At 38.5% G+C, this 72,089-nt stretch overlaps 1 protein-coding gene across 1 annotated transcript; it reads left to right on the plus strand.

The window, feature by feature from the left end:
• The first annotated feature begins 46,040 nt into the window (after nt 1–46,040).
• Nucleotides 46,041–49,460, plus strand: LOC111898606 (uncharacterized). The gene is made up of 7 exons (XM_023894500.3): nt 46,041–46,541; nt 46,732–46,818; nt 46,906–47,175; nt 47,443–47,607; nt 47,711–47,764; nt 47,870–48,016; nt 48,749–49,460. Exons 1-7 carry the CDS (start codon nt 46,350–46,352, stop codon nt 49,124–49,126), a joined length of 1,293 nt encoding a protein of 430 aa, XP_023750268.1. The 5' UTR covers nt 46,041–46,349; the 3' UTR covers nt 49,127–49,460.
• The last annotated feature ends 22,629 nt before the right edge of the window (nt 49,461–72,089 follow it).

Consider the following 72,089-nt stretch of genomic DNA (forward strand, 5'->3'; position numbering starts at 1 on the left):
CTAATCAACTTAATACTTGTATTAAAACAATAGTCACCCCATGCTCCATGCATGCACACTATGTTTATATATGGTCCTTTCCTCGTGAAATAGATCAATTGAACACATTTCCAATGATGCTCATTTCACAATTCCAAATCCTTATCACAAGTGTAAGAATACCAAATTCTTGCCACTACTAGAATCTGCTAGAGTCTAACCTTTCATGCAACGATCCCTTTGTAATGTCGAGGCTCCAAAGTCACATATTCTTGGCCAAAAATATTACAAAGCGTTCAATTGGAGATTTTTACAAGACAATTCCCCATAAATGAAGACTCACATTCAAGGTACATTCCTTGAACATCCTTCTTGCATAAAAGTTTCTTACTTACACATAGATTCTTAACATCCATCTCCTATTATGGAATCATTTCCATAATTGTTGTATGACAATCTATTCTTAATAGAATCCTATCTACTCAGAATATGTCAATATGGTCTATACACTACTATACTTCCAACTGCCCCAAGCAACCAATCTTTGGTAAACCTTAGATTGTCCTTGACAGTTGTTAAACAATTTTAGTCATATCTAGCTCCCGTCCTTTTTCCTTCTTAATGCACTAGGCATTTGGAAAAATCAGAAAAGGAGAATATTATAACATATGTAATCGATCTAGTACCCGAAGCATATGGGATACGATTTATAATGTCATACATAAAGACTTGATACATGACCAGTCTCTTGCTAAAATATTCCCATATATAGAATTTCCTAAGTTGAAACATTTCAACATGATATTCATATATGTTCATGACTAAGTTTGATTAAAATTTCAATCTAATCTTTTAGATGTGAAATGAAGTATAAATGCTCTCTCCCTTAAGCCTTACTATAGCGAAACAATTTCCAAATTCTGCAACTTTGCAAATTTAGAATTTTGTTTCCTATAAATAACATTGCTAACTTGCAACACTTAACATAATAATTATGTTCCCACTAGCATAACAATTATGTTCTTACCATCATAAAAATTATGCTCACACTAGCTTTGACATGTACTCATAAATCAGCTGGGCTTTTAGAAATCAATACCGATTTATTTTCATACCAAAGTTCATATTTTTGATATGCGGTGCTTCGATAAGTCTTTATCCAAACTTCTCCAGCACATACACCTTTCATTAGTCAGCTTATGTGTATGCCTAAACCTTTTCAGAACTTATGGAAATAAGTCCTGAATGTTCAAACTAATTGCCATTTCTCACAATTAGAACTATAAAGATGGATGTCGTAATAATACCTGAATTCGAGAACGCAATCATCACACCTGCTATCTTTAATCCTTTTAAAATCCTCTAATGAAAGCATTTCCTCACAATCATTTTCATGAAGTAGAGAGAAACCTCTTGCCACTTATATTTTATGGTGTATGTGTTCCTATCCCTGTGAACTTATCATTTCAAACCACTATCATAAGACAAGGTTTATGACAAATTCAAACTCATATGGAATGAACCTATTTACTCTTAATTTCTTGCCATCCAGCAGCACAAGGGCCTACCAGTGCTTCCAGGTTATTAAGCAGCTCACCTACAGTGATCAATTTACTTTCACTGATCAAGGTGATTTGCCTTATGCAATCAAATGAGAACTCAAAGAACTCACATGCATAGTCAATTTAACTGGAATAGGCACAGAAATAAGAATATGTCAACATGATAGGTTGTTAACCTCAGGTCGTGTGTTAGTGATTACTAAAAGGTTTATTCTTGATCAGTTCATGAAACTATTCAAAAGCATTTAGACTCCCACTGACCTCTTGACATATAAGATTCTCTGTCAAGAAACATTTCCTGACAATCAAATATTCAAGAGTTAGTGTGAGCTCTTATCAAGAAATCACTTCATTTAATTGGTCTTAGTTGGTCTTTGTTTTAACCAAAATATCACAACTACCAATTTCAAATGCGCAAGAGTTAGAATACATTTCTACTCTACATTTCATGAGGTGTTATAAACCTACTTAGAACATGTTACTCAAGGTAGTTTCTAGAGTATGACTCTAAAACTTGATCTTGGAACGAAGTATGACTCATCTTCTTAATTTAACGATTTCAACAATTCCCGATACCTCTTCTTTGTCATGTAAATGCACTAAGGTGTCCTTAAAGGATCAATTGTGACATGGTTCCATAATCATTAGGATGATCATAAAACATGATACTAAAGTGATATCCTTCCCTTTTACATTGGAGAAACTTTTATCTTTCTGCCTAATTGATTCCTTTTATTCGTTTTGCTATACTTTAAAACTTTTCAAGGTATTATAATTACACTTAATCTTTTAAGCATAACCATATTTACTGATCCATCAGTAAATCATGACGAATAGACTTATCCTCCATTGTGGTGGATCAGACCCGGGAACATCAATGTGTACTAGATCCTTTAGTCTTTCACTTGACTCACATATACATGTGAACAAGGAATTAGTCTCAATTTCCCAACGATCAAGATTCTCATACATCATATAATTCAATATTGCATGATTCCAAGGTTCTGTCCAATTGAAACTTGGGTGATGAGAATCCTTCCTCACTTGGTAAATTAAGACACTACCAAAAACGATATAATCAAGAGTCAAATCCACTTTCAACATTGCTAACAATAGAAATATAAACACCATTTTTCACAAATGCCATTGCAAGGATACGTAAAATAAGATAAAATCAAATTTCACTTTATTTAAAAATTGCATAGAAACTTGTCCTTACAATGCAAATACAAATGAAAAATATGTTTATAAATATTCCTAAGCAATCTATCATAACTCCTAAGCAACTCAAAAATCTGATCTTGAACCATGCCATCGAAAACCAACTCTTCACAGTCAGATTCAGCTTGCACTTCTTTTAAGCTTCCTTTTTTCTCTTTGATCCTACAAAACATAAAAATACAATCTTATCACATCATGTATTAAGAATCTATAAATATGAACTTATGGATATACCTAAAGTAGAGTCATACAATTTGACTTTACTATCCTTGCGATCTTTTATGTAGATACGGTAGCTTTGCATCCTATGCCCCTTCTCTTGGGAATAGAAACATATGGACTTTTTGGGAATGACACATGGGCCTATCTCATAATTTACCTTTCTCTTATGATCAAACTTTTTGACCATGTCCGATTTCTCTCCATAGGAGGAGAAACCGTTTCCGTACTATCACCTTTGCCATCACTAATGTTTATGGAAATTTGGGAGGTATATCTTCTAGACGAATCTGCTTAACAGGTGCACCAAAGCATTGCTGCTTCAACAACAATTAGGAAATAATTTAGATCAATAAGGCTCACGTCGTGATCTATCATATAGTAGTCTTTAACAAACTGACCATATAAATTGGGAAGAGACTAAAGAACCAAGTCAACTACCACTTCCTTTGGGAAAACAAAACCCAACATTCCCAGTCTATCAAGATGCGACTTCATGTTTAAAACATGTGCACATATAGAGTTTCCATCTTTGTGCTTGCATGCCAATAGGGCTTGAGTAACCTTGAACTTTTTTGAAGTCGATGAAACCGTGCGTCAGGGATAATCACTGGAGGAGGTGGAGCTAGAGAAGTAGGATTTCCAGTTCCACCAATGCTCGAAGAAGGGAATGATCTTTCACATTGATCGACTCTTGGAACATCATCTTTAGAAGGAAAGCTTTTTTCCAAAGGATTGAAGAAGACCATAGTTGTCAAAACTAGACATCTACAAAAGGGGAGAAGTTCCATTTAGTTGATTTAATCCTTAATACAACACCCAAATGAAATATCAAGGCTAGGACTCGACACAATACTTTACAATTCAGAAGAGGGATGCCGTAATCCTATTGCAAATTATTTGAAGGTAGGTAAATGACGATTTACCAATTCCACCATGAAAACAAAATTTTAAACGAATTAGGTTTTAGATGAAATTCATAGATCTTTTGAGATTCACTAAACTTTTCAATGGCATGTTTAATCTCGATTATGCTCTTCAAGTTTGTGACTGGGATACCGAGGATCACAAACATGGTGTGAATAAATATGTAAATTAGCGTGGTGCTCTCGATGTCATTTATCACCAAATCAATGTGCCGGTAGCGATACGGGCTCCATCGATCTATGATAATTTACGAGTTACCCATTTCCATCCATCATTAGTACACATTAGTGTGGCAGTTAACTACACACGCTCCACTAACTGACCAATGAGGTGCAATGTGCAATTTCATCGGTTAGCAACAAATTCACATTTTTCCTAAAGGAAATAGGATTGGGAATTTATAAAAGTGTTTAGTTACTTTATAATTCATTATACTTTTAATGAGAATTTAGAGCCCTATCCTACCCGTTCGACTAATGACCATCCACTTGTCCAGGGTGCGGTGGGTAAGAGTGGATACCCAATGGCGGTCATTTTACAGGCTGCTTCCTTAAACACCCCTTATAGACCAGCTTCGTGAGTGAGGCTACGAACGGTAAGACTGAACTTTTCTTAAATATATACATATACATATACATATACATATACATATATATATATATATATATATATATATATATATATATATATATATATATATATATAATTAGACTTTTAATCTTATATAGTATAAGGGTGTATTTTATACATTTAATATACTAAGTGGTTTAACTCTTAATAAATTAATCTTTTAATTTAATTAAATTAAACGTATATATGGATTTATTAATAGTCTTTTAATTAAAACATTTAATTTAAATAATTGATAAAATCCATGTGGGTGTATTTTCAAACTTTTAAAACACTAGGGTTTTAGAATTTAATATCTCAAAATTAAAACTTTTAATCAAACTTTAAATTCCAAAACTTGAGGGCAAATTTTGAAACTTTTGAAAACTTCTAGAACAAACAATTAACTTAATCACATAATTTTATCTTTATGATAAGTTTGACCTTTTATTTTTATTGGCAAGAAAATTCAAATCAAATTTTACAAATAATTAATTTATTACAAAATATCATAATTATCTTATAATTTGAGAAGTATCTTTCAATTAGATGAGGATATCCATTATCATATCAAAAAATTTGAATTTTAATTAGTAAAACAACTTATGGCAATTATCCATATCTAATTTAAGCCAAAAATTCGAAAATCTGCCAACTAACTGGTCACCACATTGTGTCATGCCATAACACGTCTTGGAGGACCAACACGTCGTGTTCCAATATGAACACGGCAGAAACAAAAAACGATTTTCCTTTTGCTTTGAACAATTCATAAATGCATCAAATATAACAGAAAAAGACCCTAAGCTCTGATACCACTATTGGGTTTTGAGTATTGCAACATTCCTATGGTGCACATGCAACCCTAATGCTTTGGATCTAGGTTTTTCTCAATTTGTACATGCAAATCAATTATCCAAAGCAAAACCCTAGATCTAGTATATACAATTCAAAATTCACACACACACACACACATATATATATATATATATATATATATATATATATATATATATATATATATATATATATATGTAAATATTAGGGTTATAATATTACCTCACTTGTTATATTGTAATAACAAGAACAATCCTTGAAGTCCTTGATTCTTGAAAGCTTAGTGCCCCAAGTGTTGTACCTCTAATGGGGTCACAAACACTCAACACAATAAAGATAACTTGGAGAGAAGAAAATGGGCTATCCTTAGGGTTTCTCTAGCATAGGCCGAAATTCTCATGTAGAGGGGTTCCTTATATAGTTGTGTGGGCTGCTAGGGTTTCTGGAGTAAACCCTAATTCCTGCTTAAGGCTTAAGCAGCCCATGGAGCTCCACTTTAGATCGCCTGGACAAAATCTATAGGGCCTCCTTATAGGATTTTGTCCACTCCACTCTATGGAGTCCATCAGCCCAATTTTGCAACTATCAATGATTTACAAAACCAGTCCCTTTATTATTAATCAGTTCCTTTAATCCCAAAATCAATATCAAATTAGTTTCTGATTAATTACTAATTAATAATATGATTTCCAAATAATATATTAATAAAATCTATTTGAATACCAATTTATTATTCATAAAATAAATCCTACTCTCTCTCCTCTAGTCATCCTATCAAGTTGCATGAGTGAAGGCAACCAAAAGGACCATGCTCATAATCAAATCAACTACGCACCAAATATAGTTATGGGCTTAGACACCTAATCTAACAGTAGATCTTGTCAATACCTACGCATGGATATAAAGAACGTCGAAAATGGAGCTCGTATGTGAAAGTTACGGAATTTAGAAGTCAGAAGGGTGATGCTGCGAGTTTCCGAAACCAATTGCTCGTCCCTTGAAGGAATTGAAAATTTTGACATTCATGGGAGAGGTTCCGAACATCAAACATTCGGACACCCCTATTTCTCCCTTGTCACCCCTTCTTGAGACCACAGACCACTTTGCATCCTTGATTCCTGAGTTTCAACCCATAGTTGTTAAGAGTCCCGATTCCAAGCACTTTCCGCCTCTGATAAACCTAGACCTGAATCGGACCTCTAGTACTCAAAAGTATGATGTTCAAAATCCAAACCTCAGCCCTCCTAACAACTGTGTTGTTGAGGAAATCTTTTCGTAATCAACTTCATCTGAACTATTAGAGTGTGTTTGGGTATCCCTAGATAGTGAAGTCGATGAGACAATCTTATGTGATTCTGAACCACAGGTAATTTCAAAAACAAATTTGGTTCCCATTAAGCCTGTGTTCAATAACCCCTGAGTAGGCCAGACTTCAAAACCCTTGTCTCAATCCAAAAGAAAGCCAATGTAAAATAGGAAGGATATTGTATATCCCAAAATGGAAGGTCGAAATGCACACAAAAAGGAAGTTAAGACTACACAAAATTCAAGATTCCTTGAGAACTCCAAAAAGAGTGTATCTCAGAATTTTCATTCCTCAATCCATAATCAAAGCTCCTTCACACCCACCAAGATCCTCAAGAGACCTTCTAACTCTCTCAGTCTTGTAGAACCAAAGAAAGTGGTCATTACCAATCATCCTAAATCTTGTGTGAATACCATGTCCGTTCAAAACACCTTTCCTCGGACTATTTCATCCACTTTCATTGCTAAATCTGATGGCATAATTTTTAAACCTAAATTTTCAAAAACAAGTATGTAGTAAAGCAAATCAAAAATTGTTGAGAAAACACATTTTTCAAAATCTTCAAAGCAGCATCTTGTATGGAAAGTCAAATCTCACATTGATACAACTCCAGTTCCGATGGTCACAGTTGTTCCCACCACTTTGGAAACTCAAAGTCCAAAGAATATTGTTTCTAACCATCAAGCCATTGAATATGACTACTGGATAGATGAAAAGACAAAGTTGTTCCTAAGTCACAATCAAAGTCCAAAGCCCGTGCCTATGTCCCAAAACCTAACTCGGAGCCTAAAAGCTCCACCACTCACTAATTTTGCAGGAACTTTATGCTTCGGAGCAAGAAACAATATGATATACTGATTGACGAGCAGAAAGATTTTCTGCGAGATTTCAAGATCTCTCCAAATGCTGGTTATGTGACATATGGAAACAACTATAATTCTCAAATTCGTGGTTATGGAATTCTCACCATTGGAAATTTCTCTATCTCAAATGTGGCCTATGTAGCCGATCTGAAACATAATTTGAAAAGTGTTTCTCAGCTCACTGAATCAAATCGACATGTTAACTTTTGCAAGAAGCACAGTTATGTAATGGCTGAAGACCAAAAATAGTGTTTAATCAAGTCAAATCGGAACAAGAACATGTACCCACTCGACATCAACATGATTATTGGCAAACCGCAACTCTTCTGTCTCTCCAAAGTTGTTCCTGACGTCAGTTGGTTATGGCACCGAAGGCTCGCTCATCTAAACTTTTAGTACATGAATGATCTCGTATCCGGTGAAATGGTGAGAGGTTTACCTATTCTCAAATTTGAAAATGATCATTTGTGTGCTGCTTGTGAGTGTGAAAAGCAATCGAAGAAGGGTCATCTTGTTATTATCGAAAAATCAATCTTGGAACCATTGGAGCTTCTGCACATTGATCTTTGTGGACCATCCACTGTAGAGAGTCTTCATCATAAGAAATACATTCTTGTGATTGTTGATGACTTTACAAGGTTCACTTGGGTCTTCTTCCTAAGGCTGAAATTAGAAACAGCCTATGAACTCATCAACTTTATTAAAGGAATAGAAGTTCTCATCAAACTCCCAGTTAGGAGAATCCGAAGTGAAAATGGCTCTGGATTCACTAACTCTACCATTGAGAAATTCCTCACCAAGAAAGGAATTGACCACAACTTCTCAGCTCCTTACACTCCACAACAGAACGGTGTATTTGAAAGACGCAATAGAACTCTTGTTGAAGCTGTTCAATCCATGCTAAACTTCACAAATCTACCACTCTATCTCTGGGCTAAAGCAGTATCAACTGCGTACTTCGCTCAAAATAGAAGTATCATCAATCTACGCCTCAACATGACACCGTATAAAGCAATGAATGGTTGGAAGCCAAGTATTTCATTTCTCCATGTCTTCGGATGTCAATGTTTCATAAAAAATAATCGTGATCAGCTTACAAATTTCCAACCCAAAGCTGATGAAGCAATCTTTATTGGGTACTCTTCAAAGTCAAAGGCATATCGAGCTCTCAACCGTCGAACTCGAGTTATTGAAGAAAGTTTTGATGTCACCTTTGATGACAAATTTGTTCGGAATTCCGCTCCCTCACATGTTACAACTCACATTATGGAGTCCGATGCTCCAACCTCAAAATGTCAGAATGTTCAGATAATTCTTGAAGTTTATTTTGAAACTCTGTTTGGACCTTTCGAAACATCACTTGATTCGGAATCTCAATCAAGTCAACCTTCCTCATCCCTTCCCACCTCGCAACCTGTTTCCGGTCCTCTACCCTCTCTTTCTCCATTTGATTCTGAACCGTTTCAACCTTCTTAGGTTGAGGGGGAGAATGGTCAACCCTCACTTGAATCAAATGTAGATGGTTTCCAAGACGCAGCTGTTGACTTCGACGACTCCAATCCTATCAACATAGATGACAACGAAATTTTTTTCTAAGTTCCTATTTGATGATGATGTCAACCTCTCTGGTTCAGAAGTTCAGGGGGAGCATCACCTTTAAATTCAAATCATTCATGGGGAGCAACTTAATCCTATTGTTGATATTGGATCATCTGTTGCACAAGAACTTCCAAGGTTACATGCCAGGACCAAGTATGACCCTCCAAACCAAGTTATTAGAAACCCTAATGCTGGCGTTCAAACTCGCTCTACCACAAGTGTTCAAAATGAATGTCATTTTTCGACATTTATCTCCATGGTTGAACCCAAATCCATTAAGGAAGCATTAGAGCATGTTGACTGGATTACAGTCATGCAAGAAGAATTAGCCGAATTCGATAAAAATGAAGTATGGTCTCTCCTACCTCCTCCTCGGAATTAACCTATTTTCGGTACTAGATGGGTGTTTCTCAACAATTTAGATGATGCAGGAGTTATCATTCAAAATAAAGCAAGATTGGTGGCTAAAGGATTTACTCAGATTGAAGGCTCGACTATGATGAGACCTTTGCTCCTATTGCACGTCATGAAGCCATCATAATTTTTCTTGCTTATGTTGCTCACAAAGGCTTCAAAGTTTACCAAATGGATGTCAAAAGTGCTTTTCTAAATGGTAAACTTGACAATGAAGTATATCTTCAACAGTCTCCTGGATTCATTAATCTCTCATTTCCAAACTACTGCTACAAACTCCAAAAGCCAGTTTATGGCCTCAAGCAAGCTCCTCGCGTATGGTACGAGACTCTCACTGACTTCCTCAAGCGCTCCGGTTTCCAAAGAGGTATTCTAGATCCTATCCTGTTCTGAAGATCAAATAGAAAGCACCTCATGCTGGTCCAAATTTATGTGGATGACATCATTTTTGGGTCTACGGATTCATCAATGGTTGATGACTTTGCAAAACTAATGATCAATCGATTCCAAATGAGCATGAATCGGGAGTTAAGCTTCTTTCTTGGTCTCCAAGTCAAACAGACTAACAGAGGAACTATCATTCACCAAGAGAAGTACATCTTTGTTCTATCTCACAACAAGTCGTCCGTACATCATGTTTGCAACATGTTTGTGTGCCAGATTTCAAGTGAACCCAAAGATGTCTCATCTCTTGGCTGTGAAACAAATTTTTCGGTACCTCAAAGGTACAAAGAGTATCGGAATTTGGTACTCAGCAAATGAGAGTTTCCTACTTCAAGCATACTCAGATTAAAACTATAGTGGTCTTTAACTTGATAGAAAAAGCACATCAGGTGACTGTCAATTTTTAGGTGGTCGATTGGTTAGTTGGTCATCCAAGAAACAGAACTGCATTGCACTCTCTATAGCCGAAGCAGAATACATTGTTGCTGCCAATTGTACCTCTCAAGTTCTATGGATGAAGTCTCAACTTTTGGATTATGGTTATCGTTTTCAATGAATTCTTATCTACTGTGATTCTTAAAGTGCCATTGCAATTTCACACAATCCAATTCAACACTCCATGACAAAGCACATTGATATTCGGTACCATTTCATAAAAGACCATGTTTTAAATGGCAATATTGAACTCATTTTTGTTCTATCTAACGATGAAATTGTTGATGTCTTTACTAAGGCATTATACGAAACCAAATTCAATGGCTTTTTGAACAAGATGGGTATGATGATGCCTGATCCTCAACATCAGTTAGAAAATTGGTTCCGAACTCAAAATTCCTTTTATCTCGGAACTATTTATCTCTCGGAATAAATAGGACCATTTTAATTGTTTTTATCACTAACCACCCCTTGATCTTTTGAGTTGTACAGTTCAACTTATCACTTGATACGTATAGTCCACACTGTCACAATGATCAAATTTTGCATCTCAGAATATACTTCATAATAGCACCCCGGAATTCCACTCCGGAAAGGTATTGAATTCTATACCTCGGAATTTTCAAAATTTCACTCTGAAAATTTTTCAAACCTTGCTTCGGAATGTCTTGCAAATCCTTTTCCGGAAAATCGTTCAGTTTTCACTCCGAAACTCAAATTACCCTTTCGGAATTTTGCTCCAGATTCTTCTCTCAAAATTTACTCCAAATTTTTCAAATTTTTGCTCCAGAATCACAAAATATTTTTGACTCCAGAATTTCTAAACTTCACTCCGGACTGATCTCATTCCGGACCATTTCCTTATTTTTTTTATCCGGAACTCAACCTTTTACCTTCCGGATCTCAAACTATCTGGAATCGATCATTTGGAAACCCAAGTGTCAATAAGGAGAAACGCTTTTCTTGTAACGGTAACATTTGAGGATCCTTATCTTCCTTGAAATTTGTATCATGATCCCACGTCTCCAAAAGCAACCATCAAATCGCCGTTTGGGCTTTCCACTTCTAGCTACAAACCAACCCTACGTTTCCCTTCCTATGTCAAGTCACCCCCAAAAATGGGTTACTCAATAAATGCAAGCCGATTTGACTTCAGATCCTCATCATTATTTTTTTTAACCCGACCCATTTCACTTACCTATAAATACTACCAAAACCCTCATTTACCCCTTTGTGTGCCCAAATACACTCAAACATCCTAAACTCTCTTTGTGGTCATCATGTTCTTCAAGCTCTCAACTCTCTATAACAATGGCTTCCCAATCCTCTTCCCAGAAAACCACTCAAATCACCTCTACTCCCAAGAAATCGATTGCAAAGAAGAAACCATCCAAGGGATCATCATCATTAACATCGCCTGAGCCCTTTCTCATAGATACGACTCAATTATTTTCACTAAACCCTATGGATTACGATGAATCCATTAGATCCATGATCAAGTTTATGGCACACCACCCCATCTCCGTCCCTCTCACCAAAGTCCCTAAACCACCTCTCCCACTTCATTTACTTCACACAACCTTCACGAGAATCAAAATTGACGAAAATGTACTGGAAACAAAAATCACAAGCGACAGAATAGTGCCCATCCACAATTCCACATTCCTTAGGGAAATCGTTGTAGAAGAAAACCCCAAAGTTTTCATGGTTCAAGAACCAACTCCAGATGAATTTCAACTGTTTTTGAACCACATTGGGTACAACTAGGACTACATGGCAAAGAATTTCAAGATGTTGGCTATCTCAGGCTTATGGACTGTTTTAATGCTGTCACACCCCCGAACCAGACGGCGGAAACGTTTGAGGGCTCTTGTGACTTAAATTGAATACCATAACAATGAATATACATGAATCATAACATAATTCATCACCATGCATTGAAATATTACAACTGATATTGTTTACATCCAGTACATTGTTTTAGAATTACAATTTCATAACATAAACTACATGATAGATAATCTAAGCAAAACACCATGACATTACTTGGTACTTATTCTTCGGCTTACCTGTTACCTGAGAATACAAGTTATTTTTTAAAAACGTCAACATATGAAATGTTGGTGAGTTCATAAGTAATGTTGTGGTAAAATGATTTGGTGTAGTTTGTAAAACCTACAAAATCTGATATTTTCTGAAAAGATCATTGTTTATAAAAAGTGTGAAGATCCGTAAATATATGCTTGTTGATTTTCAAAACATGTATACTTGTTGAACTTTTGTATAAATCATGCAAGTGAAAATGTTGAACTTCCCAGGAAAACCCGATGTTTTCCCAATACATAAAATACAATGATTTCTCTATTGTTATACCGTTATGACGAATGATTTTTGATTTCTCGGGTAGCGTTGGATTAACTAGGGTTTGTGATTCGTTATAATCACGCATAAAGATGACTAGTTTATAACTACAGGTTACGAACGATCCTTAAAGGCGTCGCCCGTTACTACTCACTTAATCCAACCACCATGATTACTCTTGATTAACACCCTGAATCTGTTTATTGGATTTCTCATAAGCCCAACAACCGAGGAGAAAGGGGAGTATAAAGTCCCATTATTTCCGTGAGTTATTTAAGGCGATCGGGAATGCGAAAGAAACTTGGCCCAACTCGCATTTGACTTCTCGACCTCACTAGCAGTACTAATGGGCCACTATGGCCCAATAGCACATTAGAGCTATTGAAAGTCCTTTTACATGGAATTGGGTCATAGAAGGCCCAATAACACGTAAGCATATTCCCTTTAGGCCCAAAGATCATGTTAATGGGCTAGCAAGGCCCAACAAGCATGATTTGAAACTTCCAAGCCCAAAGTTTGTAAGTTAGCTCATCATAGTTATCGTGTGTTTATTTAAATACTTTGGTTTAACGATTTTGTTTTGTTATTGATTCGAGACCGAATCAATTCGTTTTGTAACGATGTTTGTTGTTGAAAGTGTATTTGTTTTCCGTTTCGTTGGTAGTCGTGGATCTTGTATTTTGTATTAATGAATAAATTTGTTTGAAAGTGGAATTTGACCGTTTTCACTACCCTTCCTTTATAAAAGTAACACTTTTGGTCCTTTTATATAAAAGAATTTTATTTTTAGTCCTTAAAACCCTTTCTTTGACACTTTTGTATTATTTATTTGACGAAAACACCATTTTAACCCAAAATTTACTTTGTTGACAACTTCAGCCCCTCCAGAATAGTGATTCTCGGTTAGGAACTCATTTTCACAACTTTTACAGTTTTGACCCAAAATCTAAAAAGTTTGCATTTTTGGTTCTTTTTTATAGTGAAAAGCATTTTTGACCCTTATAAACATTTTGTTATGCTAATTACCCCCTGTTTAACAGAAAGTTACATTTCCAGCCCCTCAAACTTATCCTTTTTGCATTTTGAGGCTTATTGTGCCGAGAAGCCCATAATTAGCCCAATAGGCTAAAAATTTACATTTTAAGTCCCTTGAAATTTCTAATGCTCAGAAAAATATTTATAGAAACTGTTTTGACCCTTTTAACCTTCAAGAAACCGTGACTTGTTGATTTTTACCCCAAGTATGTATTTTTGACAATTTAATCCCAAAAATGGGTTTTATGTTAGAATTTGTTCATCATGACCTTATAAGTTATTATTCTTGACTTGTTTAGTGTAAGATAGCTTAAGTTATCTTTGTTTCCTTTCTCATGTCTTAGATCTCGGGTTTACACCCCTTTTTGGTAACATATTCATCACAATACACATGAAACTACACACATACATGCATCAAATCACACATAGCATACATATACACATAGATCTACACATTTTTCTTGTATTCTCCCCCATAAAACTCATAAAAACCGAAAAGAAAGGGGTATGAAGCTCACCTTGAGTGTGGTTTCGGTTTTGAAGAAGATTGGGAGAAGTTTGGTGCTATTTTCGGCCCTAGCAAGTTCCTTGGATGGTTCTCGAACTTAGTGGGTTCTAAGATGCAAGATCATGAATTTGAATGGATTAAGAGGTGATTTTTGATGAAAAGAAGTGAGTTAGATCATAGATTTAAGCATGATCTTACCTTAGATGATGAATTTTTGGGGCAATCTCCTTGAAAAGCTTCCTAATCTCGAAAACTTGGTGAAGAAAAGAAAGAGTTTCTTTGAGAGAATTTTGAGTGAAGTGTGTATGTGTGTGTTTGTGTTGTTTTGGCCGAGAGAAGAAGAGAGAGAGGAAGAGAGATTAAATGAAGTGATGGTTGCATGGAATTATGGGTTACATGCATGGAAATCCAAGAGAAAATAATGAGGTGGCATAGCAAAAGTCAACTTCCATTTCTTTTCTCTTTCTTTTTTTTTCTTTTTTTTATATATAAATATAGATGGGCCGAGAGAGAGGAAGAAAAAAAGAATTGTTGAGCCTTTGGTGCTTAAATCAAAATCATGGGCCCATGTTGATTGTTTTTCGGCCCATTGGACTCCTAGGGTGCCTCACGGCCCAATTTGTCAAAGAGAATAAATTTTATGGCCCATTTAGGTTAGTTGGATTTGTTATGGCCCAATAAGGCCCATTAAAGTATTTTATTTTATTTAAGGCCTAATATGGCCTAAAATGTTAGAATAAATGAAAGTGGGTCCAATTAGAGCCCATTTAAGAGTTCTAAGCCCAAAATAGTCAAATTGGAAGCTTATTGGCCCATTAGGCCCAATAAGGAAATCCTAGTCCAAAATGGACTTAAACAAGGATTTCTAGGGTTTCCAGTTATTTGTTAACTATTTGCAGTGCTTGTATCAAGTGTTTGATTGAAATTTTGTTGTTATTGAATAAGCATCCTACATGCTTTCACATTGTTGGTTCACATTTGTTATCATTGTTAAATGCTTACAAGGAATCGAATTTCCTAGTTGTGACAAATGCACTTCATTATTCGTGGGTTTTCCGGTAAGCACGGTGTAATAGATATCCTCAGCAAAGATTGGTTGTACGTTGTCTACAGTATCTTCTCCGGTCGCACCAATGCTATAGATCTTCCAGAAGTGCTATGGCAGGACTTTCAACAGTTTTCCATCAATAGGAAAATTAATGAGATTTCAAGCCTTAGGTTCTGGGCTTTGACAATTCAGGAACTCTACAGGGAATATTCCGAACCTATTCTCGTTGCCATGATTCCTCCGGAGGTATATGTTACTTTTAAAGCTGTTAAATCTTATAGAATATCAGACCAATTTTCATTTGGTCCTTTCCGAAGGTTGCCTCAACATATGTTGGACCTTATCCCTTCCGGATCAATCCATTTGCAAAAACATTTGGAGACTTCGACTGTGTACATCCCAACACAGTCTTCCCAAGTCCCCTTTGAGCCCACTTCGGAAGTGGCCAAGCCAACATCATTCGGACGTAAGAAAACCAAAAAAATCTGCCAAATGTAAGACTTCTCCCACCAAGTCAAAGCCAAAAAAGAGATCCAAAGTCAGCTCTTCCTCTCAACAGGAAGGAGCTCAAGACATTCCGACTAACTTTGGCCGTCCTAACACCCCACCTGTCCACTCATCTGAGGTACCCCTCGATGTTTCAATACCACAAGCACACACACACGGGGAGTCTACTGATAAACCACCCTCTCCTTCCCAACAAGGTGATGTAGGTTTTGACAAAAGTTCCTTGCCCCCCGGAAGGAGTTGTCCCTTCAACTTCGGATGCCACAATTGGTCTGATACCCGGAAGGAGTACAGGACGATCGAGTACTAATGATCCAATGTGGGAAGATTATGTTAACAGGGTTGTGTCAAGATGTCCGGATCTTACACGATCTCAAGTGGAAGCTACTTTCATTTCCATGAAGAATCGATCAATTCAAAGCAATCAACCATTCATTGCTCCTACTGATGATGATGCTGATCAAGAGCTTGCCTCACAAGAAACTCCAGTGAATCGTCTTGTCAATCCCTTCCAAACTGATGAGGAAGAACTTTTAGAAGAAGTCATGCTGAATGATGATGGTACCATAATTCCGGATACTCACTTTATGTCACATGTTCGATTCTAGTCTAAGTTGTCTACATCCAAGTCTGCCTTTGACTTTGGATCATCCTCATCCACTCCGGATGATGAATCGAACTCCAACATTAAGGTTCAAGAAGATGATGCAACCACCAACAAACACGGTCCTTCTGTCACTCCAATCAACCCGGAATCTCCGAAACACAATCCTCAACCTTCCAGCTCAGACAACAGATCCTCAGCGGGAAATCATATTGATCCATTAGCTCTTTTAGATATTCAATCCAACGTTTCAGACACAATGAAGAAGGTCACCACTCTCGAGACTAATGTGGCGGAGCTCAACTCTAAGATTGATACAAAGGTGTCCGGACTAGACTCCAATCTTGATGCCATTCTCCAGCCCCTATCAAATCAGTCCAGACCTTCCATAGCCGAACGAGAAGCACAATTAGATCAACTGATCTCACTCCGGCTCAAACATTCGATCGAATAGGTTAACGCAAAGTATGACGCCTCTGTTGACCACTACCATGTTACAATCACTACAATGCTCAAAGTTCATGATGACTTGGTTGCTGCTACCAATGATCTCATCAAGCAGACCCGTGTTTGTCATGAGAAACAAAATCAGAGGCTGGAGATGGAAATCAAAAAGAAGGATGAGATGAACTTAATTATTCAACAAGTTCTCATCAAATTGCTTCGATCTACTTGGAACATTGTTGATGTTCCGAATCATAAGTTTGATGAGATTCTAGCCATCCTTGGACACTTGTTCGATCATCTTGCATCTCAAGTGCCAACTTCCGAAGCTTATGATGCTCTCACCCGCCAACTCAGCACCGATCTTCAAAAGGTGTTTAACAGATTCACTAATTTGAAAGTTTCACTATCACTTGCACCAGTTTCTCATGCCACCAATGCAAGAGGGGGAGAAGGCCGGCCCTAGCCAAGTCTGTAAACCTGCCTCGGAGTTCACACTCTCGGATGAAAGTGATGATGATGAGCAGAAAAATCTTTCTGAATCCTCTCCCAAAGTTTCAGGAGCAGAAGATAGTGAAGAAGAGGAGTATGTTTCTATTGGAGTACTTGGCCTCAAATCCCCAAACAAGATTTTTCTGAAGGTGTTGACTAAAGAAGAAAAGAAGATCTAGTCAGCAGTTTCTTAGCCATCCTCTCTGCCTGATGCTCTTCTTAGGGCAATTCAAATGGATAAGGCAAAAACACTTCTCACCACTCAAGCCTTCCGAGCCACTCCTTCAATGTTGCCTCTAATTCCGACTCCAAGAATTGATCCAATCGACCATGGTTCCCACTCTGGATCCCTAATGACATTCTGGAGGAACCTCTTCCAACGTCCATTCTAGAATTTGTGATAGATGAAAACATGGCGCATGTCATCTCCGCCATCAAAAATGACAAAGGCAAAAAGCCCAATACAACTGAACATCAAGCCTTCCACTCCGGACCTCCAACAAAGCAAAAATTTGGATGGTCTCAGGAGGATATCAAGAAAGATTTAGAGGACAGCATTTGGACCCAAGCTCTCAAGGATAAGCCTGATCTGATGCGTGGAATATCCCCTCTATACCGTGAAGGCATCCTTTGTGATCATCAAATCATTCCTTTCATGTATTATGATGTTCCGACGGATGATTTTGAATAGTTCGATCTTCCTCTCTCTTCCTACAGCAAGTTTTACATCAAGTTTTCTCCTCTTCACCCTAACGACAATCCGGAGATGATAATCTGGACTGAGCGAGAAAGGCTTAAAACATTCTACTCCAAGAATGCACAACCTCTAAAGGAAGCATGGACAAGGAAGAGAAATATCAAGATTCATGGTTTTGGAAGAAAGATCCTGGTGAAATTTGAGCTTAACTGCCCATTGTTCCAATATCACATCATCCGAAACAAACCAACCTACCGCACCATCACTAATGCTGACTTCCCATCGATGAATCCGAATGACATTCTTACATTATCTGCTCACTTTCAACGAATCCAAAATGATCATATCGGTATGGTAGCTTAGCATGCTGCTCTAAGTTTCCTATAAGACTATGTCGCGGAATTTTGCAGACGCAACTACAAGTTGGCTCACTTATATAGAACTGAAGACTTTGTTGCCAAAATCGACTTTGTGCTTCCTGAAGTTGAACTGCTTGCGGATGGTCCAATTGATGAACCGGTCTAGGTTTTTTCTACACAACAAAGAAGAAAAACAAGAAGGAATTTATAAGATTCCTTGACAAACACCTGGTTCTTACCAACGCTCTTCAAAAGTTCATCAGTCGTGCATCCAAGTTTGAAGCTCTGGAACATGTCAAGGCAATGTTTGTAGGTCAGTTGACCTGGTACATCGAAGTGCGAGAATGGTTGTTCAGAGCCTACACATTCATCAAGGAAGAAGCTATCTAAGCTGACTTGATTGCTAAGTTCACTTAGGGGGAGATTGATGGAACCTGAAAGTGAACATCTAGCAATCCTAAGTCCCAATGTCATTCCGAAGTCAAATGGTGTTCTGAAGTGAAGATTGTTCCGGAATTTTTTTATGTCCAGACTTGAAGATATGTTAGTGGTGTTCCGACTGGAAATGAAGGCATTCCGGAATGGATTTTATGTCTGGAATGTTTGATGATCCGGAATCTATGTTTTGTCTCTTTACATTAATTGTATTTGTCTTTCGTTTAATTTAACTTGTCATAGGACTTAGCTTTACTTGTCAAATACAGATATTCAGAGTGTCAGATGTAACTCTTTTATCCAGTCCTTTGATTGTAATTGGTTAGTACCATGTTTCATGTACTCCTATTTATAGGAGATTTCAATGTTAAATCAACGACATATCAATTTTCACTTCAGAACACCATCTGACTTCGGAATGACATTGGGACTTAGGATTGCTAGAGGTTCACTTTCAGGATCCAACAAGAGCATCCCATTTTCCTCACACCTTAGACATTCTCTCTTTATCTCTCTAACTTCTCTCTGAACCTCTCCCAAAGCCATAGTAACTTCTAATTTCTAGAGGAAAGCCCCGGAGCACTAGAAGGCTCCGAGAAGAAGAGATTTTGGCTCAGAAGTTCTGCCCCCGCAGAGCCTGATTCCTCGCTAAACCCCATGTAAGTTGAGTTATGCTTACCATACTTTACGTATAACTTATTTTTAAGTTCATTATCATTATTATGAACCTATAAAAAATATTTACAGTGATTCCAAGTCGTTATACTGATTGATCTACTTACGGGGATGACGTCTAGGCTGTGATTTAGTGAGGTGTTTAAAGTGGGATTTCCAAACAGTATATTTCGCATACCAAACGAACCCTACCTCCAATATGATCCTACCTGGTTGTTCCTTACTTGATAGATCATGAAAGTAGACTTTGATTTAATGATGAATCTAGACTAATAATTAGTTGCAATAAATATAGACTAAGGCTTAGCGATAATAATGCTAGATTACGTTAAAGGAAAAGATGATTGCTAGAAGCGAAGCGCTGCTCGAATTTCGAGTCATCACCTTAACAAGTGAGTACATAGTTACTTTCATCTTACACATAGAAATGACGTATTTAATATAAATTACGTGCTATGTGTGCATATTATTTGTGTTCATGATATTTATTATGAATGAACAAAATATACATGTTTTATTCGATTTAAACTATATACCTATTTTATAATTATAATTATAATGGGTAAAAATGGGTAGATGAAAGATGAGATGAATAATGAGAGATGAAAGATGATATATATGTGGAAAGATGAAGAATGATGATGAGAGGTGAGAGATGATGAGAAGCCTTGACCCAAGCGTTGGCCTAGTCATCTAGCAGAGTATATATGACAACCACAGACTATTCTAGACAGTCCGACAGAACACTAACATGCTCGTAGCCTGTAGGTATTACGAATGATGTGTTCACCAGATGTACTCTAAAAACCCTGGCAGCTATGAACTTAGTGCCTCATAAATGAACATTGGCAACTATGGAGTTAGTGCCTTATAAATGAACATTGGTAGCTATGGATTTAGTACCCTACAGATGAACATTGGTAGCTATGGATTTAGTACCATATATTGGCAGCAATGGACTTAGTGTCTAATAGATAACATCAGTAGCTATGGACTTAGTGCATGTTACATAAATCATGGCAGTGATGGACTTTATGCCTATTCCTTAGGAAAATCCTTAGGAATAAATGAGTGAATGATATGATTCTTAGGGTAGATCCTTAAGAAATAAAGAAGATAATGGGGATAGGTAATTAGGTTATTTGTTTGATGATAAAACATAATAACTTAATTATTTTGGGTTGAAAACCCTATATACTCACCAGGTTTCCCAACCTGACCCACTCAGTTGACTTGTATCACAGGTATCGATACGAAGCTACATTTCACTGAGAGATTAAAGGAGATGTAAATCACTAGTGTAAATGAATGTAAGGTCTGTCTATGCTTATGTTTCTATATTGACGAGGACATCCCAAAGTTTTAATATAAACAAATACAAAATACATTTCTTCATAAATGCTTTGATAATATACTTATCCTATTTTCTGGGAACAAATTTTGCAACATTATTCTTTAAAATGAATACTTTGATTTTTAAATAAGCATAAATAACATTTTTAGAATGATCTTGAATTTGGGGATGTCACAGGTGGCCCCTGTGCTAAAGAGTAGGGCTTTTCAGCTGACGGCCGATGTGGCGTGTCTGACTCCTAATGTGGTTACGGGTATGTTTTCCATTTATTACTCACTTTCGTTATTGTTTATGCTTATGTTTCATGTTGTGATGTTTCGGTATGTTCTTAGTGAACGAACTGCTTGCTATGGTTCTTTTCGATTCGGGTGTTACTCAATCACTTGTGTCTTTTGTACTCAACAATAAGTTTGATGATGCTCCGGGTGAGCTAGAGTGCCCTTTAGAGGTTAAGATTGTCGACGATCACCCAATGAGAGTATCGAGGGTTAATCAGTTTGTACTCTTGAGTTGTTCCAGGTGAGGTACCTAATCGATTTGGTTCCTATTCATTTGCATTAGAGCAAAGTCATCATTGGGATGGGTTGGCTGAGACCTAATAGGGAAATGAATGAATGTGAGCACCAGTTAGTTCCGGTTCAAACCCCAAGTAGGAGAGAACTAATTATTCAACTCGAGGGTGCCCAGCATGGACCAGCTTGCTGTTCAGATGCAAGAGGTTGAAGGTATCTTCAATGGGGTTGTTACTGTTTCATGGATTATGTGTTGGATACTAGATATGAGGTAAAAAAGGTGGTTGATGAAGTGCCAGTTGTCTGGAGTATCCTAATGTATTTTTTTAAGGATTTTCCTAGATTGCCTCCGGTAAGGCAAGCTGAGTTTCAGATTGATTTGGTACCAGGTGCGACTCCAATAGCCAAGGCACACAATCGGTTATCCCCACCTGATCCTAGTATTACCAAAGGATTATTTTAGCTTTCATTATCATCCATTCTAATGCTATCTACTTATCTGGTGAATACTATCACATGGTGCTAAAATTAGATAGTTTTTCGACCATCTGATTCCTCCGTATTACGGTTAGACTAATACGAGAGATGCCCAATAGAGATAAGCAACACTTTCTGAAACTATTTTATTCTGGAATCATATAACCTATGTATTCATCCTATAATTCATAATGTGCATTTCTTTGATTTATATTTTAACGTGTCTTTATCTAACGTTTATAAAATTATATCGTTATCTAGTTTGCTCGTAAGTTATAAGGAAGGACTTACCAATTCTTAAGGAAGATTTTTAGCCGCTTCGCTGGTCCCAATGATAAATGCTCTTCCTAGACCATTACCCCATTGATTTACCAACCTTGGGCATTCCCTTTTGAAGTGTCCTACTTCTCCATATTCATAATAGTTGTGGTTCTTGCCAATACCAAGTCATTGGGTAGTGGTAAGTGGCAGACTCCTATAATTCTTAGCCATGTGGCCCTTCTTGACGCATTTATTATATATTAACTCTCTACATGTACCCAAATGATAGTAGTTGCACTTATTCGATAACAGAATATCTCTTACATACTACCTTAAAGGAGTGGGTGGCGGAATCTTAGCTACAAAGACTTTCCCTAAGTCTTGTTTCTTCCATGCTACTTGCTCTGAATCCTCATCAGGCTTTCTTTTTCTACTTTCTAATCCCGAGGGATCAGTCTTTAAAAATATGGTGCCCTGATGGATTACCTGATTGGTCAGGGTAAAAGCCAGACCCTTGGCACTATCATAAGTAGTTATCCTGGAAGTCGTAACCAATCCTTGATAGCCTTTACTAAACCCCATATGTTACCTTTCTTACTTTCTTGTATTATGGGGTGAAAAAACTGGGAAAGAAGATGGCGAAATCATTAAAGCAACTGGTATAAGCTGCAATGTATGTATCTTGCATGGTAAGATTCCAGAGCTCCTATTCTAGGTTTTGCATCTATTCTCTGGGACAATGCTCTTTAGTTAGTAGTTATTTTAACTCGTCCTGAGAGATGACATTAGTTGTACTAACTCTCATGGGTTTCATTTGGCCATTCCACCATGATAATGTTATGTCCTTGAAGGTACATGCAGCAAACCTGACCTTATAATTTTCAACACAGAAGTTGATCTCAAATACTGACTCTATCTTCTTGATCCATCAAGTCAGTCCTACTGCTACTTCATTTCAATAAAAGGGTTTGGATTTACAGTTCATGTACTCCTTATAAGTACACGCCCTTGGGTGGCTTCCATTACCACCCTATGTACTATCTCCTCCGGTTCCTCTACCTTGTCCGGATTCGACATTCCTATGATCTAGGGCTTCAAAGATCCATTTGATGATCAACTCCTCAATGGCTGCTACAACAAGGTTTGGTTGTGCCATGGGTTTCTTCTTATGACCTTTATATGAGGTATGTTTGGATCCTAATACATTTATTGAAAGAGAGTGTATTAGCCGATGATGCCTTTTACGGATGCGAGTGGTAATGGCTAAGCACACGAGTTAGTGTAAAAACAGATATCACAAAAATTTCTACGTTAGGAGGGGAAAGATTTGATGTACTAAAAGGCTATCTCTACGGGGATAGCGACAATACGTATTTTTTGCATAACTAAACTTCTTATTATCTTTAGATTTATGTCATAACTCGAAAGCCTACCATACTTGGTTAGTGAGCTATTTGTTTAGTGGATCGAGTTCTTATCTTTATCGCACATGAATTTTCCTTTGCAGTGATGATTTTTTCTCTGCAACTTGTGCCTGGAGAATCAATCCTTTTATCCTGTCATAAGTCCTCATATAACTATTGGGTCATATTAGACAGGCTCGTGGTGCTTATTTTGATGATTCCCAACTCATCATTGACTCGCGATATATGTGGCTACGAATGGCGGAACTAAATGACGTTTCGAGGGAAAAATATAGGTAGCGAATCCTATGTTGATTTCTAGCCTCTTTATTCTCGTACTGTGAGAAATCAATTTCTTACTTAGGCTGGTTTGTCTCTTCCTCAGTAGGATCGTTCACCTCAAAGGACTCTGAAGGGTCCTTGGAGGGCTCTTATGATGATTCAGATGGCTCTTTACTTATTTCTAAGGAATTCTCCTTCCTGTCGGGCTCATTATCGGGGCTAGGGAAAAGTATGGGTATCCTTGGTCTTAAGAGTGGATGGCATAACTTGATCTTTCTCTGTAAATGGTCCCATTACCCTGTTTCCAAGATCTTCCATTCTTGCATGACGACAGTGCTATCTTCCCTAGATAGTATTGGTCTATATAATTGGGTTTCTAAGCTCTATAGATTTCTCAAGAGTTTAGTCTATCAACTACCATATTCATGATTAGTTATATGTCGGTCTAACCAAAATTAAGCATGAGTGTACACGCTATACCTAGTTATGGCTCGGCTCACATTTCATGTTAATCTGAGATATCATATTTGATCTAAACTTTTGTGTTTGGGTTCCTATATATTTGGTTGTATACATTTAGATGTTTTCTCATCGAGGGACTAAGTTTATAAAACTCTTTATATGAAGTTTTGTTTGTGGGATTTATTAATTTTTCTTTTGTAATTCAAGACTAACGAGTGAGGATCAACCAGCTAGGAAAAGTCGGAGGGCAACACCATTTTGGCGTATAGCTATTCTGAAATCCAGCAACCCAAAGCTAAAATTTCAAGCCTAGGCACCTCTCCCATAACTAGTCTATCAGTGGGGTAATTAATAATAATACTTTTTATTTTTAGGTTTAAGGACAAACCTACTCGGAGTATAAACCCTTAGGCTATAGTTGTATTTCCTAAGGAAGTAATTGTTCGCTATAGCCAAAGCTTTGATACCAATCTGTCACACCCTCAGCCGGCAGTGAAAACGTCGAGCTATGGAATGTAGAGATATTGGATCTTAGTCATTGAAGATACATTGAATAGTACAAAACAATATAAAACATAAATGTCACTTTTATTGATAGATAAAACATTACAATGGATTATTAGAATTCCTAATACAAAGGCTCCTTAACAGGTAGGCATACAAATAAATGATAGACGTCATCCAATTGCTTCCTCGGTCAACTGCTGCTTTCAGTGACATAAATGTCACTTTTTTGAAAACATCAACATAATGTTGGTGACCTCACAGGTTTGAGTGTTATACCTTTGTAAATACTTTTTATGTGTGACTTTATTAAGTTATAAAAGTATTTTGATTTATATTGTTAAGGTATTTTCTAATAATATTTTACTATTTTTAGATACTAAACTTTTAACGTTTCACTTTTTATCACATACTACAATTCTCTTTAGGTTTTCTCCTATGAAATGGAGTATAATATTATCTTATATGTAGTATTATTATCTTATAGGCACATACCGTCTATACTTTATATTTCAGAAGTATGCCCCTTGGATATTTCTATTATCATCTTTTATCCTAGAAGTATGCTTGTATAAAGCAATACTTCTATTGAGAGTGATTATATCTTTATTCCAGAACTACGCCCTTGGATACTTCTATTAGAGTGAGTATATCTTTTATTCTAAAAGTATGCCCATCTGATACTTCTATTAGAGTGATTATATCTTTTATTACAAAATTATGCCCCTTGGATACTTCTATTAGAGTGATTATATCTTTTTTTATCTTTCTTATTGAGTGATTTCCTATAACTATCATAATATAAACCCCTTTAGTTTTATATTTTAAAATTATATATTTTAGATCTCATAATTATTTTGTGTGTGTGTTTGTGTATATATATATATATATATATATATATATATATATAGTGTATATATATATATATATATATATATATATATATATATATATATATATATATATATATATATTATTTTCAGATACATATATATACATTAATTATAGTTAATATGGAAAGTGGATATTTAGGCAGAGTAACAACTAGGGACAGTGTCTTATCCTAAATTTGGCTACTGCTACGACGGTTGGGTATAATATTGCCTTAGAGCTTCAACCAGAGTAACGACAACGTATACTATGTATCACTATTTATACGGGCAGAGAGATCACAACATATAGTATTTATGGATATTTATACGGCAGAGTATCAACATCGTATACTAAATATCACTATATATACAAGCATAGTGACGACGACGTATAATATTTATCAATATTCATACGGGTACAGTAATGGTGGCGTATATTAAATATCAGTATATATACAGGCAGAGTAACGACCATGTATACTAAATATCACTATTTATACGGATAAAGTGACGACCGTGTACAATAATCACTGATATTTATATATGCAAATTAACGGTGGCGTATAATAATTATCACTTGAAATTGACTATCATAATGACTAAGTGAAAGGTTATCCTATAAAATTGGTCAGTATAACGACTAGGCATAATATCATTTATTAAAAGTAGGCAGAAGGCAGAGTTTCTACCGATATATTATCCTAACGTATTTATCGAATAAACTACTAATATATTACAAATAATTATATTTTGTAAAATCGATAAAGTATTTTTATAACATGTATCCCCCCCCCCCAACACACACACACACCTATATTTTATAAAACGATGGAAAAAGGGTTCATGAAACTCACTCTAGATGCGTGACACCGCTAATCTAGGGTAGAGTCGGGACTCGGGACTTGAAGGTCGCCTCGGGATCGACCAGATTCGAGATTATAATAATAATATCCTGAATATATAACTAAAATATAAAAATAAATTTTCTAATGATTTTTGGATGGAAATCGAGAGGGAAAGAAACATATTTGTTTTTGGAAGCATATGGGCAGGAAACGCAAGTTTATAGGGCCAAAAAGGTGATTTATGCCTAGCGTACTAAAGTGGTACGCGTAGCATACTCAAGAGTGTGTCTGGTGCTGACACATGACATAAATCTGGTGGTCTGTGTATCCCCTTCTAGAAGCATGCAGGACGTGCAATCTTCCTGATCGGGGCACTTTTCACAAAACCTCAAACATTCATAATTTCTTCATACGAACTCCATTTTTTGACGTTCTATATATTGCCAAAAAAAGCTCTCGACAAGATCTAGAACTTTCCTTTAGGTTGCATTGGCTAATTTCGACTTTTATTTTTAGCCCTTATTTTTAAATGATTTTGATGATTTTGTGTAGGGTGTGTGTATAGGGAGGAGTCGAATTAGTCAGAGTCTGTAAGGTGTCGAAATCAACATGAATTTGGCACTCTATCTATTTTACATGGCATAATTGTTTTATTACTTTGATGTTTAGTCCTTGTAACTTTTTATGAGTTTGTTTGTGTCCAATAAATAGGATAGGTACCTAGAGTAGAGTAAGTTTCTATAGCGTCATCCTACAACTTGGACTCTTGAACTCTTTTACTCTTACAAACTTATATTTGAGCCAACTAGATAATATTTAGATCTTGTGTTCTTTACTGCTTTCATAATATCATTTGTTTTCATAATCAATCCTAACACACTTCAATTGTAATCAGAGTATAATTCTCAAATGATTGAAGTGTCTTGTTATTTTTCATTTTTTTACTCATTGTTTCTGATTCAAAATCTTCTGCAATTTGAATCAGTAAACTTGTATTGATCGATTGTACTAAATTGATTATGCACTCTACGTGTTAGGTCATTTGATTTCTTATCAATCTTTGGTTGATTTCGCTCTTATATTTATGTTTGAGTCTAAAATCCTCTTTCTTCTAAATCCGTACAAAGATTGACGAATTTCAATTTGAACATAATGACGAATTTCTGTCACTTGCTTAGATCGTCAACAAAGATTCTGATGTCGATTCCGGAGTATGGTGAGTAATGGATTAATAGGATGGAAGACTATCTGAATGGTATCGATGAAGATTTGATGCGATCTATGAGTAATGCTCCTTTTCTTCCAGAGAGGCTTGTTACTTTAGGAACTACTGCTACGAATGAATATATGATCATGCAAGGAAACAAGATGAAGGTGAATGATAAGAAATATTTGTGAATTATGTGGTGCTCGTCCACCAATGGTTTACAACTATGCTCCTGGATGTTCTATAGCCAAGCAGATTAAGGATACCTTGAAGGAGAAGTATCAATGTAATGAGAAAACAAAGAATAGTTCGGTAAAACAGTGCTTGCTAGAGTTGGGAAAATTCAAGCAGAAGGACAATGAATCAATCAGATCGTAATATGATTGATTGACTGAACTGATTTTCAACTGTTTTAGATATAGAGAGACTCGTTCGTCCCTGGAGTTCAATCTCATTTTTCTTATAGGCTTGCGAAAGGAGTGGAGGAATGTCAGCTTGATGATGAAGTCTCAAGAATGTTTTGATGGTTGACTCTCTGAAAAAAATTTATAATGTATTAAATGACATGAAAGCAGCATCAATGACATTTTTAAAGAAAGTGAATTTAGTCTTTGAGGACCAATAGCTTTGGTATTGAAAGTTGTTGTCAAGGAATCAGATTCTGGAGAAGAAGAGAAGGATAGTGAAGAAGGATTCCTATTCAACTCTAACGATAAAGCAGTCACATACTACTCGAACAACAAAGTGAATAAATTCTTCAAGAAGCCTTTCAATGGAAAGTTTAAGAACAATTCTGAGAACAAGAGTGTGTCTTCAACTGGAAAAAGTGTGAAAGATGAGTCAAATGTGGAGAAGAAGTATGTTAAGAGTTCGTATGAGAAGAAGAAGGAGTTGAAACGTAAAGGAGACTCATGTTACGACTGTAACTACTGCAATGGTTTGAATCATTTGGTGAAGGAATGAATGATATGGAAGAAAGAAGAGAAGAAGGAGAGAGTTAAGGATGAGGCATAATATGTTGAAAAGATTGAGGAGATTAGAGCTCACACTAAGGGTGTTTCTTTGGTAGCTAGAGGAGATGACAAGGAAGAATCAACTTATCATATCTGGTCTTCTGGATCGGATGATGATGGGATGCGAAATCCAAATCATGGGGCAATGTATGAAATATTGGAGGAAGATGAAGAGGAAAATGTTGTTTCAGATGAGACGGGTGAAGAGGAAGAGATTACTAGGAGGTATTTCGTGTCAACGGATTCGACTAAATTACGGATGACTGTTATGGTACATGATCTTCTTAACTCGTTTAAAATTCCTTCATCTTCTTATATTGATATTTTGTCTGAGTTTGATAATACATGTCTAGACTAACTAATACATGATAGGTAGTGTGCCTAATCAAATAGCAGGAAAGTTCAGGTAAGTAGGGCATCGAACTCATAGAACGTAAATATCAGCTAAAATACTACTAAATGTTAACTAATTCAAACAATTAGTTAAAGAGAGGGGTTTTCTAGTTTTTCAAGTCTACAAACTTAAAACTATTATCTCTAAAAGCAAGTAAACTATCAAAAGCAATTCAAATTAAGAATTCAGACAAGATATTAAAGGGACTTCTGTTTAGATTCGATTCGCATTACTCCTATGGCTGATTTCTTCGATAATTACAATGGATTAAATTGATTGTTGTTTACTGATTCCAAAGTTGACTAAAATTTATGATCAAAAGAATAATCCTTTAGCAAAACTAATTCATTCATGCATTGATCAGGTGAACAAACAGATTAGATTATTATTATTCAATTCGAGTTATGTTAGACTTGAACTATGATTGATATTAATGGATAATAACATCAATTCAATACATGAATAATCATCACATATTAGCTTCCACATTAATTTACCTATTCTTCTTATTTAACCCTAGGTTTATGATCAAAACACTAGTCTTATAACTTTGATGGTCATAAATTCATAAGATTCAAGTTTAGCAAATAAAAATGATCATCGAATTCAGAAAACCTCAACAATAAACAAAATAATTAGTTTTCGTTAAAAAGAGGATCATCTACTCTAAATAGAAGTTAGGGTTTTTAGCCCACGATTTCTAGAAACAAAAAATTAAAAACGAAGTTCACAATAAAAATCATAATAAAGAATAAAGTAAATAAGTTTTAAGAAGTGTTATTGCCTCAAATCTCTTCTAAATCTAATCTTCAATCAAAATATGAGCTTCCTTTGTGTTCCAACACTTCTAAGTTCTCCAAAAGTCAACTCAAACTCAGAGCACTTGCTAGGGTTGAGAAAATAACCGTAACATTTATAAATACCGAATTTGAGCTTCCTATGCCCTTTTATTTACCCCTTTCGTCTCAAAAGTTATTGTCAAATGTCAAGTGACTCAACAAAAATGAAAAATAATATATAGTATAATTTCCTAAAAATATAACTACACTTTTATTTGTTGCAACATCTTCCTTTTGTAGAGCTTTTTCTCTTTATCCTTTTTTTATTTTTTTTTCACTTTTTCTATATATATATATATATATATATATATATATATATATATATATATATATATATATATATATATATATATATATATATATATATATATATTTATCTTTTCTCAATACTTCAACTTCCCATAATCACATGTAAGCAAATATATAACTAAAAATTAAACTTAGTTGCGAGTTTAATAAATTTATAGTTCGTGACTTTCTAAAAGATTCATTGGAGTACTCGGAAGCCCTTCGGTCACTAATAGAACCCATGACTTTCGATGAAACCCATATAGCGACATTCTTTCCGTTTCGATCCGCGTTAATGTACTGCAGGTGGACAGATATACAAAAATAACCTGCGAGGAATAGTGGTCAAGTCCCAAAGGTCACATATTGGCTCTACTCCTAAACTATTACTTTATTTATATACTAACTAGACTTAACAAAAAAGAAAAGTGAACAGATAAACTAGAAAAATTTACTTGCTTTATTTTGACAAAAAGGACCCCGGAAATAAATCAGTCACTGATAGTTTTTTATTAGGTCTAGGTTTTCCCAAAGCCAAAACATTTTATATCTCTCAAATTTGGCAAGGCCGTGTTTTTTTCTCATGATTTCACTAGGACAGGGAAGCCACAAATATACTAGAACATATGTTGGCTCAAATAAACATCGAGGATCGCATCGGATCGTCCCACAATACACTAACAACCTAGGTCTCAACATAACAACAATTTTAACTAGGTTCAATTTTAGATTATTATTTCAAATCTTTCTATTAATTTTTTAAAATCATAGTCACTTTTCATAATAAAAATTTTCATAATGCTTGTTATTCCTATGGTCAACCCCCTACCCCACACTTATTTCATTCAATGCCGTCAATGCATGCTTTAACAATAAAAGAGCATAAAATTAAAGAGAGAAATTGGAACGGACTCCCCTTGGGATAGAAGTGGAAAGGTTGAACTTGAATCTTGTGTTGTTGACATCTCGTGAGATGGCTTGGAAAATGGTACTTTGGACTGCTGCTGGAATGGTCTTCAATACTCCAAGAAATACGGACTTCAAATGGTGTGAAACAAGCAACCAAAAATGGTGAACATGAGTAGCAACACGACGTTGTATTGTAAAAACACATCATGGTCTTAGAAAGTCAGGAATTTAATCACGAAATTCCTCGACGCCAAGTAGTTGTTAGATGTGACCATGTCGTGGTTTCGTTCTTCTTAGAAAAATAAAACTTATGTCCAACTCGATTCATTGCCAAGAAAAAGTAATACCAAGGTGGTATACCATTCTATTTTGCTGGAAAATGCTCTTATTCATTTAGTATGACTAACCACTCGTCGTCAACACTCAAAATCGTTTCCTTTCAAGTCGCTAGTTTCACCCCACACATAAGCCATTGTCGCGTTCTCTCGGAAATCATCAACTCCTCTCATCAACTAACTACACTTCTGAGAAATCAAGAACAAAAAAGTAATAAAAAAGAAAACAACCACAAAAAACTAAAATTACTTAAATCCTACATTACCAAACATAAAAACAAATAAATAAATTGTCTCAAAAACCACACAAACTTAAAAATCAAGGATAATCACTCTTCGTTTCCTTCTCCTCCTCCTCTACTACCGCCAAAAATGTTGGATTAGGTGTCTAAGCCAATAACTATAATTGGTATGTACTTGACCCGATAGTAGCATGGTCCATTTGGGTTGCATTCAGCAAAGCAATATGTTAGGAATGATATTTGAGTAAGAGGTTATTTATGATTTATTAATATATTATAAGTATAATATATTAATTGAGGAATCATATTATCTAATTAGTATTGGTCAACAATTAGTTTAGTGATCAAAAGAGACTAATTAATATGATACATATGAGTTGGGCTAAAGATCCATGGTTTGATTTGTGATGGGCTTATGGGTTAATCCATGAAGTATTTATCCAAATCAAATGGATGGGTCATGGGCTAATGTGTATGGATTAGGAGAATCCCATTTCTAGTCTCCATAACCTCTCCATATTCATCCAAATTGTTCTAGGTGTTTTGTGATTCCATTTGACACATCACACTTGGGGTGCTAAGCTTTCTTGAGCCTAAGATATTCAAGCTACTACACAAGGTAATATTCTAACTAGTTTTTATGATTCTAATATCACCTGGCATGCTAGTTTAGGCTTCATGCTTTGGAAAATGTTTATTGCATGTTTAATTAGAGAAAATGTAGATCCAAAGCATTAGGGTTGTATGTGCACCATAGGAATGTTAGAATACATAAAGCCCAACAGTGGTATCAGAGCCTAGGATGTTTTCTATTGTGTTGATGCATCTGTGTAATTTTCAAAGCTAAAAAAACTGCAAAACTTGATTCTGCCAGGCCTACTCAACGAGTTGATATATGAACTCGACGAGTAGGTGCCTTATGATGATGAACTTGTCGAGTTCCTCAGTGCACTCGATGAGTTGGTCTGTCTGTGAGCAGAATTTTCGAGTTTTTGGCCCGTTTTGGATTAGGAACATTACCACAAACTGTTTTGATTCATAAAATTTGATTTTAATGACATGGTAATGTTAATCCCCATCCAATAACATGATGGTTGTCAGATTCTAAGATAACTAATTTATTTTTAGTAAATACTAGTTATTTGTAAATTTTGAAGTTATCATGTAACATGAACAAATTAGTTCAAGTTGGTAAACAATCATCATATCATAATTGGATTAGTTAATTTGATCTATGTGTGTTCTTGATTAAGCTCCATAACTTGTCCTTAAGTTATGGAACATGAAATGTCTTTATTGATGAAATCATTAACTAATGTAAGTTATAAAATTCTAAGAGTCTTGGAAGGTTTCATAACTTGTATATAAGTTTCGAATTGGAAATGTCTCATTCATGGAACACAAAAGTTCATAAGTCATGAATTTCAATAGTCTTGACAAGTTACAAAACTTCTCCTCAAGTTTTGGAACTTGAAAAGTTACATTAATGAAACTTTAATTCCAAACTCTAGAGTTTTAAAAGTTTAAAATTCAACCCTTATACTATTAAAGCATTAAAGTTTAATACTAATATATATGTATAAGACAAGTCAGTCTTAGCGTTAGTAGGTCTCATTCTCGAAGCCAGTCTATAAGGGAGTATATGGTTACTGCCTATAAAATGGTGGTTAATGGGTGTCCACTCTCACTAACCGCTTCCTTAACTGGTGGAGGGTCGTTAGCCGAACGGGTAGGATAGGACACTAATTCTCATTAATAAATATAATGAAAATTATTAAAGTAACTAAACTTTTATAATTCCCCGTCTTAGTTACTTTAGGAAAAATGTGAAAATGGTACTATTCCATGAAATTGCACTTTGCACCTTGTTAAGTCGTTAGTGGAGCATGCGTGGTTAACCGACACACTAATTTGGGACTAACAATGTGTAGCAAACGGTAGCTTAGTGTTAATGATTGATCAATAGAGCATGTGTGGTTAACCGGCACATTCATTGGGTGATTTGTAACATCAAGAGTACCAAGCTAATTTTCATGGTTATTCACACCTTGTTTGTGATCCTCGATATCCCAGTCACAAACTTGAAGGGCATAATCAAGATTTAAACAAGCCATTGAAAAGTTCAATGAATATCAAAAGAATCTAGGAATTTTAATTCATTTAAAACCTAATCTTCAATTTTGTTTTTCATGGTGGAAATTGGTAAATCGTCACTTACCTACCTTCAAATATTTTGCAATTGGATTACAGCATCCCTCTTCCAAATTGTAAAATATTGTGTTGGGTCCTAGCCTTAATATCTCATTTTGGGTGTTATATTAAGGATCATTATCTAATCTAAACTTTGTCTTTCTTTTTATATGTATGCTTCAAACAATTCTTCCAACCCAATCCCTTCCGGCTCTTTCTCCCTCATGAACTTATGTGGTAGGGTCATTTTCGATGGATCGAATTTCAATGATTGGATTCAAAACATAAGAATGGAAATTCGTTATGAGGACAAAGAATATGTCCTTTATAAAGAGCTTGGGGAGATTGATGAATCCACTGCTACTCCCGAATAGATTGTTGAGTACAAAACTCATGAGAGGGATGTGACCAAAGTGTCGTGTATAATGACCGCAACCATAACTACTGAGCTCCAAAAGTCATATGAGGACTTTTGGCCTTATGAAGTGCACCAGGACTTGATGGAAAGGTACCATCAAAGTACTCGACAGGAGAGGTATAAGATCATTGCTTCCATGATCATGACCAAAATGAAGGATAGATTGTAGCATCCGGAATTCGGGGTATCATATTTTAATTATTTATTTTTGTCAAAAGAGGGACTCGACGAGTTGACGCCTAGACTCGTCGAGTAGGATCGCGATTTGTTGACTGGATTTAATGAAGGGACTCAACGAGTCGGGGAGTCGACTCGACGAGTCCGCACTGTGGACAAAAACCCCAAATCCTCGGTCATGTTCCCTATTTAAGGGATCTTATGGCCCTCGTTTGCGGCCACCTTCACCCTTGAGAGCACCAGAGAAATAGAGAGCGTGTAGAGAGAGAGAGAGAGGAAGCCATTTTCATCATCTCTAGTGTGATTTTGCAAGGAAGAAGGAAGGGGGGCAAGCTAGACGGCTTAAGGAGCTCAGATCTGCTACCATTTTATCAGAAGAGGCTTCTAGAGATATGGATCTATGCTCAATCTTGTGTTTATGGTGATCTACTTGAATCTAGGGTTTTCTTACCCCTTCTTTAGCTTGGAGTCGAAGCTTATGAGGTCCCCAAGGTGGAATAACTCTTAGATCTGGACCTTAAGAGGTCCATAGAGTCCCAACCATTTTTCTTTATGCTGTTCCATTAGAGGTATGAACCTAGGGTGCCATTTTGAAAGCTTTTCACCAAAAGAAGCATTATGGACGTTGCATGAGTGACAAGATTGGACCTTTACGTGATTATTGAGCATTGGGAAGTCAGATCTATAGGTTAGAGAAACAGATTTGACCTCAGAAGGCCATTTGAGTGTGGCTATGGAAGAAACTCACCGAGTCCAAAAGAGAACTCGACGAATCGAGTCGCGGTTGCCCCGCGATTCATGACCAGTGGTAACCCGTCGAGTGGAAGGTCCACTCGACGAGTCGAGTGAGGCCTTAGAAGGCTTCAAAGGACATGCTTGGACTCGCCGATTCACCCATGTGCACTCAACGAGTCTGGTCAAAGTTTGACCATTGACTAGAGTTGACCATGCGATTTTGGTCAAGCTGATTCAAGAGAGGTCAGAGAAGGGTAGAATGGTCTTCTACCCATTATTAGAGATGAGAACATGAGTGGATTTTGATTAGAGATGTTATCCTATTGATAGGAGGAGGCTAGGTCGAGATATTCAAGCATGAGAGTTTATCTGACTTCATACGAGGTGAGTCTTCTCACTATACATTACCTAGAGTGGTAGCTATGTACAGACCGGAGGGTCTTATGTTTTATGTGTATGTTTGATATTATGTGCATTGTGCTATATGTATGTTATGTGTTATATAGACCGGATCAGAGGGTCCAATGACTCATGAGGCCAGAGGGTCCTCAATCAGACCAGACCGGAGGGTCCAACGAGCAATGATCGGACGAGAGGGTCCAACGAGCTACGGGGTTGGAGGGTCCCACTGAGACACATCGACCGGAGGGTCGTATTGCGATATAGCCATGAGTGGCGTATGTGGTATTTTAGGGAACTCACTAAGCTTTTATGCTTACCGTTTGTGTGATATGTGTTTCAGGTACCAGCGAGGATCGCGGGAAGGCGTCATCATGATTTGTACACACTGGAGGAAGAGTTGTTTGAGATTCTGGGATTTGTTATTATGACATTCTACATTATGAGATTTTGAGAACTATTATATGAGTTATGGTTGTTTTTAAAATGAAAAATAGTTTTAAAATTTTTACGTTGTTACAAGTTGGTATCAGAGCCTTGGTTTGAGGGATTCGGATGCACCTTTGGGTGTATCTGAACTCAAGCTGAGGATTTGAGAATGTTTTCATAAAAAGTAACAATTTTTATAAAGAGTAAAAGACCTTGAGAAAAGCATAAAGGAGCAGTGTGTAAGATCTGCCAGCGCCCGAATGGTGATTTCCCAAAATACCCCTTACATTATGTGTTATGAGATATTATATTATGTTGTGCATGCTAGAGTAGGCTCGGTATTCATATGTAGGACTAGAGTGGCCTGATTTGTGATGCCTTAGCCTAGGAGAGTACTGCTACTATGAGATGCTTCGAGGGTGAGTAGGTAGCAGTAAGGAGCTTATGAGAAGTCTACCGAAGAGTAGCATATACATAGCGCGATGTAGAGTACTTGTGATCTAGGATCCTAGGAGGAGGACTTGGAATGAATGTTGATGCGGTGTGGAAGGTAGTATAGGGACCCGTACTACTAAATACACCGGATCAGTGCGCAGTCCAAGTAAGAATCCTAAGGGTACTAGGGAGCAAGTAGGGTTGAGTTATCGAGTGCGAGTGTACTCGAGAGAATCTCTGATATTTTTATGTTGTATTTCAGAGACATCATGGTTGGGACACGCCACAGACCAGAGACCAGCGGCGTGAGTGACGAGGAGCTTCATCAGATGATCCACAATGAGGTGGTTGCGGCTATCCACGTAGAGATACCAGAGATATTTGGGTCTATCAAGACCACCCTGATTGAGACGTTTGACGAGAGATACGCAACGGTTACTGAGGTTGCGGCTGCTGTAGCTACTGCAGTTGTGGCTGCTGCTAGACCTCAGGGGGGTGACTCGTTGCTGTTCTGGGAGTTCAGCACCACGAAGCCACCGGAGTTTGATGGGACGCAGGATCTGATTGCTACGATGAGATGGATTTCTGATATCGAGGGATGCTTCTACACCTGTTCATGTCCGGAGCATCTGAGCGAGAGGTTCACCACCATGTTCAGGGATGAGTATGTTCCCCTAGTAGATTACTACGGTGGAGATCTTGGCGGTAGCCTGGGAGAGGTTCACCACCATGTTCAGGGATGAGTATGTTCCCCCGATGGAGAGGGAACGGTTGGCTCAGGAGTTCTTTTCCCTCAAGCAGGGGACAGAGTCCGTGACGGTGATCAAACGGATGTTTCACGAGAGGGCGTTGTTTTGCCCTGAGCATGTGTCATCTGAGCAGACATGCATGAGCCGATACTTAAGCATACTGAGGAGGGACATTCGTGAGTTTGTGGAAAACTCATCATACCGTACATTTGCTGAGCTTCAGGCAAATGCCCGGAAGAGGGAGATTGAGCTGGAGACTCAGGTCAGGGAGGAGACCGAGTCTCAGAGGAGAGACAGACGACCAACGTAGGCTCAGCTGGCCGCCAAGCGGGAAAAGCCCGCTGATTCGAGATATGTAGGTCCGAAGGCCACACCTGTGGGAAGTGTGACAAGAGTCACGAGGGAGTCTGCAGAGCTGGGGTGTGTTACAAGTGTGGGAAGGAGGGGCATTTTGCGAGGGATTTCCCCAAGGGATTCTTGGTTTGCTTTCATTGCAACCAGACCGGCCATCGGAAGGCCGAGTCCCCATAGCTGCTGCAGGGATTAGCACAGGGATCTGCACCTGCTGCCCGAGCTACTGAAATCTGACCAGCGAAGGCTGAGGCGCCGAAGGCTCGCGGGAGAGCCTTCCAGTTGACAGCGGAGGAGGTCCGCGCAGCGCCTGATGTCGTGGCAGGTATGCATCCTTTCATTATTTATTCTGAGTTTTAGATATTGTGCTTATTTTATGATATGTGTAGGTACTTTTTTGTGAGTTCTGTACCTGCTTTGGTGTTATTTGACTCGGGAGTGACTCGATCTTTCATATCTTTAGCTTTTAGCCAGCACATCAGTATCTGTCGAGAGGCATTGAGTCAACCTCTTTGAGTTTCCATAGCTGACGAGCGAGTGGTTTATGCTACAGATGTGATCCGAGGGTGTATACTCGAGATCTTCGGTGTTGAGTTTTCGATAGATCTTGTCCCGATCGCGATGGGGGACGTTTGTGTCATTGTGGGCATGGATTGGTTGAGCCGATTTGGAGCTGTTATAGATTGCGAGCTCCAGTTGGTGATGATACGAGACCCAAGTGGGGGAGTACTTACGGTGTATGGCGAGGGTACCCGATCGGGGTCAGCTTTTTGTTCGGCTGCCAGAGCAAGACAGAGTTTATAGTAGGGCTGTAAAGTATTCGTAGCCTATGTGATGGATACACGAGTGGCCGCAGAGAGGCAGAGCTCGTTCGATGATGTACTGATAGTGCGTGAGTTCCTGGATGTTTTTCCCGAGGAGTTACCGGGTGTGCCTCCCGAGAGGCAGGTGCAATTCCGCATTGATTTGGTTCCGAGGGCAACACCTATTGCCAAGGCAACCTATTGCCTTATGCCACCAGAGATGCAGGAGTTATGCTCACAGCTTTAGGAGTTGTTGGGGAAAGGATTTATCAGACCGAGTAGCTCACCATGGGGAGCGTCGATCCTTTTTGTCAAGAAAAAGGATGGTTCACACCGAATGTGCATTTATTACCGAGAGTTGAACAAGTTGACGGTCAAGAACCTTTATCCACTACCGAGGATCAACGACCTGTTCGATCAGTGGTAGGGAGCATCTTGGTTCTCCAAGATAGACTTGAGGTCTGGATATCATCAGATGAGAGTACGTGATGAGGATATCCAGAAGACGGCGTTTAGGACTCGTTACGGGCATTACGAGTTTGTGGTGATGCCTTTCGGACTCACCAATGCGCTAGCAACGTTCATGGATCTCATGAACAGAGTATGAAGGCCGATGTTGGATAGGTCGGTGATCGTGTTCATCGATGATATTCTAGTGTATTCGAGATCTAGGGAACAACATGAGGAGCATTTGATGGAGATTCTTGGGGTATTGAGATCGGAGAGGCTTTACGCCAAATTCTCTAAGTGCGATTTCTGGTTACGAGAGGTCCAGTTCTTAGGGCATCTCGTCAACCAAAATGGGATATTGGTCGATCCGGCCAAGATTGAGGCTGTGATGAGGTGGGAGATGTCGAGATCCCCCATCAAGATCAGAAGTTTTCTGGGATTGGCCGGCTACTATCAGAGGTTTATCAGGGATTTCTCCAAGATTGACATTCCTCTCACCAGGTTGACCCGGAAGGGCGTGAATTTTAGTTGGGTCCAGAGCAGCAGGCCTCATTTGAGACGCTTCGCCATAGATTTAGCGAAGCCCCGGTGTTATCCCTTCCAGAAGGGATGCAACGCATCGATATCGGGGTTGGGTGCGGTGCTTACGCAGAGAGGGCACGTGATAGCATATGCATCGAGGCAGCTAAAGCCCCATGAGATAAGGTATCCCACCCACGATTTAGAGTTAGTGGCAGTGGTGTTCACCCTCAAGATATGGCGTCATTATTTGTATGGGGTTCGGTGTACCATATACCCGGACCACAAGAGTTTGAAGTACTTGATGGATCAACCCAACCTGAACTTGCGCCAGAGGAGATGGTTAGATGTGGTAAAGGATTATGACTGCGAGATCCTGTACCACCCGAGCAAGGCTAACGTTGTAGCCGATGCCCTGAGCCGCATGGTGAGGAGTGCCCCGATACGAGACATTTGTATGAGGATGACGGTGATGACTCCGGTGTTGGATACCATACGAGAGGCCCAAGCAGAGGTTGTGAGACTGGAGAACCGCAAGAGAGAGCAGGTCATTGGGCAGGTATCAGAGTTCGTTACCGATAGCCAAGGACTTTTGACCTTTCAGGGTCGGATTTGGGTGTCGTTTGTGGGCGGGGCACGTACCATCCTGATGGAGGAGGCACACAGATTGAGGATCTCGATCCATCCTGGGGCCACTAAGATGTATTTGGACCTGAAGAGAGCGTATTGGTGGCCCTGTATGAAGAGGGATGTGGCGTGGTTTGTTGAGAGGTGCTTGACCTGTCGCAGGGTTAAGGCCGAGCATGAACGTCTGCATGGCAAGTTGTAGCCACTTGAGGCTCCTCAGTGAAAGTGGGAACAAATTTCTATGGATTTCATCACCAAATTGTCGAGGACCGCGAGGGGTGTCGATGCAATTTGGGTGATCGTTGACCGGCTGACGAAGAGCGCTCACTTCCTTGCCATGAGTGATAGCTCTTCCACGGATAGACTGGCAAAGATATACGTAAGGGGGGGTGGTGTCACCGCATGGGGTACCAATCTCGATTGTGTCAGATCAAGACGTGTGTTTTACTTCCAGGTTCTGGAAGAAGTTCCATGAGGAGTTGGGTACGAGGTTGCATTTCAACATCGCTTACCACCCATAGACAGACGGACAGAGTGAATGGACGATTCAGATGCTCGAGGACATGCTTCGATCATGTGTGTTGGACTTCGGAGGAAGTTGGGACACGTACCTACCATTGGCTGAGTTTTCCTATAATAATAGCCACCATTCGAGTATTGGTATGCCTCCCTTCGAGTTGTTGTATGGGAGGAGGCGTCAGACTCCCATCTGTTGGGGGGAGGTGAGGCAGCAAGTGATGGGTAGCACTGAGATAGTGCTTCAAACGAATGAGCAGATATAGCAGGTCAGACAAAGGTTGCTGACAGCTCAGATTCGTCAGAAAAGCTATGCGGATAGGCGACGATCCGAGCTCGAGTTTCAGGTTGGTGACTTCATTCTCCTGAAGGTATCTCCTTGGAAAGAAGTGATCCGATTCAGGAAGAGGGGAAAGCTGGGGCCCCGGTACATTGGTCCTTTCAGGGTGTTCGCAAGGGTGGGCAGGGTAGCGTATTGTTTAAAGCCACCTGCGGAGTTGAGCCAGATACATGATACCTTCCACGTGTCTCAGTTGAGGAAGTGTATAACCGACGAGTCAGTGGTAGTGCCACTAGAGGATATACAGGTGGATGCGAGCCTGAATTATGTTGAGTGGCCGATCGTGATCCTGGATCGGAGGATCAAGGTTCTGAGGAAACAAGGGGGTGCCCCTAGTTCAGGTCCAGTGGCAGCATAGGAGAGGGTCCGATATGACTTGGGAGCCGGAGTTAGAGATGCGGGAGCAGCATCCAGAGTTGTTTGCAGAGCGAGACTTCGATGGCAAAGTCTGATTCTAGTGGGGGAGAATTATAACATTCGGAATTCCAGGTATCATATTTTAATTATTTATTTTTGTCAAAAGAGGGACTCGACGAGTTGACGCCTAGACTCGTCGAGTAGGATCGCGATTTGCTGACTGGATTTAATGAAGGGATTCGACGAGTCCGCGATGTGGGTAGAAACCCTAAATCCTCGGTCCTGTTCCCTATTTAAGGGATCTTATGGCCCTCATTTGCAGCCACCTTCACCCTTGAGAGCACCAGAGAAACAGAGAGTGTAGAGAGAGAGAGAGAGAGAGAGAGAGGAAGCCATTTTCATCATCTCTAGTGTGATTTTGCAAGGAAGAAGGAATGAGGGCAATCTAGACGGCTTAAGGAGCTCAAATCTGCTACCATTTTATCAGAAGAGGCTTCTAGAGATATGGATCTGATGGGTTTTGGCCATAATAACATCCTATGTGCTCATACAAACCCTAATGCTTGGTCTAGGTTTCTCTATTGTACATTCAATTCATCCAAGACTATAAACCCTAGATCTAGCATATGATAATCAATATAACATATAAATTAGGGTTTAGATCATACCTTGATTGTTATGTAGCAATAACAATCTCAAATCCTTCTTGTATCGACTTTAGAGAGCTTAGAGTCACAAATGTCACTCCTCTAATGGTTCACAAACACCAAGGGCAAGAGGATGAAGAAGAGAACAGAAGGAGGCTGCCTAAAACGTGTGGAAACCCTTGAAGACCAGTTCACCACGTTTTTGGGGCATAAGGGTTCTTTAAATAGTGAGGCTATTAGGGTTATCTAACAAGGAAACCGTAATTTGGATGCTTAAGCCCTAAGCAACCCATGGGCTCCTTCCTTAAAGGCCTAGGAAGATTTTTAATGGGTTTCCCCATAGAATTCGTCCACTCCTTTAATATGGAGTCCATTAGCTCAATATTCAACTATCATACAATTGACAGTTCTAGTCCCTTAAGTTTAATTAATGTCTTTTAGTCACAAACTTAATTCTTATTAATTCTTGACTAATATTAATTAAACAATATGATTTCTCCTTTAATATATTATTCTCATAATATATTAATAAATCATATTTAATCCTTTCTCTCCATAATTCATCCTATCAAGTTGCTTTGGTGAAGGCAACCCAAAAGGACCATGCACCATCGGGTCAAGTACATACCAAAATAGTTATGGGCTTAGACACTAATCCAACAGCACATACATATCACATAACCGCATATAGCACATACATCCTATCATACAAGACCTTTCGGTCACACATAGGTACCCTTCCAGGTACAGTATAGTGAGAAGACTCACCTCAATGAAGTCGGATAAACTCTCGTGTTGCACGTCCCGACCTAGCCTCCTCCTATTATTCAAATAACATTCTCGATCAATACTCTCCCATGATCTCATCTCTACAGACTGAGTAGAAGGCCATTCTATGCTTCCCTGAACTCTACTAAACTAGTCTTGACTAGAACCCTAAAGTCAACGGTCAACTTTGACCCGACTCGGCGAGTCCAAGTGGCTCCTCTGAATTCTTTCAGACTCTCTTGGCTCGTCGAGTCTTTCTTCCACTCAACGAGTTACACCTGTCACGAATCGCGGGGCAACCTCGACTCGACTCGTCGAGTCCGCTCATGGACTCGGCGATTTCATTCCATGCTCACACTCAAATGACCTTCTGAGGTCAGATCTGTTCCTCTAATCCATAGTTCTAACCTTCCCAAGCTCAATAAACACGAAAAGGTTCGAACTTGATACTCATGCAACGTCCAAATGACACTACTTGATGATTTAGCCCCAAATACAACATCCTAAGTCCATTTCTTCCATAACTCCTCATAAAGCAAGATGGAATAAATTCTCTGGACCACTATGGATCCAGATCTGATATCTAAACATGATAAGGGACCATATTCCCAACAAATCAACCCAATAAAGGGTATAGAAAACCCTAGATCCATGGATTCTTTAACAAAACAGAAAAAGGATCGATATGCTACCTCAAGGATGATGTCCTTTGCTTGCAATCCATAAATAAGCAACCTCCTTGGCCTCCTCTAAGCTGGAATCAACCTCTTATTGCAAAACAAACCCACAAAGGTCCAATAATGGCTTCTTCTCTCTCACAAACGCTCAAGCACTATTAGGGTTTCTCTCAAGGGTCTGGTAGCCGCAAATGGTGGCTATAAGGGTCCTTATATAGGTCCCAAACTCGAGAAATTAGGGTTTCATTAAACAGCGTGGACTCGCCGAGTCCACGTATGGACTCGCTGAGTCCTCCATTAAATACAACCGGTCATAGTGGTCATATATGAACGTTTTTTAAAAGTTTGTTATCTAGATGTGTACAATAATAAGTTATTTACGCAGATGTAAACAAATCGAAAAATTAAACACCTTAATAAGTCAATTTCCCTAAGTTTTTTCGAGAGTCTAAATTGTCACTTGCTGCCGTTACACACATTTTACAACACCGAATAAAAATCAAGTTATTTTATATTAAAAAGACAAAACTGCAAATTTAGTCCTTGTGGTTTGTAAAAAACTTTGGATACGGTCCAAAAAGTTTTCGACTTCCATGGAAGGTCCAAAATCAAGTTTTTCTGTGTTTTTAGTCCAAAAAAACTTGAAATGACGGTTATACCCTTTTACTTTCTTTTTTATTATTTTTTTTCATTTTTTAAATACAATTTTAATTTAAAAAAGAAAATAAAATATTTCTCTCTCTCTCTCTCTCTCTCTATATATATATATATATATATATATATATATATATATATATATATATATATATATATATATATATATATATATATATATATATATATCTAACATTTGTTTTGCTTTATTTTGATGTTGTCTTATTTATTTATATTTACTTATCTTCCATCTAGAATATGTATAGTCCGTCTTCCTGATTTTCGCTCTTTAGGGTTTCGTATGTACACTGCTTCCTGTAACAGGATTTTTCTGCAAAAAAAAAAATCACACGAGGATTTCATCTAAAGTTTTACACTTGCACAATTTCTCTACAATAGCGGCGGAGAAGCATAGGAATTTAGGTCACCCGATTGATGTTGCTTTACTTGATGCTACTGTTGCTGCCTTCTATGGCACCGAATCTAAAGATGAGGTGTGTCACAATTTCTTATCCCCTTACCCCTTACTTCTTTAAAACTCGACCAGGAATGTGATGCCCAGAAACAGTTTGCACTAGTTTACAGATTTGGGGTTAATTGTTGACTGTTTGACTATCATACATTCAACTCTATGTTGTTACAACAGCACATCCATCCCACTTTGATGATACTTATTCCGTTTTATCAAATATGTTACAACAACATGAAAAGAGATTGCAACGAGAAGAACAATGTTTGACTGAAAAGTCAAAATCGGACTTTGATTAGAACGAAATCTTCATTTTTGTTTGGTGATTCTGGAATCTTTATTTTTATCGAACCTATGGAAGATGTGGTGGAGCTGGTCGGAATCCATACAACAAGAACGCGATGTTGATGGTGGTAGGAGTAATGAAGTAGTGGTGGTGGTGGTGAATTCGTGGATCTATTGTTGGTGGTATGGATTGTAAGAATCATCAAATAAAAACCGGCTGATAAATAATGGGAAAAGTTAGGGTTCTAGCAAACATGGAAGAAGATGAAGTCTTCCCATTCACAAATGAATTGGGTTCATCAAATTTGTATTGGGGAAGAAGAAGAAGTGGGTTGGGTTTTGACTTTTCTTTTTTAGTGACGAGAGAGAGAGAGAGAGAGAGAGAGAGAGAGAGAGAGAGAGAGAGAGAGAGAGAGAGAGAGAGAGAGAGAGAGAGAGAGAGAGAGAGAGAGAGAGAGAGAGAGAGAGAGAGAGAGAGAGAGAGAGAGAGAGAGAGATAAAATTATTTTATTTTATTTTTTAAATTAAAATAGTATTTAAAAAATGAAAAAAATAATAAAAAAGAAATTGAAAGGATATAACCGTCATTTCAATTTTTTTGGACTAAAAACACAGAAAAACCTTGATTTTGGACCTTCCATGAAAGTCGAAAACTTTTTGGATCCTATCCAATATTTTTTGCAAACCACAAAGATTAAATTTGCAGTTTTGTCTATTAAAATGTAATTTTTTGAATGTCATTAAAAATGTCAAATGGTCAACTTTGTCAATGTAATTCTATTTTGTGTATGAGATTGTACTTTCCCTTATTTACAAATTTTCTATAACATTTTTTTTTATCTAATCAATCTAATGGTAATGAATGGAAACTTAAGATCGAATAACACGTTTGCCATTTCAAATCATATAGTAATAAAGAATCTCAAACCAATACATCACTTCATATAAAACCAAACTCCATTAAATTGCTCAATTGATTTGTTTTTGTCGAACTATGCATAGCTTTATAACGAAAACTTAGTATCTCAATTTTTTCCTTTTATGAATAGTTGGTCCTAGACAAAATAGACTCTTTATTTGTTTTCTTTAATTAAAAACAGAAAAAATTACTTTAAACAATGGATAAAGAAATAGAAGAAAAAAAAAGGTAGTATGGTCAAAATTAAAAAGAAAAAAAATGAGTTTGAAATGGGTGAGTGGCAACATCGTAAATATCAGTGAAAACGACAAACAAAACCATTGGGTGGCCGTTCATGGAAATTCATCCCCACCCATTTTCTCTATCGTACCCTCTTCACTGCTTCACACACAGGCACACTTCTTTCTTTTTCAGCATTCTCCTTCACCCCTCGTGTTTATAAATCCAAAATACACTGAAAATCAATCTAGAGAGAGAATCTTGAAAGAAAGAGAGAGACACACTTCGAGCTTAGGAGGTGCGTAGGATAAGCAGAGTGACTGTGTGTGTTGCTTAATCATGGTGGATGTGAGTATCAGTGGGAGCTTGTAGTTGGGAAGACAAAAAGCTTTTTCTCTCTCGCTTCTGGGTTTGGTTTCTTTTCACAGCTTTTGAAAATGGCAGTCGCGTATTTTAGCAGAAGCCGGAAAAGAATAGGGCTTAATAATGGAGTTTTCCTGTTCATCTTCATCGTTTTGAGTCTGACCTCGCTATCTTGCGCTGCTCGACAACCACCAGCTTCCAGGCAGAAGCTTCAAGTTCATAAACACCTGAAACGCCTCAACAAACCCCCGGTTAAAACCATTGAGGTTCGCTTAACTTCAAATTATTCGTTTATTTTCTTCTAATTTCTTCTTCAAGCGTTTAGAAACACCTCATGTGTTCAATGTTCATACATTTTGCTTCTTTCACTTTACAAAAACCCCCGATTTGTATCGATTTTATATCAATTATTGCGAATCAACAGTTGATTTGATTATTGTTTGCATGATTTCTCAGAGTCCAGATGGAGATAAGATTGACTGTATACACATCTCTCATCAACCAGCTTTCGATCATCCATTCCTCAAAGACCACAAAATCCAGGTTCCACTTTCACTCTAATGATTTCAATTTCATTACATCATTCACAAAACTTCTCATTATTAACTTCTCCTTTTCGATTTCGTTCAGATGAGACCAAATTATCATCCAGAAGGGCTTTACGATTCAGAAAAGGTCAAAACAGAGTCGAAAGAAAGAGAAAACTCAATCCATCAACTATGGCATGTTAATGGCATGTGCCCTGAAGATACAATACCCATTCGAAGAACAAAAGAAGACGATGTTCTTCGAGCTAGCTCTGTGAAAAGATATGGGAAGAAGAAGCAATCAAGCATTCCTTTACCTCGGAGCATCCCCAAATCTGCAGATCCTGATCTTGTTAATGAAAGTGGACATCAGGTAATTAAGTGCGAAATTATTGAACTTAAATAAAAATAAAAAAAAAATACACAATTTTCAATCTTTCTGACAAGAATTAAAAAACCCATGTTCGTTTTGTACCAATTTTCAATGGGTATGTTTTCTTTTTCAATTTGAATGTAACATAACATAACCTTTTATGACTCAAGTTTAAATGCATTTTATTGACTTTTGAGTGTGTATCTTTTTGGATTTTAACTGATTTAAAATGTTGTTTTTTTATTGTGTTCTTTATGACATGTGTAGCATGCAATAGCTTATGTTGAAGGAGACAAATTTTATGGAGCAAAAGCTACCATGAATGTTTGGGAACCAAAAATACAACAATCAAATGAATTTAGCTTATCGCAAATCTGGATTTTAGGTGGTTCTTTTGGTGAAGATCTTAATAGTATTGAAGCTGGTTGGCAGGTATAAATAAATAAATAAATAAATAAACAAACAACGAAAGAAATAAATAAATACGTTACAATCTTGTTGAATATGATGTTAAAAATGTTCGATTAATTTTCAGGTGAGTCCGGATCTTTATGGTGATAATAACACACGACTTTTCACTTATTGGACTGTAAGTAACGAATTTTTAAATCTAAAAAATATATTTTGATGAACTTAAATGGGAATTTATTTATTTATTATTTATTAATTTATTTTGGAATATTTAATTTTGTAGAGTGATGCGTATCAAGCGACTGGATGTTATAATCTACTATGTTCTGGATTTATTCAAATCAACAACAACATAGCAATGGGTGCAAGTATTTCCCCTGTTTCTGCGTATAGGAATTCACAATATGATATAAGTATCCTTGTCTGGAAGGTAAATTACAAAATTAACCCACTTACCTAAAAGCCCACTAATTAATTTTTAATTACTTTAAAGATAGCACTTACTCGATTGTACTTATTATTTAATTGGTAAAAGTGGTCTTTATTCCTTACAAAGAAAAGGTGTCACTTTTTTTTATATATTTTTTCATTTTCTTGAACTGAAAAAACAAAGGTCTTTCAGAAGAATATAATCTTGGAACAAATGCTGTGAGCGAATCTTTTTGATTATCATCAAAATGACCCAAATTAGTGGTCCTATTTAACATTTTTTTTTTAATATGTCAATTGTGAAATTACTTTTTAGTCGCAACAAAAACAATTATTTGTTTAAACATCATTTCGTAACATATAAACAATGTCATGATGTAATTGCGAATATGATTTTTATTTATAAAATTTCTCTTTAAGTTCTTTCTTGTGGATAGGGACCATTTATAAAACAATTTTGTAAGTTGTAAATTATTAACCGGATGCTGAATTTATTAAATGTCACATCCATATCATATTCTGAGCATTCTTTTGATTATCTTCTTAGAAAATGGGTATTAAATTCATGGTTGATTTATAGAACAATTTTGTAATTTCTAAATTATTAAAATTGGCAAATTATTAAATTGGTGGTGAATCTATTAAATGTGACATCATATCATATTCTCACATTAATCGAAATTGTTTAAATTAATTAATCTACTAAAATAATCGATTTATGATAAAATTTCAGGATCAAAAAGAGGGAAATTGGTGGATGCAATTTGGGAATGGATACGTATTGGGATACTGGCCATCGTTCTTGTTTTCATATCTCGCCGACAGTGCTTCCATGATTGAATGGGGAGGAGAGGTGGTGAATTCAGAGCCTGACGGGCAGCACACATCGACTCAAATGGGCAGCGGGCAGTTCCCCGAAGAAGGATTCGGGAAAGCAAGCTATTTCAGGAACATTCAAGTTGTTGATAAAGAAAATAATCTAAAAGCTCCTAAAGATATCGGCACTTTCACAGAGCAATCCAACTGTTATGATGTTCAAACTGGAAGCAATAGTGATTGGGGTCATTACTTTTACTATGGAGGCCCTGGTAAAAACCCAAATTGCCCTTAACCCTAAAAGAAACCCTAATTCTGAAATCTACCTATGTTATATAATTTTCTTTTTTTGTTTTTCTTTTGGTTTTTTAGTTGGGTCAATTTGTAGGGTTTAGTTTGGTACATGTGATGACCTTTTTATGTGGTAGGTAGTTTTGGGCCTTTTTTGAAAAAAAATTATTTTGTGGGTTGAATTTGAAAAGTTCTCTTAATTCAAAGTGAATGAAGGGATGTGATGTGGCAATGGCAAAGTCTCTGAAAAGCATGAGTCTTGCTATAGTTTCTTTTTGGATTTTTGCTATTCTTGGAGAAGTTTGTTAATGATAAAGTTGTTTGGGCTTTTGGATTTAGTTGTATGAAAGTTGAGGGGTTGATCTTGGGAACTTTTGAAAAAGTGGAGGGTATTTTCGTTTCAATCTGTAAACTTCAGGGATGACTGTTGACAATATATGTGTTGGATGTAACCTCCACGTGAGTGCATGACACAAAACCTTTATTGTATGTGTGGCCTTTGTTGCATCAGCCAAGTCAGAAATTGTTCAAAATCTACCCTAAAGTTTCACCTAGTGACACATCTCACCCTTTCTTTTGTCCTTCTTGTATGTATGTTTTTCAATCTATATGATTCCTCTCATGTGTTCATATGTTGTTTTTGACGATATTTCTTCACTTGTGGGTCCACGTGTATCACGTGTAATGATATGAATATACGGAAGGAGTTTCATGCTACCAAATATTGCCAATTATTAGACAAAATATTTAGCTAACAAACGGATGTGAATTAGTACTAAGAACCTAGTATGGAAAATGAATTGAACAAAATCATCAAGCACAAATACCCAAACTATCTAGCGATGATGTATTGTAATAGAAGATGAGGATGTTTCATATTTAGACGAGGGAAGATGAGGACAGATTCATATTCAAAAGAGAACTTGAATGAAACGATTACAAATGTGTATTAAATACTAAGACCTTGTTTGTTTTTCTATAAAAGTATTTTTTGAGCATTTTTCCTCTCTGACGGGTAGACGTTTTTCAAATGCATGTCTTCTTCTGCAAACATGAAAAAAGACAAAAAACATTTAACCACTTCCAAAACAAACAACACCTAAGAATCAAAGTTATGTGTATAAAATATGACAAATAACCTCCAAATCACATCCAATGGCATCCAAAATCATCCAAAATTGCTCCTCTTGAAGGAACCCCATCAATTTTATATGTATAGGAAGACTCTAGGAGTAAAAACCAACCCGGTACACGGTCATGTCCCAAAATGAAAGGGAATTGGCATGACCGTATAAGGTTCTGGACTGGACTGGACTCGACTTACTGGATCAATGAGATGAATGTGTCTACATTGCCAAGAACACCGGCTAGTTGTATAAGTTTTAGTGTAATCAAGCCCCTCAAGGAAAAAATCGTGTGGAACAAAGGCAATGGAACTAGGGGTGAAAACGAGCCAAGCTACTCGAGATCGGATCATTAAAAGTTCGACCTGAAATCGATTTTAAACGAGCCCGAGCTGAGCTCGAGCTCAAGCCTATGTCATTAAGCTTGATTAGGCTCGCGAGCCTAAACGAACCTTTATATAATATAATTTAATATTATTTAAATATATTAAAATAAAAACATATTAGGGAAATTATGGATTTAGGGTATTAGTAAACGAGCTTCTTAACGAGCTCGAGCCGAGCTTAAGCTTATTTAGACACGTCAGATAAAAAACGAGTCGAGCCCGAGCCCGAGCCGAGCTTGTATAATTCTTTACGAGCTCGAGCCGAGCTCAGTACAAGGAAGCTCGAATCAAGCCGAGTTCGAGCCTTATATAACTTAAACGAGCCCGAGCCGAACCTGACCAGGCTCAGGCTCGGCTCGGATCGTTTACACCCCTAAATGGAACATTGGAACCTTAGAGTTGTGTTGCCACTCTTGATCGATGTCCGATTTGAGACCACCATAACATTCGAACAAGGGCTCTAACTTGGGTCCAAACTAACTTGCATGATTTTAAGTTTTTCTTATAATCACTTAATTCATTACAAAGATGTCCTTACACATATTTTTTTGCACAATATTATAAACTTCTAGAAGGATATTGAATGACTATTTTTAAGAAACATATCCCTTTTGTTCTTGCATTTATGTTTTTTGGGAGACGGCAAGTATGAACAAGGCTTTCCCTTTTTATTTGTATTCATCTTGTAATCATGTTTTAGTTCTCTAATGCAATAAGAGATATTATAAATATATATAATTACTAAATTCTCAATGTGAAGGGAGATGTAGTGTAGCTAAAAATACATCTCCTAGAGCATAATGTACAAGCGATTTTGTAATGCATATGGTTTGGTGCTCCGCTTCAATTGTTAATTTATTCTGCTTAACTTGCAGAAATAGTCTTTACACTTTCACTTTCTATTCATAAACTATCCATCCAATTTACACTTATAGACTTTTTTCTGTTTTTTTTTTTCACTTTATGCCCTTACAATTCAATTAACTTGTCATCTGCAACCTCTTTCCTTTTTTTTTTTTTTTTTTTTTTTTCGATTTTTACCATTATAATCAATATGTTATTACGCCGTGATACCCTTTTTTATTTTTTTTTCAACGAATTTTTTTTTTTCATTTTCTCTTCTGAAAAACTATATTTTTATAAATACATATTGAAAGATCCGTTTGTACAATGATACTGACCTCTATATTTTTCTACGACCCGTTGTAATACACGGTGGGCAAACTAAAAGTATTTATACAACATGATCCGTTGTAATACACGGTGGGCAAACTAAAAGTATTTATACAACATATCAGGGGCGGACGTAGGATTTTACAGTAAGGGTTGCATATGAAAGTTAGGGGTTGCATTGTAGTAGAAAAAATAAAATTTTCGAAAATTTTTCCATTGCGGCCTGAAAAGTTAGGGGTTGTCAGTGCCACCATGGACCACCCCTAGGTCCGCCCTGCAACATATGTCATTAGCAGGGTTTTACTATCTTAAGCCACTAAGATGCGTTTTTATTCTTTGAACAATATTTTTTTGAAGATTTCACTATTGTACATTGATATACTTATGACACTACAATAAACTGTGATATATTATACTGATTTAATTAATTTTCATTCCTAATACGTAATAAAAGCACATTAAAAACTGCGGCAAAACGCAAGCTCAAATACTAGTTATAAAAAATATAACATGTGTTTCTCTATTGATTGTGATTTTCGCTTACAATCCAAAGAAAACTAAGCCCTACATATAAGCATGATGTGATAACCCTAAGATAAAGATAAATATAGAAAGTACAAGATAAGGAAATATAATCACAATCCTTTATGAAGTCTAACATCACCTAAACGCTAGAGGCCAACTTAAGTTTGAAAATGGGAGGTTGCACTAGTGCTAGAATTTTAGGCCCAAGGTTGTGGTTTTGTATGGTGATCTTAAAGATGTAGATAAATGGTAGACAGAGATGGTAGATGTCTAGACGATATGTGGGCAATGACAGGCATTGCTAAACGATAGATGATGGGTAATTGGCATAAATGTAGACCATATACATAAAGAGTAATCATAAATAATAAACATATCGATAGGAGGTAGGCGGTAGACATTGACAAATAGTAGATGGTTGAGGAAGTTACGATATTTTTTTGGAGTTCTATCGAGGAAGTTACAATATTTTTTCCATACGTCGTCCGGTGCACAAAATTATTTTTGGTGGTCTAAAAATCTAATTTTGGAACAACTTCAATCTGAATTATGGAGCGACCCATAAATCAAAAAATAATGTATTATATATTTCTGGTAAACTATGGATGTGTAGATTCCAATGAAAAAATGACAAGTGTTTTGGAGTTTTGTAGAGTAGGTTATGACGTTTTTGTCACACGTTGTCCATTGTACAAAAAGAAATGTTCGATTTTCTGAAAAAAAAAAATACTTTTTAACCTAATTCAATAGGTAGTATGGAATGATATAGGAATTAAAAAAAAATCATGTATTATTTGTGTTTGGAAATCTCTAGATATGTAGTTTCTAATGAAAAAACGGCAAGTCTTTTGGAATTTTATGGAGGAATTTATGATGTTTTTACCACAAGTTGATTAGTCAACAAAAATAAATTTTGGTGGCCTAAAAAAATATTTGTATGTATATAGGATGCAAGCTATATAGGATGCAAGCTGCCTGTGTGACTCTTGCATGTGTTTGTATGTATATCGGGCGGGGTCTGATGAATATGTTGAGCGGGGCCCACCACATGTTACTGATATATCTGTACCGAGTGGGGTCCGATGTCAGGCAGGGCCCGATGTAGGACGGAGCCCATTGTATGTATGATATCTGGTTTTTGGGGAATTTACTAAGCTTTGTATTTACGATTTTTGTTTAAATGTTCTTCAGGTACTTCCGGTTCAAAAGGGAATGACCCTACATGATCGCATCGCATCCATTTGTGTTTAATATTTTATGATTTTGGAATTGTACTCTGATAACTATTTTTTGTCACACTTTAATGGTTTAAAATGAATGATTGATGGTCTTGGTTGATTTAAAAATAAAAAATTTTACTTAATATTTTTAGGATATTACAAATTTGGTTGGTACAACTAAAATTATCATTAAAATAGAATTGCAAAAATCAGGGAAATGTACCAAAATTAGGGAAATCTTCATTTAGAGGCCTAAATAGTGGAATTTGATGGTTAACCAATGTTTTAAAAACCGGTTTGAACCGGCCAGTCGAACCGGTTGGATCGGGAACCGGGAGAGGGAGCGGTTCAACTATCACCGGTTTTACATTGATTTCTGAACCGGATTGAACCGTTCGGTTTTTAGAAAAAACCGGTTGAACCAGTCAAAATAAACCGGTTGAACCGGTTAAACCTAATAAAACCATATGAAAAAAAACCATTTACATAATAAACTTTGGTGATTTTTTTCAAATCTATTTAGTTTTTTCTAAATAAAAACATATGACAAATTTTATAATTTTTTTTGATGTGTTTGCATTCATCTAAAACTATATTTTGTTTCGATATTATACTTTATTTTCTTTTTTACGTATATGGATTGATATAAAACACTAAAACTTATGGTTATATGTTATTTTAATGTATTTGTATTCATCTACAACTTATTTTTATATGTATTTTTAATATTTAAATTTTTAAACATCAAATTCATAATTTATATATGTATGTACGTGTAGGAAAATAGAAAAAAAAACATGAAAACTATAGAAACCGGTTCACCTAACGGTCGAACCGGTTAAACCGGTTGAACTTGAACCGGTCACCATACCGGTTCAACTAAAAAATCGGTTTTTAAAACATTGTGGTTAACCAACTTTTTAGGAGCTGTGACTCTTAAGATATTTTCGATGATGTATCATAGGCCTTAAAATTCCTTATGAATCAAAAGTTACGTCCATCTTATGTTGGGCTTCTTTTTGCCACGTTTGTCTTTCTCTCACTTGTTCATAAACACCTCTACCCACCCAATACGCATCAACTTCTTACAATGTATGGCATGCATGTTGTTTCCAATAAGTATTATGTCTTAAAATCAAGAGCAAAATGACAATTGTGCTCCAACTAACATGCTTTCAAACACAATGCTTATTTGGTGCTTGATAAGACTAAACTCTTATTTTTCACCAAAATGCAGATTCTAGCTCCGAGATGCTTTTTATTCCGTATATCAATTTATTATGCTTGCAAACCTTATGAAGGTGCTTTAGATTAATAAAGCCATCAGGCTGTGTCATAATTCAAATCTAGGACAATTAAAAGAGTCAACTTCCACCCCTCCTTTTTCCAAATGGATTCTCAAAGTAAATCGATCCAAAAAAATTCTCCAACTCAAGATGTTAGCTTTATGAAAAAAAAATCATTCTATTAAATTGCTTGAGTTCCAACTTCTAAAGTCTCATATCAATATATCTCCTTGACGAAGCTACCATGAAATCTATCACATATTCTAAATACCAATCTACATTTCCAGTTGATATGATAAGATAAATAATATCCCATAGGGCTTCATAATGAGTGATTTCCACCCCTCTTGGATCTTAATGAAGAAATCCATCCTTCACGAAATAATTTCTATTTGTTGGCGAATATCTGAGTCAGATATGGGAGCATTACGTGTTCTGACCCAGATGGCGATAACTTGGAGTGCTGTCCAAGTACCTTGGAGTGTTGTTCAAGGTTTCATAGGTTCCTTGAGTAATAAGGACTATTTTATATGGAAATTATTAGATGTTTACTTTCAGTTTCCTAGGCTTATACTGATGTGTTTTGTTCGGTATATATAGATGTCTGATAGGATCCTGTAATAGTGGAATTGGAGTTTTTGAGATAGTTTTCTTCAATAATAAAGTTTGCGAGTTTATGCAATTTACTCTTTAATTGGTATCAGAGCGGTTTGTGCCGGATCAGTGAACTGTTCGGTTTCTGTTGTAGTTGGGCTCGAACCACCATTATCTTGGGTTGCTTGACCATTACTCCACAAGACCGTAAATGTACCCGGTCCATTTCCATCTTGATTATTGGGTTCATTATTCCATTGACATGTCTTATTTTCATCACACATTACATGGGCACTAATAATAATTTTATTTTCTCGCGGGTTATATAATCGAAATCCTCCCGAATTGGGTTCCTTTCCAAAATATACCAACGGTCGTGACCTATCATCAAGCTTCTTCAAGTGTTTAGAGACTACTCTTTCATATGCAACACAACTAAATACTTTCAAGTCTTCAAGATTTGGTTTTTCACCATAAAATTTCTCGAATGGTGTAGCACCTATCAATGCTCGAGTAGGTGTACGATTTATGATAAACGTTGCATGTTGTACCGCTTCGCCCCAAAAGTGGTTTGGAATATCTTTTGCTTTCATTAGGCACCGTGTCATCTCGAGTAGCGTCCGATTTCTCCGTTCGACTATACCGTTTTGTTGAGGTGCATAAGGAGCCGTCAACATACGTGAAATCCCTTCTTCATCACAAAAACGATTCAACTCGGTTGATGTGAATTCTCCACCTCTATCCGTATGGAAAGTCTTGATCTCTTTACCGGTTCGTTTTTCAATTGATATCTTGAATCTTTTAATAATCCCGGATGCATCACTTTTGTGCTTCAAAAGAAAAGACCACATATATCTAGAATAATCATCAATAAGAACTAGAATATAAATATTACCCGCTTGGGTGGGGGGATCAACCGGTCCACAAATATCTCCATGCACCATCTCGAGAATATATGTAGCTCTATAATTAGTTTTCTTTGCAAACGACTGCTTTGTTTGTTTTCCAAACATGCAAGATTCACAAAGTTTGTCTTGATGTTGGATTGCCGGTATCCCTTTAGCTAGCTTGTGCATCAAGTTTATCGCGCCAAAATTAATGTGGCCAAGTCGCGCGTGCCATAACCAAGCTTCATCATTAAACTTGGCTTGTAAGCAATGTGGTTTTCCAACTTTTAACTTTATTTTATAGAGTCGGTTTGTACTTCTCGGGACTTTCATAAGTAATCTTCCGTCTCCATCTCTCATGGTTAGGAAATCACCTCGCATCCGAATATCACAACCGGCTATTGTAGATTGCCCGAGGCTAATAACATTGCTACGAAGTGATGGGATATAATAAATATCTTTCATTAATTTTTGCTCACCACTTTTCCCTTCGAACAAAATTGACCCTTTTCCTTTAATGCTAACACACGATCCATCTCCAAATCTCACTCTACCCGTTATGTTTTTATTTAATTCAGAAAAATAAGAGTAGTTTCCGGTCATGTGGTTACTCGCACCATTATCTAAGTACCAAATTCCGTCTTCATCGGCATTTGCTTCAACTTTTGGAGGGATATATTTGTCTTCATTCAAGAACACCGTTTCTTGAATTGTATTCATCATAAAGAACGTTCCTTCTTCATGATTTGTATTTCCTTCGTGTGTCTGATTAAGGTTAGCCTCATGATTTTTTATTCGGTCCGGGCATCTTGAAGCAAAGTGACCATACTTGTCACACCGGTAACATTGAATATTTGAGAGATCTCTTTGCTCGCGTTGTTTTCCTTTTTGCTTTTGATCTTCACGATTTTTAGAGGATTCCGAGTGACCGTGATTTTGGGTATTACCCCGACCACGTCCACCGTCACGTCCACCACCTCGTCCTCTTCCTCGGTTATTTGAACCCCGACCTCTACCTCTTGATGAATCAGTGTTTCTGTTGGATGATTCGGTTTTGGAATAAAGTAATTTATTTTGAGTCTCGATTACTTTGTTTTCACCCTTGATTCTTTCTTCATAAGCTTTTAAGCGACCAACCACGTCTTCAAAGCCAATCGTTTTAAGGTCCAAAACTTGTTCAAGGGCTGCAACTATGTGGACAAACCTCCTAGGGAGGCTCGTAAGAAACTTCTTCGCAAGCTTTTGTTCGGTCATGACCTCTCCTAGTGAAGCAGATTTTGAAGCAATCCCGGATAATTTAGCAGCGAACTCGTCTATCGTACTAGTATCACTCATCTTTAAATTTTCGAATTCCGTGATTAGAGTTTGGAGTCGGGCTTCCTTCACACGATCAGCTTCTAGGTTACGAGTTTTAATCGCTTCCCACATCTCTTTTCTAGTTTTCAAATTACCGATTTGAAGGATTAAATCCTCCGAAATCGATTGAAACAACAATCCTTTCACGATGTTGTTTTTCTTCACATCATCTAGTCCGGGATCAATTACATCCCAAACGCCATGAATCCCGAGTAGCACCTCCATGCGCATCCTCCAAATTGTGTAGTTCGTCGATGTCAAAATCGGACATTGGACGTGAACGACATATGTTCCTTAGCCGGGGGTTGGGACGATTCTCCTCCCGACATCTCGGTTCAATTTTTGATTACTCTACACAAATAAAAAAATTGATTTGTTTTTTTTTCGAAAAATAAATTCTCACGTGAATTGAATTAATGTAATTGCTCCTTTAATTCAAAGTTGGACAAATTTGGGCCAATTAGAATAAGCCAAACACGAATGAGAATAAGGCCCAAAGTCAAACAAAAAATACACGTTCTTTAGGGCAAAAGACGCCTTTTTCACCGATCTGTTGCAGGTTCTCGATCTCTACAAGCAGGACCACACCACACGAGGCAGACACACGTAGACGATTTCACAGCAAGAACACCGAGTAGCGGTCGATCACTCTTTGCGAACAGGATCCAACAATTCACTGTTCCGAACAGGTTTACTGCTTTATGTCTCCACACAGGGTCTCTCTCCACAGCAGGTATACAATAGAAGAACCAGAGTTCTAAAGGTTCTGCACACGAACTCCTTCTCTGAAATCAGATTCTCTTCTCCTGATGTTACCTTGTCTGTCAAAGGCTCAGGCTCACGAAAACAGCAAAGCTTTTACACTGGTAACTCTCCACACGAACAGAACTGCTTCAAACTCAAGCAGAAAATTGTAACAGCCCGGAATTCCAGGTATCGTTATATTTATGATTTTTGGGTGTTTTAAGAGGGGACTCGGCGAGTTGGAGCTCAGACTCGCCGAGTAGGATCGCGGATTTGGTCGCGGGTTCGCGACTGGACTCGACGAGTCCGGATATGGACTCGGCGAGTCTGCGCTGTTTAGCGAAACCCTAACCGTCCAGGTTTGGGACATATATAAGGGGCCTTATGGCCGTCATTATTCATCCTAGTCCTTTGAGAGAAACCCTAATTCGATTGTGAGCATCTGGAGCAAGGTAGAAGACCATTATTGATCTTGGAAGTGTTATTTTGCAAGGAGGAGGAGGCTTGGTTAAGGGAACAATAAGAGAAGCCACATTATGAGGATTGGGGACACAGAGCAACGTTATTCAGGTAATATTTTCGAGTTGCATTCTTCTATGTTGATGTGTATATGGATTTAGGGTTTATTGAACCCTTTTGTGGCTAGATTGAGTGTTTCCTTAGTCCCCCAAGTGATTGGAACCCTATATTGGGACCCTTGGAAGTCCAGAATGTCCCATGCCTGAGCATTTCGGGAATCAATGGAGATTTTGGATTGGAATCCTTATGCCTTAGGTCAAAACGTAAATTATGAGTCATGGGGTGTATTATGAGCACCGAAATGAGGGCTTTACGTGATGAACCAGTTTAGGAAGGCCAGACCTGTGAACTGTCGGAGCAGATCTGACCTTAGAAAGCAGTTTGAGCGGTTGCATGGCATGGAATCGCCGAGTCCGATGAACAGACTCGGCGAGTAGCTTGAAGATTGCCTTAGAGTGGTCCTGTCCGGGTTATGAGTTGGATCGGTGAGTCAGGGCGAGTTAGAAAGGGTTAACAGGTGGTCTGAGTCGAACTGGGACTCGCCGAGTTGTTCTTCAGACTCGGCGAGTTGAGTCGGGGTGGCCCCGCGATTCTTCCAGGAGGAACTCATCGAGTCAGGGGGGATACTCGACGTGTAGAAAGGGAATCTTAGAGAATTGGTGAGAACGTGTAGACTCGCCGAGTCTCCCTAGCACTCGCCGAGTCCAGTCAAAGTTGACCGTTGACCGTTGACCAGAGTGGACCTGTGTTGACTTCTTAGGGATAGTCAACATTAGAGATATAAAGTGTTAACTAGGGACATTATGATGTTATAGGAGGATTAGAGCTCGGAGAATCGGGCACGAGGGATTCCCAGGTTGTGAGATATCGAGACACGCGAGGTGAGTCTTCTCACTATACTTTACCTTGAGTAGGTAACCTGAGTTATATGATAGAGTATTTGTATGCTATGTATGTTATGTGTTGCACTGCATTCTTCTATGTGATTTATGCTATGCTTGTTTACAGAGTTAGAACCTGAGGGTTCACAGAGTATGGGTGCACGGACCCACAGAGTTATAGCCTCGAGTGGCTAATATGTGTTATATGGTATTTTGGGGAACTCACTAAGCTTTATGCTTACAGTGTTGGTGTTATTTGTTTCAGGTACTAGTGAGGATCGTGGGAAGGCACCGGCCTGATCAGTGCACACACGCGGGATTTTTATAGTATGTGATCTTGGGGTTTTTATATATGTTATGAAATGAATTACAAACAATGATGTTTTTATGAATATTAAATGAAGTTTGTCTTTATTAAATGCGAAAAATTATTTTTAAATTCTTGGTGTTACAATTTGGTATCAGAGCCTTGGTTTGAGGGATTCGAGTACACCTTCGGGCGTATTTGAACTCAAACTGAGGATTGAGATGTAATTTTCAAAAGATTAAAAGATTTTTGAAAAGACGCAGAGCAAGAGATGTGTGTACGATCAGTCCGCGCCCGAACGGTGATTTCCCAAAATACCCTTACATTATGTGATGTTAATATTGATATGATGTATCTGCATGCTAGAGTAGGCTAGGCATTGCTACTAGGAATAGATTGGCCTGATTTGTGATGCCTTAGTCTAGGGAGAGGTGAGCTGCTATGAGATGCTTGAGAGTGAGTAGGTAGCAGCGAGGGACTTATGATAGATATATTAGAGAGTGGTCTACGCATGATAGAGTACTTGAGACCTGGAATCCGAAGAGGAGGACTTGGAGTGTATTCTGGTGCGGTGCGGACAGTAGTATTGGGCCCGTACTACTGGAAGCACCGGAGCGGGGTGCAGCCCAAGTAAGAATCTTTGGAATGCCAAGAATCAAGGAGGAAAGAGTTGACGAGTGTGAGTGTGTTCGTGGGGATTCTAAATTTATTGTATGTCGTATTTCAGCGGTAGATCATGGTGAGGACACGTTTCACGTCTGAGAGCAGTGGTACCAGTGAGGAGGATATCCGCCGGATCATCCAGGAGGAGGTAGCTGCAGCCATCAGGGCAGAGATTCCGGAGATGTTTGGGTCCATAAAGACCACGCTGATTGAGACGTTCGACGAGCGTTATGCCGCTCTTACTGAGGCTGCTGCTGCAGCGGCTACCGCAGCGGTGACTGCTGCAAGGCCGCAAGGTGGGGATGCGTTACTATTCCGGGAATTCAGCAACACAAAACCATTAGAGTTCGATGGGACCCAAGGTCCGGTGGCAGCGATGAGGTGGATATCTGATATTGAGGGATGCTTCTTCACTTGCTCGTCTCCTGAGCATTTGAAGGTCCGATTCGCGCTGAACCAGCTTCGCTTGGGAGCGAAGGACTGGTGGAAGTTTGCAACGGCGCATTATACGCCTGCTGAGCTTTCTGCGGTGACCTGGGAGAGGTTCATCACCATGTTTCGAGATGAGTACGTTCCCCAGGTGGAGAGGGAGCGTTTAGCACAGGAGTTTCTGACCCTCAAGCAGGGTACTGAGTCTGTTACAGCAATCACGAGGATGTTCCACGAGAGGGCGATGTTCTGCCCTGAGCACGTGCCCACTGAGCAGGCACGTATGAGCCGCTACTTGAGCGTCTTGAGGCGAGATATTCGGGAGTTCGCTGCAAAGTCCTCGTACCGGACATTTGCCGAGCTTCAGGCAAATGCCCGGAAGAGGGAGATCGAGCTTGAGACTCAGGCCAGGGAGGAGGCGGAGTCTCAGGGGAGGGATCGGCGACCGGCACAGTCGCAGCCGGCCGCCAAGCGGGCCAAGCATGCTGATCCCAGACCAGGGAGCCAGAAGGGCCGCACTTGCGGAAAGTGCGGCAAGGGGCATGACGGAGTTTGTCGAGCGGGGTCTTGCTACAAATGTGGCAAGGAGGGGCACATGGCCAAGGACTGCCCCAAGGGGTTTGCAGTGTGCTTTCACTGCAACCAGACTGGACACCGGAAGGCTGAGTGTCCGCAGCTGCGCGGAGCACCTCAGGGATCTGCTCCTGCCGCCATCAGAGCTACAGAGAGTCGGCCTATGAAGACCGAAGCACCGAGAGCTCGAGGGAGAGCCTTCCAGCTGACTGCGGAGGAAGTCCGCGCTGCGCCCGATGTGGTGGCGGGTACGTTTCCTTTCATGTATTTATATTGATGTTGAAATATTATGCTTATATTAGGTTATGCGTAGGTACCTTCCTTGTGAGTTATGTGCCTGCTTTAGTGTTATTTGACTCGGGTGCGAGTCGGTCTTTTGTATCTCTGGCCTTTAGTTAGCATATCAGTGTTAGTCGTGAGGCATTGAGTCGGCCTCTGAGAGTTTCCATAGCTGATGATAGAGTGATTTGTGCCACGGGGGTTTTCCGGGGATGTGTGTTAGAGATTTTTGGGGTTGAGTTTCCGATTGACCTGATTCCTATCGCGATGGGTGATGTCTGTGTCATTGTGGGCATGGACTGGTTGAGCCGATTTAGCGCAGTCATCGACTGCGAACGTCAGCTGGTGACTATACGAGACCCTAGTGGGGGAGTTCTTTCGGTGTACGGCGAGGGTACGCGTTCGGGATCAGCCTTTTGTTCGGCCGCCAAAGCGAGGCAGTGTCTACAGCAGGGCTGTAAGGGTTTTGTGGCGTATGTGATGGATACGCGAGCGACTTCCAAGAGACCGAGTTCAGTTGAGGAGGTACCGGTGGTGCGTGAGTTTCCAGATGTCTTTCCCGAGGAGCTGCCGGGAGTACCTCCTGTGAGGCAAGTGGAGTTTGGTATTGATTTGATTCCGGGAGCTGCGCCTATCGCTAAGGTGCCTTATCATCTTGCACCTCCAGAGATGCAAGAGTTATCCTCGCAGCTTCAGGAGTTGCTGGGGAAGGGATTCATTCGGCCGAGCAGCTCGCCGTGGGGAGCACCTATTCTGTTCGTCAAGAAGAAAGATGGTTCACACCGGATGTGCATTGATTACCGGGAGTTGAACAAGTTGACAGTCAAGAACCGTTACCCATTACCGAGGATCGACGATTTATTTGATCAGTTGCAGGGAGCATCTTGGTTTTCCAAGATCGACTTGAGGTCGGGATATCATCAAGTGAAAGTGCGGGATGAGGACGTACAGAAGACAGCATTCAGGACGCGATATGGGCATTATGAGTTTGTGGTGATGCCTTTTGGGCTCACCAACGCCCCGGCTGTATTCATGGATCTCATGAACAGGGTATGTAGGCCGATGTTGGATCGGTCAGTGATTGTATTTATCGATGATATTTTGGTGTATTCGAGATCTAGAGAGCAGCATGAGGAACATTTGAGGGAGGTCCTTGGGGTTTTGAGATCGGAGAAGCTTTATGCAAAGTTCTCCAAGTGTGACTTCTGGTTGCGGGAGGTCCAATTCCTAGGACATGTTGTTAATCAGGAAGGGATATTGGTCGATCCGGCCAAGGTTGAGGCGGTGATGAGTTGGGAGGTGCCGAAGTCACCCTCTGAGATCAGGAGTTTCCTTGGATTGGCAGGGTATTATCGGAGATTTATTAAGGACTTCTCCAGAATTGCAGTGCCACTCACTAGATTGACCCGAAAGGGGGTTGCATTCTCATGGGGACCCGAGCAACAGACCTCTTTTGAGACACTTCGCCAGAGATTGTGCGAAGCCCCGGTGTTAGCTCTCCCGGAAGGGATGGAGGATTTTGTAGTTTATTGTGATGCATCTATTTCGGGGTTGGGTGCAGTTCTGATGCAAAGAGGGCATGTAATAGCATATGCATCGAGGCAGCTGAAGCCTCACGAGATGAGATATCCCACGCATGATCTAGAGCTGGGGGCGGTAGTGTTCGCCCTCAAGATTTGGCGTCATTACTTGTATGGGGTTCGTTGCACGATATACACGGACCATAAGAGTTTGAAGTACTTGATGGACCAGCCCAACCTAAACATGCGTCAGAGGAGGTGGTTGGATGTGGTCAAGGATTATGATTGCGAGATCCTGTACCACCCGGGCAAAGCTAATGTGGTAGCAGATGCGTTGAGCCGTAAGGGGGAGAGCACTCCACTACGAAATGTATGTTTCAGGTTGACTGTGATAGCTCCAGTACTGGATGCCATTCGTGGGGCACAGTCTGAGGCTATGCAACCGGAGATGCAGAAGAGGGAACGGGTCGTTGGTTTGGTTTCAGAGTTCGTTACCGATGTTCGAGGGTTGATGACCTTTCAGGGTCGGATTTGGGTACCGTTTGTGGGCGGTACGCGTACTACTTTGATGGAGGAGGCACATCGATCGAAATTCTCGATCCATCCCGGGGCTACAAAGATGTATTTGGATTTGAGGAGAGAATATTGGTGGCCCTGCATGAAGAGGGACGTCGCGTGGTTTGTCGAGAGGTGCTTGACCTGCCGTAGGGTCAAGGCCGAGCACCAGAGACCGCATGGCAAGTTGTAGCCATTGGAGGTTCCCGAGTGGAAGTGGGAACAGATCACTATGGATTTCATCACCAAATTGCCGAGGACTGCCAGAGGAGTTGATGCAATTTGGGTGATTGTAGACAGATTGACGAAGAGCGCTCACTTCCTTGCCATTAGTGAGAGTTCTTCAGCAGAGAAATTGGCGGAGGTGTATGTGAGAGAAGTAGTATCTCGGCATGGGGTGCCAATCTCGATCGTTTTAGATCGTGATGTGCGTTTCACTTCCAGGTTCTGGAAGAAATTTCATGAGGAGTTGGGTACTAGATTGCATTTTAGTACCGCATATCATCCCCAGACAGACGGTCAGAGTGAGCGGACGATTCAGATGCTCGAGGACATGCTTCGGGCGTGTGTGTTGGATTTTGGGGGTAGCTGGGATGCGTATTTGCCCTTGGCGGAGTTTTCCTACAACAACAGCCATCATTCGAGCATCGGTATGCCCCCCTTTGAGCTGTTGTATGGTAGGAGGTGTTGGACCCCCATTTGTTGGGGAGAAGTGGGACAGAGAGTGATGGGAAGTACAGAGATCGTGCTTCAGACGATAGAGCAGATTCAGCAGGTTAGACAGAGGTTATTGACCGCCCAGAGCTGACAGAAAAGTTATGCAGACAGACGCCGGTCCGAGCTTGAGTTTCAAGTCGGCGACTTCGTACTCCTGAAGGTCTCTCCTTGGAAATGAGTGATTCGATTCAGGAAGAGGGGCAAGTTGGGGCCCCGGTATATTGGGCCTTTTCGTGTGATTACGAGGGTAGGCCGGGTAGCCTACCGTTTGGAGTTGCTAGCGGAATTGAGTCAGATCCACGACACTTTTCATGTGTCGCAATTGAGAAAGTGTATAGCCGACGAGTCGGCAGTGGTTCCATTAGAGGACATTCAGGTGGATGCGAGCCTGAATTATGCCGAGAGACCAGTGGCCATCAGAGATCGGAAGATCAAGGTTCTGAGGAATAAGGAGATACCTCTGGTGTTAGTTCAGTGGCAGCACCGGAAGGGATCGGAAATGACCTGGGAGCCGGAGCATGAGATGCGGGAGCAGCATCCGGAGCTATTTTCAGAGTGAGACTTCGAGGGCGAAGTCTAGTCCTAGTGGGGGAGAGTTGTAACAGCCCGGAATTCCAGGTATCGTTATATTTATGATTTTTGGGTGTTTTAAGAGGGGACTCGGCGAGTTGGAGCTCAGACTCGCCGAGTAGGATCGCGGATGTGGTCGCGGGTTCGCGACTGGACTCGACGAGTCCGGATATGGACTCGGTGAGTCTGCGCTATTTAGCGAAACCCTAACCGTCCAGGTTTGGGACATATATAAGGGGCCTTATGGCCGTCATTGTTCATCCTAGTCCTTTGAGAGAAACCCTAATTCGATTGTGAGCATCTGGAGCAAGGTAAAAGACCATTATTGATCTTGGAAGTGTTATTTTGCAAGGAGGAGGAGGCTTGGTTAGGGGAACAACAAGAGAAGCCACATTCTGAGGATTTGGGACACAGAGCAACGTTATTCAGGTAATATTTTCGAGTTGCATTCTTCTATGTTGATGTGTATATGGATTTAGGGTTTATTGAACCCTTTTGTGGCTAGATTGAGTGTTTCCTTAGTCCCCCAAGTGATTGGAACCCTATATTGGGACCCTTGGAAGTCCAGAATGTCCCATGCCTGAGCATTTCGGGAATCAATGGAGGTTTTGGATTGGAATCCTTATGCCTTAGGTCAAAACGTAAATTATGAGTCATGGGGTGTATTATGAGCACCGAAATGAGGGCTTTACGTGATGAACCAGTTTAGGAAGGCCAGACCTGTGAACTGTCGGAGCAGATCTGACCTTAGAAAGCAGTTTGAGCGGTTGCATGGCATGGACTCGCCGAGTCCGATGAACAGACTCGGCGAGTAGCTTGAAGATTGCCTTAGAGTGGTCCTGTCCGGGTTATGAGTTGGATCGGTGAGTCAGGGCGAGTTAGAGAGGGTTAACAGGTGGTATGAGTCGAACTGGGACTCGCCGAGTTGTTCTTCAGACTCAGCGAGTTGAGTCGGGGTGGCCCCGCGATTCTTCCAGGAGGAACTCGTCGAGTCAGGGGGGATACTCGACGTGTAGAAAGGGAATCTTAGAGAATTGGTGAGAACGTGTAGACTCGCCGAGTCGCCCTAGCACTCGCCGAGTCCGGTCAAAGTTGACCGTTGACCGTTGACCAGAGTGGACCTGTGTTGACTTCTTAGGGATAGTCAACATTAGAGATATAAAGTGTTAACTAGGGACATTATGATGTTATAGGAGGATTAGAGCTCGGAGAATCGGGCACGAGGGATTCCCAGGTTGTGAGATATCAAGACACGCGAGGTGAGTCTTCTCACTATACTTTACCTTGAGTAGGTAACCAGAGTTATATGATAGAGTATTTGTATGCTATGTATGTTATGTGTTGCACTGCATTCTTCTATGTGATTTATGCTATGCTTGTTTATAGAGTTAGAACCTGAGGGTTCACAGAGTATGGGTGCACGGACCCACAGAGTTATAGCCTCGAGTGGCTAATATGTGTTATATGGTATTTTGGGGAACTCACTAAGCTTTATGCTTAAAGTGTTGGTGTTATTTGTTTCAGGTACTAGTGAGGATCGCGGGAAGGCGCCGGCCTGATCAGTGCACACACGCGGGATTTTTATATTATGTGATCTTGGGGTTTTTATATATGTTATGAAATGAATTACAAACAATGATGTTTTTATGAATATTAAATGAAGTTTGTCTTTATTAAATGCGAAAAATTATTTTTAAATTCTTGGTGTTACAAAAATTCGTAGATGGTGTTCACCACAGCAGAAATTCACAACACAGGTTCCTTCTATCCCTTTGCTCTGATACCAATTAAAGAGTAAATTGCATAAACTCGCAAACTTTATTATTGAAGAAAACTATCTCAAAAACTCCAATTCCACTATTACAGGATCCTATCAGGCATCTATATATACCGAACAAAACACATCAGTATAATGACACTTATAGTGATGATGGCAGCCCATCACAACCTGTTGATGATCAAAATAATGATGCAAGTTTTGTCCCACTTCGGCGGTCCACTCGAACTTCATTGTTGCCAAGAAGATTAAATGACTACGAGCTAGATGTGGATCATTTAATGTTGTCATTCGATGAAGAACCGAAGAACTTTAAGGAAGCCAAAGTGAACAAGAATTGGCTCGATGCAATGAAGGCCGAAATTGACTCCATCGAGAAAAATAATACTTGGAAATTAGCTCCTCCGCCTAAAGATATTAAGCCTATCGGGTTAAGATGGTTGTATAAAATTAAAAGAAATACAAATGGTGTGATTACAAGGTACAAAGCGCGTCTAGTAGCAAAAGGCTATGTACAAGAGCAAGACATTGATTTTGATGAAGTATTCGCGCCAGTAGCTCGACTTGAGACAATAAGATTATTGATTGCTCTCGCAGCCGGGAACGGATGGAAGATTCATCACTTAGATGTAAAAACTGCATTTTTATATGGAGATTTAAAGGAAGAAGTGTACGTTTGCCAACCGGAAGGTTTCGTAAATCAAGGTGAAGAAACAAAAGTATACAAATTGGCAAAAGCGTTGTACGGTCTCCGACAATCTCCAAGAGCATGGAATTTGAAGCTTAATAACACGTTGAAAAATATGGGTTTTAAACGGTGCATGCAAGAAAATGCGGTTTATAGAAAGGTTGCAAATGGAGAGTACATAATAGTTGCGGTTTATGTAGATGATTTGTTTGTAACGGGAACAAGATTAGAGTTTATAAACCAATTCAAGAGACTAATGGCATTACAGTTTGAAATGTCAGACCGTGGTGAACTAACTTGCTACTTGGGTATTGAAGTATTGCAAGAAAATGGTTGTGTAAAGGTGAAGCAAGAGAGTTATGCTATGAAGATTCTAAAAGAGGCAGGCATGCAAGAGTGTAATGCAACTCAATGTCCGATGGAGCCAGGACTAAAGTTGTCAAAAGCTGAAGATGAACCAGAAGTTGAAGCTACCTATTATCGAAAAATAGTAGGTTGCTTACGATATCTCTTACACACGCTTCCAGATTTAGCATATTCGGTTGGAGTAGTTAGTCGTTATATGCAAAGCCCAAGAGAATCTCATGCACGCGCTATTAAGCAAATTCTTCGTTACTTGCGTGGTACTCCATCTTTTGGGATTGTATACAAACGAAGTAAAAATATGAGCTTGATAGGTTACAGTGATAGTAGTCACAATGTGGATATTGATGATGGCAGAAGTACAACAGGGCATGTCTTCTACCTTTGTGACTCACCTATTACTTGGTGCTCCCAAAAGCAAGATACAGTAGCATTGTCATCATGTGAAGCAGAGTTCATGGCAGCTACTGCAGCTGCGTGTCAGGCGGTTTGGTTAAGGGAGTTATTGGCTGAGCTGACAGGAATGAAGAAACAGAAGGTGCTGATTCGCATAGACAACAAATCAGCAATAGCATTGTCAAAGAATCCCGTCTTTCATGGAAGAAGCAAGCACATTCACACTCGATTCCACTTCATTCGAGAACGTGTTGAAAATGAGCAAGTGATTGTTGAGCATGTTTCAGGAGATAAGCAACGAGCAGATCCACTTACAAAGGCCTTAGCTCGAATAAGGTTCGCAGAGATGAGAGCATTGCTTGGCGTGCAAGAATTATCCTCGACTCAGAAATTCAGGGGGTGATTGTTGGCGAATATCTGAGTCAGATATGGGAGCATTACGTGTTCTGACCCAGATGGCGATAACTTGGAGTGCTGTCCAAGTACCTTGGAGTGTTGTTCAAGGTTTCATAGGTTCCTTGAGTAATAAGGACTATTTTATATGGAAAGTATTAGATGTTTACTTTCAGTTTCCTAGGCTTATACTGATGTGTTTTGTTCGGTATATATAGATGCCTGATAGGATCCTGTAATAGTGGAATTGGAGTTTTTGAGATAGTTTTCTTCAATAATAAAGTTTGCGAGTTTATGCAATTTACTCTTTACTATTATCTTCTAGATAATGTAATAACACGAAACGCATTTGAAGTAGGTCACCAAACCAAATCTCCTTCCAAAAGCTAGTAGTAAATTCGTTACCCATTTTCTTACGGAAAAAGAAGTAACATCAATTTATTTGTTATGTAAATCATTAAGGGAATTAACAATATTTCTCAAAACTCTAAAAAGTTAAACATGTTTGCATGTAAGCCACCATCCAATCCATGAATAAAGCTTGATGACTGAAATCCATGTAGAGTTCGATTCATTAAGAAATTGTCACTACCACTGAAAAAGAACATCACGATTAAAAGCAAAGAGATTTCCAATTTCTAAACCATCTTATTGTTTAGGAGCCAATACATGCTTCCATTTGACCCATCAAATTATATTTTCTCGCAACTCACCTCCCTAAAAATTCATTATCATAAATTCTATAAAACTTTGAAAATACTTTATGGGGCTTTAAAATTGATAGGAAATAAATACCAAAGACTTCCACGAACTGATAGTTATTTTTAAGAAAAACTAGTCGGGGTGCTAATTCTCTTCCATTCTTACACTTGATACGTTTTGCCTCTTATAGATGAACCAAGATATATGAAAGGAAGTTTAGTTGGACAACACTCCATAATGGAAGCCGAACTTTTATACCTTGTAATATGAAACACCAAACTCCAATCAAATTACTTTTTTGCAAGTTAGTTTTAAAAGCAGAAACGAGGTAAAACAATGTTATATTTAAATGATAAACCTATCATTATTTTAAGATAATTCTATAATAAATATAACATCATCTCCAAAAAGGAGATGAGATCTAACTAACCCATTGTTACCCAATTGAGCTCTTCATATAATTTCCAACTAGATTATGACACACGTAAAAGGCGGAGAAACATATAAAAATATACATATAAAGGTTTTAAAAAGTTGGCACTATAAAAAAAGATAACGTAACAGAAACAGACTTAGCATTATTGGTAACATCAAGGTTCTAAATGGCGTGAGGCGTGGCGTGGCGGCAAGGTCAAGCCGTAAGTTTAACGAGTCATGACATTTTTCCAGGCGTGATGTAAGGCGGCGATTTTGTATTAATTTAAAATTATATTACCACATAAATATAAATTTATATTAAATATAACTACTTTTTATAAGTGTTAGATCAATAACTAGTAACAAAAATTTAACGAAAACCACAATACCTATATCTCCGATTAGAAAAGACATACAAAGAGCAAAAAAACGTGTCTCAAACGAAAAAACACGCGCCATAACACGCCATAACGCGCCATATCACGCCTTGCCACGTGTCACGCCTAACAACAACGTTATGAGGCTTTTCGTAACGATGGAGCCACGCCTCACGCCATGGCGCGCCTTTTAGAACACTGGGTAACATTGAAATGTCTGAAAAAAAAACAATGAAACACCTGAATATCTATAATCGTTGAAGGACCTCTTTGTAGACATAACCTTTTGTTTTATTAGTTGGATGACCTTCCTCGTCATATATGAGTACCCTCAATCATTTTTCACTTAAGACACGAGAAACAAAAAACATATAACTGACAATGAGTGAAGACATGTCTACGCAAGTATAATCCAACATTTGATAATTGTTGTCATTGACTTTTGTTAATGGCCATAACAAAGTAAACAACTATGGGGAATTAGCTTCGTTGAAAACGTAATGAGATTCTTTTATTAGATGGAGTTAACTTTATGCAAGGTATATAAGTAGTCTCGTTGAAGAATTTAGCATATATGATTTAGGCTTCAATGACGTGTCTTCCAAGTCTAATAATCTGTAATCTAGTACCATTGCATAGTCCTTTGGTTTGGTCGATATTATGAAGTAACATGACTGGAACACCTATTTTTAGTGTAAGTTTATGGTTGTAAATTCTAGATGTTTTAAAACCATTCAACACTACTGAAGAGTAGATTGCATCCTTAAAAAAAATTGGTACCTTTGTCTCACGTAAAGAATTTGAACTCATATATGTTTTCCCTTCATCTTTCATCAATCCTAAAATGTTTTCAAATGATGGATAAATGGTGGATACAATTGAATGAATATGGCCACCTGTAGAGTGAACGATAATGTCTTCTGGAAATTCAACTTCAACTTCACCATCATTAGAACCACCAGTATTACCTTCACCAATTTTAAGAATCCACTCATTAAATGTTTTTGTCTCATCCAAATCATTAGTTAGACAACCAAACTAAAGCCTCATGTTTACGGTTAAACGTAAAACTGTACATTCACGCCATATTTTGGATGAATATGATGTCTGCACAATATTTGAATGATTACCTCTTTGTATTACTGGAAGAATTTGTTTAAAGTCACATCCAAATAAAATGGTCTTGCCTCCAAATGATTGTGGAAGATAAATAGCTATAGAGCAATGATATCCTCTTTTTCGCCCATATTTGATGTATAGACTTCACTGTCATTGAACTGTTCGTCAGAGTTATCTAATACTTTTGTATTGGCATGTGATATCCCTCTAGACAATGCCACATAAAGTTGGCCAGACGAGAAATCGATTCTGGGAGATAAATACCTACATTTGGAATTGTTTGGTCCCGAACTTTATTGATTGTCATTGTAAAACATAATCAAATTAGAAATTGTTTTCTTATCAGCTTGAATGGAAACATGTCATCTTCATGCGGACATAGAGGAATCATTGGAATAGTTTATTTCGACTATAAGTGATGCAACAA

This window comes from Lactuca sativa, chromosome 2 (genome assembly GCF_002870075.4).
Source record: "Lactuca sativa cultivar Salinas chromosome 2, Lsat_Salinas_v11, whole genome shotgun sequence".
NCBI classification, from domain to species: domain Eukaryota; kingdom Viridiplantae; phylum Streptophyta; class Magnoliopsida; order Asterales; family Asteraceae; genus Lactuca; species Lactuca sativa.

Bases quoted from the DNA above. Each gene is read 5' to 3' on its own strand.
- LOC111898606 (XM_023894500.3), top strand. From the start codon at position 46,350: ATGGCAGTCGCGTATTTTAGCAGAAGCCGGAAAAGAATAGGGCTTAAT. The intron at 47,176-47,442 runs GTAATTAAGTGC...TGACATGTGTAG, and splicing joins TTAATGAAAGTGGACATCAG to CATGCAATAGCTTATGTTGA. The intron at 47,608-47,710 runs GTATAAATAAAT...ATTAATTTTCAG, and splicing joins GTATTGAAGCTGGTTGGCAG to GTGAGTCCGGATCTTTATGG.